This window comes from Thamnophis sirtalis, unplaced genomic scaffold (genome assembly GCF_051295495.1).
Source record: "Thamnophis sirtalis isolate CommonGarterSnake01/CBP01778 unplaced genomic scaffold, rThaSir2_p1.2 scaffold_12, whole genome shotgun sequence".
Classification (NCBI taxonomy): Eukaryota; Metazoa; Chordata; class Lepidosauria; order Squamata; family Natricidae; genus Thamnophis; species Thamnophis sirtalis.
The window spans coordinates 46,662,080-46,723,419 of NW_028261392.1; the positions used below are offsets into that span (position 1 = coordinate 46,662,080).

Here is a 61,340-nt window from a genome sequence, read left to right on the forward strand (position 1 = left end):
CCCCCACGCATGTGCCAGTGGTGGATTTCAAATTTTTTCAGAACCTCTTCTGTAGGTGTGCCCTGCTTTGTGGGAGTGGCTTGCCAGCCATGTGACCGGGAGGGAGTGGCTTGACAGCCATGTGACCTGGTGGGAGTGGCTTGCCAATCATGTGACTGGGTGGGTGTGGCCAACTTGTAAAATGTGGTGAAACTCACTTAACAATTGTTAGATACTAGCAACTGTTATAATGGTTTCCACCAAGGTCCTCTCTTCCGGTGGGAACAGAGGTTTGATCTCATTGGTCGAAGGGTCTGATAGCTCCCTATAAAAGGGCTGCTGTCAGACTGAACCTTCGCTGGATTGTACATACTTGTTCTGCTACAATAAAGAGCTGTTGTTGCCTAAGCCTTAGTGTGACTTTCCATTACCCGATCTAACAACAACACTCTTGCTTAGCAACCAAAATGTTGGCTCAGAAACTCTGGCATTTGAAGCACACAAGTCTTAAAGCTGTCAAGTTACAAGACCCTTGCACCCCTAACCCTTTAGAAAAAAGAACCCCAGGGATCTTCAAACTTGACAGCTTTAAGACTTGTGGACTTCAGCTCCCAGAATTCCTCCTCTCGCTCTTCATCTTGATGATGTGCAGATGGGCGGGGGGAGGTAGCTGGAACTGGTTCTAAACGGCACTGTAGATTGTGAAACCTCTTCTATAGAAGAGATTAGAACTGGCAGGAACCCACCCCTTGCATGCGCACACTGATACAGGTGTTTTGTCGGCCTTGTATGCAACTTTATTTCTCTCTAGCATTCATCTCCATTGTTCAGTGATGCATTTTCTGCCGCTCTAAGATTTACCTCTATCTGCTCCTGTGAGGAACTTCCTGTTCCTGTTGAATGTAGATAGTTATATTCTCGATGGCTTGTATAGTATTTAACTGCATTTTGATTAAACAGCACGCGCTGCAAAGACCCAAAAATCAGTTGACTGACAGGAGATGCACGCGCATGCGCGGTGGAGCTCAGCTGGGGCAATGGCTCACGTGCTGGTAGAGAGGCCTCTGTGTGTCACTTGTGGCATGTGTGTCATAGGTTTGCCATCACGGACCTAGGCCAATAACTGGTATTAATAAAACAAGCAATTCATAAAAACCACAATGCAATGTTAATAAGCTACTCCTGAAATCTCTTTTTTTCTGTCTCACCAATCTCTCTCTCTCTTTCCCTCCCACCAACCGCCTCACACATACACAAAGACACACACACACAAAGATACTCACACAAACAAAACTCCATTTTTCAGGAAGAGGAAGGGTTGATTTATCAAAATAGCCTGAAGGCTCCCTGTGATCTCAAAGTTACAACCTGACTAACTTTGTTGGAGACATTGCTATTATTTTCCTCTATCTATGCACTTCTTACAGTTCTGTTCAAATTAAACAGATAAGAAAACAGCAGTATCACAACAATTCCATTTTAGCTTTTATCATGAGATCTTACTTGCTAAATAATCTCTGATGGCAGCTGAATTAATGCTTGTGTTCATTTGCCCTTCACAAGGAAGAAACAATTCAGTATTCATCTAAGTGACACAATGATAAATTGGCCAGGATCCGGGTTTCTCCCCCTCATCTTTAAATTTATGTTAAGATGCTGGCACCCAGGTACTTCTGCTTATAAGCCAAATTTAAATTAAGGAACTGGATTTTTATTCTGCTTAGTGAACTCCGATAAAAGCATGGAATAAAGCAAAATAATATAAGATTTGGCTATCTTACTCTATCTTATTGTTTCAAAAGAAAATTCGGCCCTCTGAATTGACTTGGGACCATAAGTTTAGGAAGACAACTTTTCCAATAGGGCAACACAAAGCATTCAAAAGAGCACTTCTTAAAGTGTCCTAGAACAAGTGACCTAGCCCTCCTTGAAGAGTTAAAGCATCCACTGGAAGGCTTTGTTTATCTTCTCTGAAGGTTTCTTTTGATTGCCTATACCAGAGTAAGCACACACAGACAGGTAACTGTTCTGAGGAAGTGCCAGCAAAGCAATTGGCAAAATGGCAGAGAACAATCATATCCTAAATCAGAGTTTCTCAATCTCAGCAATTTTAAGATGCATGGACTTTAACTCCCAGAATTCCCCACCCATCATGGCTGGTTAGAGAATTCTGGAAGTTGAAATTCACACATCTTAAAGTTGCTGAAATTACAAATACTGATCTAAACTATGCTCTAAGCAGCACTTTGAATCATAATTTCTCATTAAGCATTAATATGGTACTTCAGGGGACTGAGCGAAGTCATTCATGTATCATCCTATACAGATGATTTCAGATTTTGTGGTTTTTAGATAATAGCCAAAGCAGAGGTAAGTCTGTAGGACCAAATGCAGTAGTTATGAATCATAGGCAACTGCTTGAGCCCACTTACAGAACTACCATGTTTCTCTGAAAATAAGACCTATCCCCAAAATAAGCATGTGCCTAATATAAGCCCTACCTCAAAAATAAACCTTGGTGAAAGGAGGTGGGCACAGGAGTGCAAGCATGTGTGGGCCAATGGTGTCCGGTAGCAGTCGCAGCCCACACAGCACAGGTGAGTTGATTACCTGTCCAAGCAGCAGAGGGGCAGAGGGAGAAGGTGATCCAGATGCACAGCCAGTCAGTGGGCTGGAATGGCAGCTGATCATGGGAGGCTCATTTTTGCACAGTGGCACTAGCAGTAGACGGAGGCAGAGGCATGGAGGGAAGACAGACAATCTAAATGTGCAGCACAGGCAAGCCAAGAGAAAGGCTGGAGCAGGCGGGTAGCCATGGGAGGCTCATCTTCACATCTTTTGGCTTGCCTGTGGCATGTGCGGTATGTCAGGATCACCTGCCTTCCGCCCCACACCTCTGCCTCCATCTGCTGCAGATGCCACCAAGTGAAGATGAGTCTCCTACAGCCGTCTGCCCACTTGGCCCACCAACTCTCCACTTTCCTGTGGTCCAAGCAGCTCGTCCGGATCACCTGCCTCCTCCCATGTGTCTATTTCCGTCTGCTGCTTGGACAGGGAATCAACTTACCTGCGCTGTGAAGGCTGCACAGCCTCAGAGGGCTGTCTGCAGCTGCTGCTGGATACTGTTAGTCCCCGTGTGTCTGCAGCCTCTTGTGTGCACAACAGGGGACGGAGGCCCCAGCCGATCTGATCACTCTGAAATTGTGTTTCCCTGAAAATAAGTCCTCATGCTTATTTTGAAGTCCCCAAAAATATAAGGCTGGATCGTATTTCCAGGGAAACATGGTAACAGGGCAAAAAGAAAAGCCTACCTTCTCTGTTGCAGCATTTTTCAGTTATGTTGGATTATCCCTCCTTTGTTTCCAGCTAACACAGTTACTCAGTCACATTTACCATGGATAATGGAAACTATCCACAATAAACATGACCGATTTGGAAGACATCATATTAGAGTGGGTCAGAGTTTTTCAAGCAGTTGGATTGCAACACCCTGGATGGTTGTGAACAAACTTGGGCTAGGGGCTGTCTTACCAAACAGCTGATCTGCAAGGGGGTAGGGTGCATAGGTTACAGGACCAGAAGAAGGCAGGTGGGCAGGCAGGTGCATGCAGTGTCATATCAAGGCCTGCAGCAACATAGCCTGCTTGGAGGGCCTATGGGCAAGCAGAGAGTGACATAGAAGGTAGATCTTGGAGTTGATCTTCAGAAGAAAAGCCTTCTATTAAACATTTCACCAGGTTGTTGCTCTTCTCTGATCTTTGAGAGACTATTAATAGAGGCTGCTCTTTGAATACTGGTAGGTGCTGTAAAAGGAAAGAAACATAGGGGTGTGCAGCTGCTGGTTTGTCCTCACCGTTAGACTGGTGATGCCTTCCAATTTTCCTAATGAATTGCTGTCAGAATTATGAGAACCTGCTTGCCATATACCTGCTCTTGTCCAAAAATTGTTTCACCCCGATATATAAGGCAATTAGAGCTATACAAGAGACGGGTTTTTGCAAAATGTTTATTGAAGCGCTTCAGCAAAAGAGTCCTAGTCCAATTTGGGAGTTGAGACTCTGAACAATAGTAAAGCATGACTTTTTATATAGTAGTTTTCAAGAAATGGGGAAGTAAAATTTCACATAACTTTTTTAGAGTTCTACCTTGCTTTTAGCATACATGTCTATTTGTCTGTGGAGTTGTGTCTCACCTGAGTATATGTGTCATTTTCTCCATAGAATTATCTTGCACAACAGCTCTACATGTCCTTTGTCCCTATTTGTGGTTGCAACTGCTTCTTTCTTGTAACTCATGTGACTACTCATGCCCTTCACAGACCAACCATCTGCCTAACTTACTACTTTTGCTGGTCAGAGTCATATTCTGCTCAATCTTCGCCCCTGGCTCTGGCCCATTGGGCCACCTCCTTGCTTCTCACAATCCCTTCTTGTCCAGTAATTACACCCTATCCTAGGTATTTTTCAGGAGAGACAGCAACTATTAGATGGGGTTTGGTGCTGCAGCTCTCTCCCAGTTCTGCAGTCTTTGATTTTCTCTTAGCTACAGATAGTAAACATAAACCAGCTAGCATTTCTTATGAAAAAAGCAGTTTTCTGAATGTTTGTTCAGCTACAGGTGTACATATAAAAATGGGTATCATCTGACCAAATGGATGCTATTTCCAGTAGCTTTGTTTAAATGGTAAACTCTGCAAACACTGCTTCTCATCCAAGAAGCTTCTTCAGCTCTGACTTGATGGTGGGGAATGAAAGGATTTATCCTCCTTGCAGACAACTGGTCATTTGCACTTTTTAGAGTTGTTGAGGCCAACTGGAGGTTTATCTGTATCAATGCAAATATTCCCTTAATTCCCACAGTATTATTTCACACCTACAGCACTCTTCCCATTCCAAATGCCACTCCCCCAGTTTATGGCAGTTGCTAGCAGAGCTTCAAAGAAAGTGAAGATAGGCATCTGACACCTTATTTGCTCAACGACCATTCAGAAGTATCAAGGCAACCTTTACTGTCTATTTAGAAAGGTGGAATCATACAGATCTGAAGATTTTTGCCTGCTGTGTTCAACAAGATTGCTATTCCAAGATATTAGTTCTCCTTTCAAAACACCATATGCTCATACTCATTAAAATCTATGTTCAGTATGTGGCAATGATCGTGTTCAACCACTGTTCAAATAGGGCTGCTTCTCCCAGTGGATCTATTAAAGGTTGACATACCAAGTATTTTATGAGCCATAAACTGCCTGCTTCAAATAGAGATTCATCAGGCTTGCCTGGAAGATACTGACAAGGATGGAGTAGACTGTGGCTGCAGGCAGGGGGAGGGGAGGAGAGTAAGGGAAGAGATAAAGGGTTACAAATGACTCCTTTTAAGAGCAGCAGCTGCATTGATCAGCTACTTACTTCCCACTATTGTCTTTCCATTACTCAGACTTTTGTCAGCTGGTGTTAAAACAAAGAGAATCTGTTGAAATCACCTGCTATGTCACCACTTTATGATCTTGTGCCTGCTTGCAGGGAGAATAGCAATAATATGAAGCACCCCTGGAAGGGAACTCTATTGTTTGAAGGTGATAAACTGGTAATGAATCTATGATTATTCTATATGTATAGTTTACAGAACATTGTTTAGTTTACTTAAGACCCAGAAAAGTCCACGGGATTTTACCCATAGATAACTAGTCACAGAATATAGAGTGTTTTCAAAGTAATGTCCTGGCTTCTATCAATGCACAGATGATTTACAAGCCACAAAGATGAGGAAACTTTTACACTGCAAAATATGTCATTGGGAAGTAGAAACACCTAATCTTATGAACCAATTTATCAAATTACCACTGCTTATATAAAATTCATTTAGAATTTTGACATTAACACAATTATCCTAATCATTACTTATAAATTTTGGGAAATGCAAAAATTAGAATAAAATCCTCTAACAGAGATTTCTTTTATGTTAACAGCTGTAACTCTTATTGTATTTTTTTTTATTTTACCTGTGTAATTGTAGTATTACTTACATACTATGAGGCTACATGAAAAAATAATTTTTTAGCTACCACTGAGGCAAAACTGACGCAACTCAAAAATCAATTAGCAGCTGCTTGACATTCCAGGAATATAAATACTGTATCTTGGAAAGTGAGAAGGCTGCTTCATTTGATAGCATTTAGCAGTTCATCTAGCTCAGGAGTAGGGAACTATGGCCCCTTTATGACTTAGGGACTTCAACTCCCACAATTCCTGAGACAGCCATGCTGGCTCAGGAATTGTGGGAGTCGAAGTCCACAAGTCATGACAGGGCCATCATTCCCCACCTCTGATCTAAATATTCCCTGTAGTGCATTACTCACAAACCTTACCTGCTCATTTGTCGTTTATTTACATTTATTATAAACAATAATTACTTGTGGGGAAAGAAATAAGCTCTCTAGTTTTACATGTCTTGTAATAATGGACTAGCTGTCAAGGGTAAGCCTGCTCTGTTTCACTATCCAATTCTGGAGTCAGATAACCATCCAGTTTACAATGGAAAAAAAACTGTCAGATCACACCTGGAAGGAACTTATTTCTAACTTTTACAAGGTAGTTTTTTTCTTCCTTTAATGAGGAGACTGTCAGGTCAACCAGGTGTTCTGCCATTCTATTGGAAGGGAGGAAGGCTGGCATGCTTTGCATGCTTTTGCCTTTGCCTGGACACTTGGGAATTAGGGAGGGGGAATGTCTTTGGAGATAGGACAGACTCTCTCCCAGGCAATTCCAGCCTGGTTCCAAGGCCATTGTGCCCTGAGAGTGACCTGTTATCTGCCTCACACCTCAGTATGCTCAAAACATCTTCCCGGGATTACATTGGATGACGGTGGACTAGTTAAGGGGGTTGGGTTTGGGGAAATGAAAGAACTGTTTACTGTAATAACTTTCTCTCAATAGAAGTTTTTTTGATTTAAATCAATGGATTCAAGAGTCATACTTTTCTGAGAGACCAGCTGGGGCAGGTCCTTACAGCAACATATCCCAGAGTGGCATATGGCCATATAATATATCTTTGTATCTAAAATATATTTTACTTGTGCCTATGTTAATATGGGCAAATGTTTGATTAAATTGGGAATAAATAGCAATGCAGACAAGGAACCTTTGGGAGAAATAGAACTTACAGGGAAAATATCAGTAGGAGATTTGGGTTAGCTCACATAGCAAAATAAAAATAAAAATCAGGAGTCTGATAGCATCTTTTCCAACTAACTAGTTTTATGAAAAGGCATAGGCTTTCATGAGTTGTAGCTTATGTCATCAGATGACAAAAAAGCTACACTGATTTCGGATTTAAACTGGGATGAGGTGAAATCTGATTATGCATATTACACATGACACAAATTATAGAATTTGTATACTTGGAGCAGGAGATAATGGAAAGCATTATAAGTATCAAAAATATAGGAGAGGATGGGCAAACTTTTGGGAATGTAAGCCCCACTTTTCTTTGTAAATCTGATGCCATAACAGGTAGTTCTGGAAGCTACATAAACATGGGAGTCACTGCTTGCTTTTCCTTACAAGAGAATTTGAGGAAACATTTTAGAAGTTAGTGCCTTCACTTGCAAGGAGTACAACTCTGACTATCCCAATCAGCAAGGCTACTGGGAATTCTAAACAATCAACAAGAATTTGTGCTAGGGGCAGATGAGAATATGAAAGAAAGCCAATAGGTAATTACCTCACATTGTCTAACTGAAGTGAATACATTGGCCAGTCATTGGAAAAGGCCAATATGTGATTGGAATGGTCAACTGTAAAAGGAAATGAGACTTTCAAAAACATAATGGCTAGACACTATCAAAGCTGACACCACCCAGAACATCAAACAACTGAAAGAAACCATACAAGATTAGAAAATGTGGAAAGAGCTGGTCCACAGAATCACTGAGAATTGGACATTGGATTGAACAGAAGCATCATCATCATCTGGGTACAGAACTGATTGTTGTAGCAACTTGAAAGAAAAAGAAAAAATATACATTCAATGTCTAAACTGAGATGCAGAAAGTCTTTTATGCATATTTTCTATATCAAACTAAAGGGCAGAACTTGCTTTAAAAGAACTTTGTCATTCTGATTTAATTCACTGTCCAAATATCCATTTGATCTCAAATACGTCCCTCCTTTCCTCACCAAACTTAACTTTCCAAGCTCCCTGCCTAGGAAGGTTGAGTCACCACAAAAATCTCTCCCCCCACCTCCCCACTCCTTTAAAGAAGATAAACTGTCAAGGCCTTTCCTGGTTCTATTTCCTGACTCATAGTTAGTGCATATAACAAACAAAAGAAAAAGCATTGCCTTATTTAGCTATAACTGTGTTTTGAATGTTAAACTGGCTAGCTACACAATCTAATAAAAACTAAAGAATATGATTCTGCATCATGTACAAACAAATAACATTGTTAAAAAAGTATTTGATGGGTGTGCGTTTATATAATGCCTTTGAAATAAATGCAACAAGTTTATAACATCTGATGACACTACCAGACTTTAAAACAAACAAGTTCCAATCTTCTTTCTATTAACATTAACTCTTTTTTTCTAGCAAATACTCCACTGCTTCTATTGCACTTCTAGTACCAATAGATTGAATGGCTATACACAATTTTGTAAGTATGGCAAAAGTATGTAAGTATGCCTCTGTGCTTCTTGGCATTGAGGGAAGTCACCCCCTCCCAGAAGAATGAAATATTTGGAGAAATATTAAAAACGCAGAATATTATAGTTCCCTAAAGGAGAAACATCTTTCTAAAGACAGAATCTCAGAGACTTAGCTCTCTGTCCCAAGTAGAAACTAAGGGGCCAACTTTTAGAAATGCAGATTTGGTAATCCAATCAAGACAGGATATTCTGAGCAAAGGTAGGATTAGCCCTCAGCCATAATAGGAGTTGCCCAACAAACCCTTTCATTGCATCAGTACCTACAAAGTTACCTATGACCCAGTGGTGGGATTCAATTTTTTTTACTGTTCTGTGGGCGTGGCTTGGTGGGTGCTGTAGGAGAAGGATACTGTAAAATCTCCATTCCCTCGCCACTCCAGGGGAAGGTTACTGCAAAATCCCCATTTCCTCCTGATCATCTGGGACTCGGGAGGCAGAGAAGAGATGGGGACGGGGCCAGTCAGAGGTGGTATTTACCGGTTCTCCGAACTACTCAAAATTTCCACTACTGGTTCTCCAGAACTGGTCAGAACCTGCTGAACACCATCTCTGCTATGACCCCTACAACAACCAATAGAATACATATTCTTGCACAGGAACAGGAAATTCAAGGTCATGACCCAAGAGGAGGTATAAATAACCTTCATTTATTCTCAACTCCATGTAGTCAGCTGCCCAGGACCTCAAAACCCATGTGGTCCTGTTCATCAATAAACCATCTTCCCAATCAGCCTCCATGTTTCCATTCTCTTTCTCCCCACTTGGAACTGAACCAGATGGATATTTCTTTCAACAGCATCACACATAGCATTAGCCCATAAACCAGACTTTACAACTACAACATCATTATGGTTGAACATATGTAGAAATCCTGTAACCACTGGGTTTACTGAATGATTAATCTGACCTTTTAAGATGCATTGCATGATGGACATTAACAGTGTAATATTAAATTCCTTGTTATTTCAGTGGTCAGTTTGGGCACCAGATATAGTGACTGTAGAACTCACAATCCTGTTTTCTCTGATTTCTGCCCTCAGGGAGCTGGGTGAAAAAACAAATATTTTGGCTTTCTAGGCTGAGGTAGAAAACAGAAACAGAAAATGAGGGTTTCCCCTTCAATTGTTAATCAGCCCACTGTGGCAAAACTCAATTCAAAAAATTCAAAGTGCCCAAGGAAAGAGAAATTCTGTCTATCTGTTGTCCAAGACCAAGTCACAAATTTAAAATACAGTAGAAAAATAATTCTTAAATATATGAGGAAGAAACCTTATAAGGAATTAATTGGCTGTACCAAAAGATTTCTGTAAGGTAAAATTTTGCTATTGCCTTGGAAATACCTCAGTCTCTTCATGAGTAGGGTCTATCTGGCTCAAGCAGTATTGCCAATGAGCGTATAGTGGGCATTTTAGAAGGATGTGTGGAATAGACACAATTTCCATATTGAGTATGTATGCAAATACATACCCAATCTTTATAGGGAAGTCTGGCATATTGACCAGCTGTCACTTGATAGGAAGACCTATACAGATTAGGCAGAAGAGGCTTCTATTTGGGACACACAAAATCATCGATGATATTGAGGCGTGTCGAACGGGAGAGAACAATTCGTTTGTAACTGAAATGGGGAAAGTCCGAACAGCCAGCCTGGCCAGTCAAGCGGACGCAGCAAGAGACTTTAGCGGCGTTGGATAGGCAGGGTGGCTTTCTTCATCTCCTCCTCTTTCATTGTCCGCGTAGCGGAGCCAAATTGGGCGTTGTTCCTTCGGTCCCGCCCTTCACTTATCCACCTCCTCATCCAACCAGCTGTGGGTTTTGTGGGGAGAGTTATGGGCAAGGTGCGTGCTTGTACATACACAGGACGCATTGAATTGTTGTTTTTTTCCCAAGGGCGGTGTAATCAGAAGAAAAGTGTACCTTTGTGACTGAGCAAATAAAGAAGCCGATTACCTTCTCCAGGTTTTTATGACCCAAGCCCTAATTACAGAGAATAATAAAGAGCCTCCGTTCTTGACTCAAAGTTGCGCTTTCTCCGTCGTTTTCTAAGGAACCTTAAGCAGAGTCCCTCCCCTTCCGGAGTACAGACGGTCAGAGGCTGGCTTTTGCACCTTTGATTTCGGGACCTGAGCATATGCAATTAAAAATAGATCTGTTTTTTCGAGAGAGGAGCGGAAGGAAAACTTGGCGAAGCGCTACAACAGATCCACTGCATCCATCTTCCAGACTCAAATTTCTTTCAAGGCTCAAGCCAAAGCCCTTTACCCGCCGAATCTGGCTTGCAAAGAGCTTCGCGAAAAGGCGCCTCTGAGACGACGAGCTCACACAAATGGCGAGCCCAGGAATCTTGAGGAGAGGGAATTAAAGGGGTTAAAACTCGCTAAAAGGAAACATTTCACACTTCAAAGTATTTCCAAGCTGCCATTGCTGACTGCCCCAAACATTGGGTACGAGGGAATCGGCTAGCGCATGCTTGCCTAAGCAAGCCCAGAGGCCATGTCGGCAGTCGCAGTATGAAATATCTTGGCAACGTTTTTTCCTGCCCTGTTCTTAAAGCTCCACCTCCTCTCAACCCATGAGTATGATGGGCTTGAGTCATTCTAAAGTGTTTTGAGGTTAAAATAGCGTTTCCTTGCTAAATGTTTGCTGTATTTTAAATATATTTACCCATGTAGTGTAGCTGTATTACTATTATCCTTCTCATTTTTTCTTACTACCTTCTTAGTATATTATGATTTATCACTTGTTTTCATCTTATGAATTATAAGTGTAACTGTGATTTATGATCAATGACTTACCACTTGGTTGTTTGTATGTACACGGAGAGCTTATGCATCGGAGACAAATATCTTGTGTGTCCAATCGCACTTGGCCAATAAAGAATATTCTATTCTAAAGCCAGTGAAAACCCCAAATTACTTTGCTAGTCATTGCGACCGAGGTCAAATCAGGTGGTTAGCAGCGGGGAGGGTCAGTCAGGGATGTGTATTGGTTGTTTCAGAATGAGATGAAGCTGCCTCCTCTATTTGGCTATTCTATTGTTTCCCTAGGGAGCTGCAAGCCGTAAGCCATGCCACTGCCTAACTGCTGGCGTGCTTAGCTGGGAATACAGAAAGAGCTTTAATACGTTGTATAGATTTTGCCGCGTGGTGCGTAGTTTAAATAGCAAACCAATGGAACGATGTGCCACCTCCGCCCCCTGGCCTGCACGAACAAAGCATGCAGGCATCTGGAAATCAGCATGTATTGACTTTGACTACCTCAGAAAAAGAAAAGAAACAGCAGAGGGACCTTAAGGAAAAGTGCTGCCTGTGACTCAGCTCCTTTTGTGACTCAGATTTTAAAAAAACTAGCATGGGTTGTGACAAAATGGGGAGTAGGAGGTTGAAGACAGGAAACCGCCGAAAGATCACAATCCTGCAGTAAGTCCCAACCTACTGCTACTGTACTGTAATTGGTGGGTTTTTTGCTTACGGGCTGATCACGTGGAAAAGGGGGAGAACAAAGCCTGCATGTCATTTTTTCTTCTTTTTTGCAGTTTAACTCTGTAATAGGGAAAGACCCCGATATAGCATGGCGCCTACTGCCATCTGTTGAGCATGGTGTAGAATGGCGTTGACAAGGCTATTGATGTTTTTAAAAGTAATCTGACCATTATGCTGAAATTGAAGATAAATACAGAATACTTCGAGTCGAAGTTGGCAGAAAAAAATCGTATGAAAAAGGGTCTTGAACTCATCTTTATTAGAGAGAGGACATTTCCTTTGTGAATGACTGCAAGGATTATTATGCTTCTACGGACCTCCCGAAGAAATATTTTGCTATTCAGCCCTAGGAAGAACAGGCAAGTCAGTCTGGAGTTCTTAATAAAGGTTGTCCTTCGGCATACACTTAAAGGAAGCCAAGACTGGTATTTATAAAGAAAAAAGCAAGCTGAGTCAATGTACTCATGTTCTCAGAATATTTCCCAGCACCAAGTACAGCATGAATTGTGCAGAAATCTCTCAGAGGAAAAACTCAATCAAGAACCACATTATTGATTATAATGGATTCTGCAATTGTCTTCCAGTCTGCAGAGAAAAAACACACATTTTCTGCAAGACTCCCTGGAGATGAGACCTAGTAAGTGGAAATATAGGCTATACGCTTGAAAATGGATTAAAGTTCATGGAAAATATTATTGAAATTAGAGGGATGAAGCCCCAAATAAGATTGGGTACCAAATAATACTGAAATTACAATAGCAAAACAATGAAGACGGCATATGCAAAATTTAAGGTAATCAGAGGAGAATTCAGTAAAGACTGTTCTTTACAGCTTGATCCACTATAAATGAACTATGAGTTAAATTGTATTATTTAGAACAGATTCTTGAATTTGTGTTATGAAGGTGATAATACTATTTGCCATTTTATGAGGAATTTTTTGCTTCAAGGTATGAGAGTTATGTGTTACTATTGGTGTTAAGTCGTGTTTTTTAAAAAAAGCCTTTATCAAAATTTTAAATTATCTTTTAAAAACATATTGGCACACCTTGATTATTACTACTTTGAGTGCTAAAATAATTAAGCATATTTATATATAACTCAGTGGTTCCAGGAGTCACACAACATTATTACAACCACAATTGAGCCCAACATTTTTGTTGCAAAGCAAGATAATAGTTGAGTTGCACCTCATTTGATGGCCTTTTTGCCATTGTTATTAACAAATCACTGCAATTGTTAAGTGAATCTGTTCTCCCCCCCCCCTTGACTTTGCTTTTTGGAAGCCAACTGGGAAGGTTACAAATAGTAATCACATGATTCTGGGGCAATGCTAATTAATAAGAACTGGAATTTTGATCAAGGGGCTAGGCGATGCTGCAACAATTGTAAGTCTAAGAAACAGTGATACCTCACTTTTTTGAGCACTGTTGTAACTTTAGATGGTTGTAAGTCAAAGACTACCTGTATTTGAACAGGTTGATACATAATATAGGTAATGCCTTTCGGCGATAAGCTTCCCCCAATATGTTTACTTTCTATGTGGAAAGTACATTTCAGTGAAATGAAATCTTAGATGTTGGGTTCTTAAACTATAAGACTCATTTAAAGATTTCAAATTGCACAAGTGCTGAAAATATTGTTTTCCCTCTTAAGTTTGGAGTGCTTTGACCTTAAATCTCCATACTTCTATTTAAAAACTGAGTTTTACCCTATTTGGTAAATTCTTCCTACTCATTCTGAATAATTATGCTGAAATATCACTGCTTGGTTGCTGTTGAAATCCAAGCTTGATGAATAATAAATTGCCATTGAGGTAATATTAAAATTATTCTCAGGACAGTATGTGTTATTATTCTCCTATCAATTCAGTGGGACGCATTCCAAGTAAACTTACCAAGCTGGAGAAACAAATGTATTAAATATACAGTCTGAATAACACAATGTTGCCAACATGATAGGAACCCTGGACAAAGCAGCCATGACATTATTGTACACAATAATGACAATAGAAACAAACTATGTTCCACCATTGGGTGTCACTCTTCCTTTATATAAAAAAATGTATTTGTCTCAGTGGAAAACAATGGACAACTCTGAAAATTTTCCATTTCAAACTAGCACAGGGTGGAAAATATTGGTTTTTGGAACACCTGATGTCATGGGTGTATAAAAAACTTTCTAGGCAAGACAGTATTTGTGTTTCTTTGCTTTATCTTCCTTTTTTCACTAATTTATTTTCAAAATTAGATTGTATTCTCCATATCTCTTAGTAGAAAGAAGCCTCTAAAGCAATACTGCAGGAGAAATTATTCTTGTAGAAGTTAGAGCTGGGGATGTAAATACCTTATAATTCTGCTTTATTTATTGATAGGCTAGTAGAACATTTTTCCCAGAAAATATGACCTACCCCAAAAACAAGCCCTAGCTTGATTTTCATGCCTGTGCCTAAAATCAACCCTACCCCCAAAATAAGGCCTAGTTAAGGCCCGCCAACTGCCTGGTTGTACAAAGTGGGATGAGGCGCAGGATTAAAAATCAAGCTAGGGTGGGGGTAGGGCAGTGACCATGCTTCAGTTCCTGGCCCGCAGGGCGCGTCTCACTCAACCGGTTTCCCTCTCTCCCCGTCCTTCCTTCAGAGAAAAATTGTGCTTTTCATTTGTCCATTACAGTGCAGTGTCTGATTTATTTTGACAGTGGTGTGGCTTGGAGAATGATCAATCCCTGTTTGTAGTGTGGTGGACAAGGTAGAAGACAATCCCTCCCACCAGACCAGACCAGCCTGGCAGGGGTAGGGTGGGAAACCAAGGGTTGGCGAAAGCAGCTGAAGAGCTTGCATATTTTCAACTGCTTTTGGCGCTACTCTGTTTCTGACCTACCCCCACTAGGCTGGTCTGGTTTGGGGGGTGGGGATTGCCTTCCACCTTCTCCACCCCACCAATGTGGATTGACCATCTCTCAAGCCCCACCGCTGTCAAAGTAAATCCTGTGGTCTGTGCTGCAATGGACAGATGAAAAGCACAGCTTTTGTCTGAAGGAGGAAGAGCAGGAAGAAGAAAGAGGGAAAGCAGCTGGGTGACCAGGAACTGAAGCACTTTCACTGCTGCCACAGTAAGAGAGAGAGCAAGAGAATGATCAAGCCCAACCTCTCTGTGTGTGTGTTTGTGTGTGTTTGAGAGACAGTGATCCGATCCAACCTCAAGACAGTTATACCAGGACTGGCAGTGGTGTTCTCTGTCTCTCTCACTCTTTCTCTCTCTCACACAGACAGGTTTGATCAGATTATTCTCTCGCTCTCTCATCCCACCTTAGTGGCACCAGCCATGCTCTACACAGTGGCCTGCAGCTGAATCGAGGTGCGCAGGCCGATGCCCTTTGTATGCCTGCATCCTTCTACCGGCTGTTGTACTTGGCCTCTGCACAATTGTTGCCTTCTGTGTGCATGGGGCAGAGGTATCTGGCCAGGCTGGGCCTTGTGATAAAAAAATAAGACCACCCCAAAAATAAGGCCAAAATAAGGCTTATTTGGGGGCTCAAAAGAAAATGAGACCAGCTTTTATTTTCAGGTAAACACAGTATGTACCTTCAGCAGACACCATCGGTACTAGTCTTACACAGAGAGAACCATTGAATTCTAAGCATATTGTAGCTTCATCCACATCACTACTCTCACACTCCTTCATCTACCTTTTGCTGGAGAAAGTTCTAATATTCCAAAATTTGATGGATATTTTCTTAATAACTAAAGAGAAAGTCCTAATGGTCAGGATCTAGAAAGTTCACTTCTGCCTCTCCACTGTATTTTTTTAATTTTGGGGAGGGAAACTTTGTGCCTGCCACAACAACAACAAAAAGCATTACTAAGTTATGTAGGAGGAGCCCTGTGGCACAGTGCTTAAAGTGCAGTATTGCAGGCTAACTACCCACAATCTGAAGCTACTATAGATCCTTATGGGGCTTGAGTTTGACTCAATTTCCCATCTACCCAAGGTTGGTAAAGTGAGGACCCAGATTGTTTGGGGGGGGGAAATATGCTGACATTGTAAATAACTCAGAGAGTGCTCTAAAAGCACTATGGAGCTGTGTCAGTGGTGAGTTGCAAATCCCGTTCCAACTGGTACGGTTGGAATGGGGCGGCGGCACCCTCATGAATGCGCGCAGCGCACGCATGCCTTCAAGCGCCTCCACGACGCTCTGTGATGCTACAGCTGCTCCACAGAGTGTCATGCAGGCGCTGTACGCACAATGCGCTTGTGCGGAAACACAGAAGCCTTTAAACTCCAGTAAGGAGCTCAGGCGGGCGGGTGGGCCCTCCAGAGCACCGTACTGGAATGGTATCCAGTGCTCTGGGCTGGCTCCAGTAGGCCCATACTGGGGCGTACTGCCTGCAACCAACCACTGAGCAATGTATATGTCCAAGTGCTATTGCTAAGTGCTATGTAACATATCAATAGCTTAGTCGTGCAGCACAGGACAAATCTTCTATGGGAGCTAGTATAAGCAAGAATCAGAATACCATTGTTCCTTGGCCCTGGAGAGGCTGATTCTCCAGATAGCAGCTGGAATGTTCTGTAAAGGGGGGACATTTTACCTTACTGCCAGAAATTTAAGGAACAAACTACATCAGGAATGTTGTTTTAAAATTGTATCAGCAGGTGGCAGCACCACCTGATCTTGGGTGATCTCAAAAACTCAATACAGAATACAGGTATTCCTTGAGGTACGAGCCTAATGGAGCCTGCCCATTAGGTTCATAAGTAAAAAATAATAATTAAATGAATGAGACCCAATTTTACAAATTTTTAAAATCAAATTCATTAATTGAATCAAATGTCTCGTGAAATGAATGAAGATATGACTTACTTCCAGCCCACCACCAATCAGCTGTTTCCATCTCTGCTGCTCAGCTGTTTCCAGTACAGCCGAAGGGGGAACTAATTTAGATTTAAAACCCCTTTATTAAAAAAAACACCGTCCTGATCAGCACAAGCCTCTCCAGGCAAAATCCAAAAATTCATATAAATAGCTTGCAAATTTGAAAATCAGCAGTTTAGAGAAAAGATACAGCACACAACATTATAGAATGCTTTGTATAGATGTTGGCTAGCATTTCTACAAGCAGTTTTAAAGTAAATGCAGACAAACTTTATTTTTGCAAAGAACTGTACCTACGAACACAATACTGTAGTTTGCAAAGTGTAGTACAGTACTTAAAAAGAAGCAGAGCAGTTCCCAAAGTGCTTACAAACTATACTATACTGTAGAGTAGCAAAAAAAATTTTTAAAAAATATGGGAGCAATTCTAGCACACTACCAGTAGTTCTCAATCCAGGCAACAGCAGATCCTACACGCAGCACCAAACAAACAAACAAAAACTTTTGGAATCAGGCTGGCTGCAAAGATCATGGGATCTTGTTTGGCTATGTAACCAGGGGGGAGGGGGAACCCTGCTGGCTTCCGGAAATTTCCTCGTAAGCCCAAACAGCCCAAGTAAGACACAGAGTTAAAAATGGTGGCTGCTGCAGCAGTGACTGAATCCAGGTCACAGACACCTATTTTTGATCGCAGTTCTGGATTTCTAACATAAGTATCCCTTCTGAATTCATTCGTTCTGGTGAAAATTCGCTGAAGGAACCCTCATATCCAGGGACTAGCAGAATTCAAAGGGACCTTGGAGATCTTCTAGTCTTCTCTTTTGCTCATGCAGGATACCATATACCATTCCAGACAAATGACTGTCTAATCTTTTCTTGAAAACCTCCAGTGATAGAGCACCCATGACGTCTGAAGGCAAGCCGTTCCACTGATTAATTGTTCTCACTGACAGGAAAATTCTCTTAATTCTAGATTGGATCTCTCTTTGTTCAGCTTCCACTTGGTACTTCTTGTCCTGGCCTCAGATACTTTAGAGAATAGGTTGACCTCCTCCTCATTGTGAAGGAAGACTGGATATTGTGAAGGAAGACAGGAAGACTGCTGTTATATTACTTCTGGTCCTTTTTTTGTTGAACTATATAGTTCCCACAACTGTTCATCGTACAGTCCCCTAATTATGTTTGTTGCTCTTCTCTGAACTCTTTTTAGAGTTTCAACATCTTTTTGTGTAGTAGTGACTAAAAGTGGATGCAGTATTCCAAGTGTGGTCCTACCAATGCAGTATAAAGCAGTACTAAAATTTCATCTTCATATTGTCTCTCTGTTGATGCAGCCTAGGATTGCATTGGCTGTTTTGGCAATTGGAGCACACTTCTGGCTCATATTTAAGTGGTTGTCTACTAGGAAGCTTAGATCCTGTTCACAGTTACTGCTGTTGAGCCAGGTGACACCTACTCATAGGGGGAGGGGAGTCCAGATGATGTCATATTACTATTGTAATCATCTTATTCTCCCTTGGTTTCTTTATTTTATCCAGGAACCAGAAGAAATACATATCCAATCCATTAAAAGGGGGGGGGGGAGAACCAAGATAATAAATCAAGTCAAGGTCTACCCAAAATCTCATTTCCAATATCTCATACACACTCATGCCAGAACGTCAATAAATCACTATTCTGGTCCCAGTGTTCTCTAAAGAGAACAAATCAATTCTAAACTGTATTTGGCTCCTGAGAATTTTTTTTAAAAATCAGAATTTGTATGGAAGAAAGGAGGGAAGAAAAGGAAATGCTGAGCACTGGAGTAGGTGAAAGAAAAAAAAAACAATTTTATTTCAAAATGAAGAATATCCTTTCACAATGAACTAATCCAAAATGGGTATAGCAGAAATTAAACTGTCAAAGATACGCCTTTTCATTTTGGGGTCCTGAGGGAATTTCATTAACTGATTTCCAGAAACAGCAAAAGTGCCTCATGCTGAATCCTGTCAGATTCTTGGCAAGAATTCAAATTGCTTTCAAAGAAATTAATGGGCGGAAAACTTATAATAGTGGATGAAGAACCAAAACGGTTGGTTTAAGAGCTCCAGGCCTTTGATTTGGAAATGCTTTTTTGAATATTACAAAAGCAAACAGCATACTCGTAAATTACTCAATGTAGTCTGTAATTATTCAAACTCTGTTGAAGCATAGCTGATCTTCTTCCTATCAGCATGATTTCCAGACAAAGTAAGGAGCAATAATGAGAAGCAAATGAATTGGCTTATAGCTTCCTATAATGACAATGTAGAGATTGCTTCTTTTCTAACTTGAAGGTGATTTGGCTATCTCCATTGTTCTTGTCTTAAACTGAGTGACTTAAGAGTTGAAGGATGTGACTGTGACCATGCTGGTTAGGAATATTGGGAGCTAGAGAAGAAATGTTAGGAACTATTATAATTTGTATTGATGTCCAGAGAAATGGCCCTTGACTTTAACACTAGCAGAATAAATTAGATAGGTGACCTTACAAGTGGAATGAATGAATGGATAAATAAATGAAGTTAAGGATTAAAGCACGGGTGTCAAACTCGCTGCATCATGTTGTCGTCATGTGACGTATAGTGACATTGTTCCCTTTGCAGAGCTATGGTGGGCATGGCCTGCGCATGACGCATCTGGCCTGCAGATCTCCAGTTTGATACCCCTGGATTAGAGGATCAGGATTGAGATCATAGCTGTACTTAGGAATCAAGGCAATAAGATTATTTAGTTGTTACTCCAAAAATCCATAAACTAAACATAAAAGCAGTAATCCTTTCCATTTCTTGCTCTTTTGCAACCAATGCCCAGAAGCCCAATCGGCTCTGATTGTGTATTCATAATAACCTTATGACAAACTGGTATTGAACATTTTATTTCGAATTCTTTTCAGAATCATCTAAGCTACCGTTTTTCCCCGAAAATACGACATGTCCTCATAATACAGCCATGCCACATTTTTCTGATTGTCAAAAATATAAGTCCACCCCCACATATAAGCCCCCTGGACAACCCCCCACCTCCAGCCAGGCAGAGCGCCACTCACCAACCTAGCAGTATCCTGAAGGTGCCAAGCCACGGGAACCTGGGGGGAGGCAAAGGTGATCGCATAGCTTGGTGCCTTCGGGATACTGCTAGGTTGGTGAGCAGCACTGTGGTCAGCTGAAGAGGGGGATTGCCGGGTGGCTGCTCTCTTGCAAGCGGGCTCCCAAAGAGCTGAGCATAGCCTCATGGGCGAATGGCTGTGTTGTGCTGTCGCAGCAGCACAACACAAGAGCCATGAAGCAACCACGCTCACGAGCAGCCACCCGGCAAACCCCCTTTGCAGCCAGGCACAGTGCTATTCACTGACCTGGGGATATCGCCAAGCCGCATGAGCGCCTGTTCGCTGCCACCTGGCTCCCGCGGCTTGGCGCCTTCAAAATGCTAGTGAATGGTGCTCTCCATGGCTGGAGGGGGGTTGCGCGAGCAGCTGTTCCGCTCTCGCTCACCCGCCTCCCAGCCTCACGATGCATGGCCCAGCTCTCATTATGCAGCCAAGGCACCTCCACTGCCGCCGCCACCATCCCAGCCTGGCTTTTTCCACAGCTTCCGACCCAAGTCTTTTGGCAGTGGCCACTTGGTGCATGCTCTATGGTTGTACACTCAACAGGCAGTTGGCCCACAAACATAGAGCGTGTGCCCAGAATGGCCACTGCCGAAAGATTTGGGTTGGAAGCTGTGGAAATAGCCAGACTGGGATGGCGGCAGCAGAGGTGCCCTGGCTCCGTAATGAGAGATGGGCCATGCATTGTCAGGCTGAGAGGAGGGTGAGCGAGAGCGGACAGCCGCTCGCGCAACCCCCCTCTCCAGCCGTGCAGAGCGCCATTCACTGGCATTTGGAAGGCACCAAGTCGCGGGAGCTGGGCGGCGGCGAACAAGCAAGAGAGCAGCCACCCGGCAACCCCAAAACAATAAACCCTCCCGCCATAATAAAGCCCAAGCCATATTTTGTAGGTAAAAAGAAAATAAGACCCTGTCGTATTTTCGGGGAAACAGGGTAGTGACTTATCAGAACATCTATGAGATTCTTTTTCTTCTTCCCTTAGGATTTGCCACAACATAAAAGAAGGTATTTCCCAGGCAATTCTGGGATTTCCTACTGAGTCCTGCTATTTTAAATCAGCAGCCAAGATGTTCACCAGTAATTTTCCAACCCCATCCTATGGTTTGTCACTGTGGAAGTGTAAGCAGCTAGCAAGATTGCAGGTACCTGTGCTGCCTTCTACCCTCCTATTTGATCCTTCTCCCCAGCATCAGCAGGGCAAAACTGCTTATAAAATCTGCAATCTTGAAAGAGATAGTGGAGGAGACAAGCATGTTTTGCAAACTCTGCATCAGCCACCATAACCCCCCAAAGCAGCCAAATATAGGAAGGGGTTTCTTTTCATGAAAATGGAAGGATCAAGAAGAAAAAGAAGAGACAAAGCAAAACAAAGTGAAACATACTGTTGGAAAGGTGTCGATGCTTTACGTGTCCATTAATAAAGAAGAAAATACCAATAGAAGAAATCTCAGAGACAGAAGATTGAAAGACAGACCAAGTTCTATAATCGGTAAAATACTGTTGTATACTAGTAATAGTAGTAGCATAGTAGCAATAGAATGCTTGTAGCAGAAAATGTATAATATAGCATAGAAGAATAAGTAATAGTATATGGTGTAATAATAGAATATAGTAAAGATAACATTATATAGTATAAATAATAATAGACATTATAAATAGAATATAGTATAAGACAGTAAACGTAGAAAAGCTTGTGCATATAAGGTTTGTATGTTTCACTTTTGTGTGTTAGATAGTTTTTCAAACATCTCCCCAACTCTTATAGGGAGATTTTAAAAAGTCCAATTGTCTAGGACAGGGATCCCCAACCTTTATGGCCGCGACCTAGTATCAGGTCTCAGCCTGTTCAGAACCAGGGAGCGCAAGAGGCAAGCAAGTATGTGTGTGCATGCAGCTCCACTTGCGAAAGCAGCCGGTGAGCATGTGTGCACGCAAAACTCCATTTGTGTGTCTGGCATGGGTGCACACCTGCCACTTGCACAAATGGAGCTGAACATGCGCTCGCCTGCCACTCGCATGTAACCATCCCCTGTCCCCCCTCCCTGCTGCTGTTGGTCCGCAAAGCCAGAAAGGTTGGGAACTGTTGGTCTAGGATCCTGTGGTTTTGCTGGATCTTTTCAGTTTGAGTCAAATTAACTAAAAAAAACAAACCTACCTCTGACAATCAGAAATGTATTGAGAAGCAAATGTGTAAATTCATTTTAATTAAATAGTTACATTTTTAAAATGTAATTGCAGCAGTACTGTAGTACAAGTGCTGAGCCTTGAACTTTTACTGACAAATATTTTAAACACCTGGAGATAGAATAATATTGGTGACAGGGATTCTAGGTAATATTTTCTTCAGGCTTTGAATTAGAAAAAACTATGGATAATGTTAAAAAGCATGAAAATATCCTTAGAACTGACAGCTATTAAAGTGCCTCTGCAGGCTATTTTTCAAAGATGAATTGTATTACTCAAGTACCCTGTCTGAGATAGTTAATAGCACATTCCTCAGCCTCTTTTACATGCATTTTGTAAATTTGAAGAGGTAAAGTCCCAAAGGAGATATTTAGAAGGACACAGAAGAAAGAAAAGAGCTGTAGCAACATTTTTAAAATTATTTGTAGACGTTCTTTAGGACATATTAACATTATTGACAGAACCACTGTTGCCTGGCGCTTAAGTCAATGTTTCTCAATCTTGGCAATTTTAACATGGGTGAAATTCATTTCCCAGAATTCCCCAGTAAAGCCCACTGAACTTAAAAGTTGCTAAGATTGAGAAATACTGACTTAAGCTATTGGAATAAGAATGGGTAAACCATGATACATATTTCCTCTCAGCCACATAAATTTGCTGGATGAGATTGGGCTGGTCACTATCTCTTAGCCCAGCCTACCTCACAGGATTCTTGGGAGGAAAAATTGTAGGTGGGAATCTTACCCATACTGCCTCAAAATTTTGGAGGGGAGATATAAATCTAACAAACAGCTAAATCATAATCTTATCAATTTCAAAAATGGAAGATAGTCATTGGCATACAGGTTTACCCACTGCCCAGTTATGTTTTATACTGCAAAAGTCCACCAACATGACTTGATTTAATGGTGATACCCACATTTTCTTGCCATTTTATTCAGGAAATGACATGAGCTTTCGATAAAGCCCAGTAATACTTAATGATAACGTCATAGTAAGATTCAAATAAGTTCTTGCTTTAGAGAAGTGTGATCCCTGTACAAAAATGGCTAATCATTTTTAAAGGCTCACTTCCTTTCACTACAGTAGTATTAACAATAGCATTAGATTTCTTATGGTCAATCTGAAAACAAAGGATTTATTAAATACATTGCAAATAAACTCTTTCAATAGCAGATGGTCAGTTCATTCAGTGCAATGATTTAGTTATCTGATCATCTCATAAGATATACCATGTGGGCCTTGAAGTAACATTCTTAAAGTAAGTTCTAAACCTGCATGGGACTCTGACAAAGAAATGGAAATAAACTTAGAAATGAATTAAATTAAATTAATCTAACATTACTGCAACCTGTGAATGTTACCCTCCCCCATCTTTTCTACTGAAAACTACAATTTGGTGTCATCTTTCTGGAGGTTAGATTTAAAGTTTTTGGAATTTGAAGCAGCTCTGGGGCTTCATGTTATGCATTCTGATCACAGGGCCTTCAGTGGTTAATATTTTGAGTTTATTAAAACATACTTTAAACAACATCTTGCCTAGATTTTAAAAACTAGCTCTGGTATGGGAAATGGGACACGGTAAAGAATTTTAAAAGCCACTATGAAGATAAAGGCCATGTTCCTTATAACATTTGGAAGAGTAGGTATTGCTTATCCAGGGTCCCCCCCCCCTTTTTCCATTAAAGAAAGATTTTTACAGTCAAATTAAATGGGAGCCAAAAATTGAAGTACAGCATTGTATAGATACTCTAAAAAGGGGGAGAAAAATAGACACAGCCCAAGAATTACACTTTAAGGATCTATTTTGGATCTACCATAGATGTGAACTGCATCTATTGTTATCGTTGTTCTGTTGAGAAGGAAATTTTCACTTAGCTAAATTGCTCTGGATTTCTCTGTGGCCTCAGGCTGAACTCTGCTCTCATTCTGACTGCCAAGGCTGTGGTAGAACATGGTGGCCCTGAAATCTTGGAGTAGCCTGTTGTTAATGTGTGGGATATCCCTTTGAGGAATGATGAGAACTTGGTTTCATATAAATTGCAAGAAGAGAATTATTACTCTTTCAGCATTAAAAATTATTATCTGAAAGGCATAGCGTGATAACCCTGAATGATATCTCTTCCTACAGTTTTCACTTTAATTTACTTGGACATTTTATCCCTTTTCTCTGCCAAGAGCTTCTACAAAAGACAATTACAAATCCATTATATTTTTATTGTAGTTGGTCATGAAGATGCCTTACATGTCTACAAAAGTAATCTGCTCAGAAGGACATAGAGGTTGTGGGTAGTGTTTTGGAAAAAGACTGTGACGAGAGATGCATATAAGCTCTAGTTATGACATAGGAAGCAGTTTGTTCTGCATTGCTAGCAAGTTAGTGAATTATATAGTTCCCATATTGATTTTTGGCACAGAACATGTAGGAATCAAATTCAACAGACATCAGAATTTATACTAGAATGTAAAATAATATTATTACAAAGAATTATTTGTTTTTTGGGCATGTCATTGAAAGCTTTACTTTTGATTTATCTTATATTATCCACGACCTTCTAATTGGAAATCCAGAAAAATATAATAAAAGTCTTCAGAGTAAATTTTTGCAAACAGCAAATATTCTCCTGTTTATCTTAAATAAATTGAGCCAAACAAATATTTTATTGTCAAAAGAAGATGCTGCCTATTAAAAAAACACTTTTTCTATTTACTGATCATTTTGTCCTATTCAAACAGAGTGCTTTATCTGCAATTATAAAAAAGAAAGAGTCAATCAGGAAAAGATTTAGGTAGCATCCTTCTTTGATTCTATGACCATGTCTTTATTGAAGGTGGAATGAATGTTTTCTGAAGAAATCACATTGGACACAAGGCAACTTTATATCTAACCTTTATTATTTTTACAAATAATTCAAGGTGGCAAACATATCTAAAATATCTTCCTCTTCCTATTTTCTTCACAACCATTTGTTAACCCAGAACAGTAGTGAAAACATGTAATGATAGCAGAAGCTGCTGAGAAAAGAGCCTTAAAAAGGATTAGTTAAAGCATAATTACAGAAATATAATGGGAAAAATTGACAACAGCAGCAGATCCATTTAATGAAAATCTGGAAAATCAAAGGGGTACATATAAAAAGTGGAAGGGTCAAGAAGGAGGAATGTGTAGCTGGGAAGCTAAAACATGCAGTGAAATTAGAAAGGATTGCTAAGACTGCAAACTACCCGTATAACAGCTAACTAAACGAAGGATAAAGAAGAATAGAACTATTGAAGACACGACAGGTAGTCCTTGATTTACTTTTCATTTAACAACCATTCAGAGTTACAGTGGCACTGAAAAAAGTGATCATTTTTCACACTTATGACCATTGCAGCATCCTTATGGTCATATGATCAAAATTCAGATGCTTGACAACTGATGTATCTTAATGACGGTTGTTTCACTTAACTATGGCAAGAAAAGTCATAAAAGCTCAACAAAACTCACTTAACTATCTCGTTTAGCAACAGAAATCTTGGGCTCAGTTGTGGTTGTAAGTTGAAGACTATCCGTAGTCCCACAGGACACCACCAAAACCGAAGGGACTCTAGGCAAGTAAAATAGCACAGAGGCCACCATTCCACACCACCTCCACAAAGCGCATCAGGGGATTCTAAGCTGTCGGCACATAGTGTATTGTAAATGGATATTAGAGAAAGCCCCATTGAAGATCATATTATCTTAACTTGACCTCAGGTTGCAAAAAGAAAACTGGGATACAGAAAGAGGCAGGTGGACATGTGTTTTGGAACATCCTCATGCTTGGATATGGCTGTTTCCAAGGATTTAATCTTAGGATGGTCTGATTTTCTGCCACATTTGGAATGGGATACTCATTATTATCAGCTCTTAATAAAAATGACTGTGCTTCATAAGTACCAATAAGCAATGGTTCTGTTGTAATTTTAGTGCTGTACTTTTTATAATGCATTGTATAAAATATATTAAATAATATCATGATTATTTCACACGCTTCTTAAATTAAACTCCACATTGTGCCACATACAATGTTATTATTTAAAGCCATGGAATCTGTTTAATGTGTCAATAGGCATGTGTGGAACTTTGAAATGGCTGTTTGCCTCAATGAAGCTTCACTCATATAACCAACCTCCTTAAGGGGCCTTGACCAAACAGAATAGCCTCCAGCTTCCAAATCTCAAAGCAAAGCTGAACCCTCTGACCAATCCTGCACATTGCAGAAGAAGAAGTGGTGGTCATTTAATGGGGAGAATCTTCCTATGTCAAAATAATCCACCTTGCCTCACAGAATAGCACTATTTTGCATACTTTTATAAACTATTTTTTATATCCCATCTTCCATGTGGGAATTGTGGCCTACACAGTGTTATGCTTGTTATTTTCCCTCAAAACAACTATCTTGTGAGGTACTTGATCTTCTGTATTGAGGTGGGACTATAACCAATGTTCCCTCTAATTTTTTTTCATGTGTGCGGAAAAGTATAGTGTTTGAGCGACACATTTTCATGTCTGAGCACCTGAATTTTTTTCACAGATGTCACCCAAGACAACAATGAAATCAGTGTTATTTGAAACTCAAAGTTATGTTTATTCAAGGTACCCACTTAATTAAAAGTGTTACATAATATATAATTATATAATATATATAGTAAGTTGAGGACTATTTGTATTCAAGTTCAATGGATGAGACTCTGCGGAAAGGATCAACACTTCCCTCTATCCACATTTTCCATACTATGAATTACTTTATATGCTTTATACTGCCCCCTTTACTATCCAATAGTCTGCAGTGATATTAGCAAGTTATGAATACATTACCCATTGATGTAGATTAGCAATTGGGGTATATAAACCTATTATTTATTGAGTTGCATGTCTACAACATTTATATATTGGCTAGCTATATTTAACCATTTGTTTTTATATGATGATCCAAGAACTGGAACCATTTACTGTATCAATGCTATGGATGGTAACACCTAGCTGACCATGGCTGATCTCCCAAAAACTAGTAGACTCTTTACTGCTGCCAAAACAATCTACATGGAGGTTAGGCCAATTTGAACTTGCTAAAGAAATCTGATCAGTCACCTTTGAGAGGATGAACCAACAGAAAATAAAGTTGGTTTTCAATATATTAAATGGCTCATTTAATATACAGCCCTTTCATACGCAAATAGTACCTGCCGGGCTTGTCAATTCCTCTCGGTCCTGAATTGCATGGCATCATTTCAGCTTCATTGCTTGCCCCGGCTGGGCAGTTTCATTTTGGGGGAGGAAGGCGGCTGGTAGAGCCGAGGATTTATCATGCTAAAAAACACTGCACGGCAGTTGGAAACTGCTGCGCAGCATTTTCTTGACACGTGCGTGGCCGCACAGCCGCGCAGCTTAGAGGGAACAGTGACTATAACCAGATACCTGTATCCAGGATATTCAGATCTTTTGGGCAAAAACAAGAATTGCTGCTATTATTATTATTACTATTATTATTTGCAAGAAGTATATGTTAAGCATATGACAGCATGTACTTTATTCAGGGGAATATGGAATGTTGCCAGTGTGCTTCTTTCTTTTGTTTCATTAACATAAAGAAACAAGTGGAAATGAAGTTTAAGTAGTTTCAAGTACTTGTAGTTTCAAGTACTACTGCCAAGTAGTTCTTGGCACTGAGGTGCACATTCTTTTATTAGCAAAAAGTGAACCTGTAAATAGAGAAAAGGCTGAAAAGTGAACAATGAAAGTGCTAGGCACAAGTAGAAATATAGATCAATCTATTGAGGCAGAAGAAGGACTATGCAGTTTTAGAAAAATCAACCTTCCTTTTTTTATTTATGGGATGCCAACTTCAATATATTTTGCAGGGCCAATGCTGCCGCTTCTGGTGAGGGTGGGGATGTCTCATGTCTCGTGATAGTACTATTATTCCAATATTTTCTCTTAAAATTACATATTTATTTTTATACTGCTTCCTCTAAAATATCGCAAATGATATGTATGATAATCAGATTTGCAAATGATAAAGCAATAAGTTTAAACCATGTAAGCGTATGGATTGTAAGGGGGGGGCAGAATAAAAGAAAATAAACTAACTCTTATGATTCACACAAGAAAGGACTGGATAAAAAGATGGTGTATGTGCCTTCCCATCTTCCAGAAAGTTTAACCTGAATGGTGGCAGCTTATCATAATAACTTTTACTGGACCACTTGAAATAATCTTATGCTTTTAAATAAAATTTATTAGTTGAAAAATGTGATTTTGGACTCCTGATTTTTTGCCACCATACTCTAATACAATTTTAATCCCATAATATATTTCCCATCTTGCAACAAAGAGACTGTAGAGTGAAAATAATTATCAGGGCTGCCTCTGTCCATTTCCTAGATAAGAAAAAACTCTTGGCTCCATAGATTCAGAAAAAAGGTACTTTTACTAGGAGTGAACCAAATGCAACAAGTTTCAGGCAAGATCTGAGGCAAAAGTGGGCAAAGCAGCAAATTGAAACAAACTATAAAGCCCAACTCCCTTGTAGCTAAAGCAACCAGAGGACTGCTGCAAACCAAAACTAGAAGAAATGACCTTGGAGAGATAAGCAAAGCCCAGACCCTAATTGCCAAGCTGCAATGAAAAATTCTCCACTGACCCCTCTCCACTTTTCCATGGCAGCAAGCAGCAGACTAGCTGAAAATAATGCCACAGGAAACTGCCCTCCTTGTGCCCTCCCCCCTTCCTTACCATTAGAGGGTGGAAAAGTATGATTGATGATTAGGCATCCTGGTTATGACAGAACAGTTTGGAAAGGGGGTGGGGGAAACAATTGTGGGCACTGGACAAAGTATTCCAAATCCACAAAAGGAGTGGTGGGTTCAGGCAAGCTACGGTTTCTGTGTTCCTTGTTCCTTATACCTACATGGGTAGTTTAGTTTAGTTTATTTGTCTTGTATGCCGCCCACTCCCGAAGGACTCCGGGCGGCTCACAATAGACAAGGGAAGGGGGATAAATAGACAAAGACAACACTTTAAAAAAAAACGCAACATTCTCAATTTCCATGGGGCTGGATGTTTCACAAGCCCCCCGGCCTGCTGGAGCAGCCAGGACTTGGTGGCTTTCCGGAAGGCCGGGAGGGTAGTAAGGGTCCGGATCTCCATGGGGAGGTCATTCCAGAGGGCTGGAGCTGCAACAGAGAAGGCTCTCCCCTGGGGAGTCGCCAGCCGACATTGGCTGGCAGATGGAATCCAGAGGAGACCTAACCTGTGGGATCTAATCGGTCTATGGGAGATAATCGGCAGGAGGCGGTCTCTCAGGTACCCAGGTCCGATGCCATGTAGGGCTTTATAGGTAACAACCAGCACCTTGAAGCGGGTCCGGAGACTAATGGGTAGCCAGTGCAGCTCGCGGAGGATAGGTGTGACGTGGGTGTACCTAGGTGCACCCACAATCGCTTGCACGGCTGCATTCTGGACTAACTGAAGTCTTCGAACACTTTTCAAGGGCAGCCCCATGTAGAGCGCGTTACAGTAATCCAGTCTTGAGGTCACAAGGGCATGAGTGACTGTCTGAAGGGCCTCCCGATCCAGGTAGGGTCGCAATTGGTGCACCAGGCGAACCTGGGCAAAGGTCCCCCTGGTCACAGCCGACAAATGGTGTTCTAAAGTCAGCTGGGGATCCAGGAGGACTCCCAAATTGCGGACCCTCTCTGAGGGGCGTATAATTTCACCCCCCAGCCTGAGAGATGGAATAGTTGGCCAATCTTTGGGAGGGAACATCAGAAGCCACTCGGTCTTGTCTGGATTGAGTGCCAACTTGTTTGCTCCCATCCAGACCCTAACAGCCTCCAGGCACTGGCACATCACTTCTACTGCTTTGCTGAGTTGGCATGGGGCAGACAGATACAGCTGCGTATCGTCTGCATATTGGTGATACTTAATCCCGTGCCGGCGTATGATCTCACCCAGCGGCTTCATGTAGATGTTAAATAGGAGGGGGGGACAGGACCGAGCCTTGTGGCACCCCATAGTTGAGGGGCCTTGGGGTCGACCTCTGCCCTCCGACCAACACTGACTACGACCTGCCCGAGAGGTAGGAGGAGAACCACCGAAGAACGGTGCCTCCCACTCCCACCTCTCGCAACCGTTGCAGAAGGATACCATGGTCGATGGTATCGAAGGCCGCTGAGAGGTCAAGGAGCGCAAGGATAGAGGGATGACCCCTATCCCTGGCTTGCCAGAGATCATTGATCAGCGCAACCAAAGCAGTTTCCGTGCTGTAACCAGGCCTGAAACCCGACTGATAGGAATCTAGATAATCGGTTTCATTCAAGGACCGTCGGAGTTGAGAGGCCACCAGAGTGGACAATGGTGGAATAACATTAGTCACAGAAATGACGTCAGGTACTCTCAGGAGCTCAGGAGTACCTCTTGTTGTAACCGATGTTGGGGATGGAAGAGAAATGTGAGTAGCAATAACAAAATAGCAGACTTATATACTGTCCCATAGTGCTTTTACAACCCTCTTTAAGCAGTTTACAGAGCTAGCAACAATCTGGCTCCTCATTTTACTGATCTCAGAAGGATGGAAGGCTGAGTCGACTTTGAGCGGGTCAGAATTGAACTCCTGACTGTGGGCAGTTAGCCTGCAATGCTGCATTTTGGTGTCTTATGATGATGCTATATTGGTTGGACCTGCTGTTTCCCAAATTAGGACTACTATTTGTTTCTCATGGAAATCTCTTCTGCCTGACTAGGACGTGGAACTTCGCCGTTCCGTTCGCTTTTGCCAGCGGGCATCCCGGTCAGAGTTTTTGCTTTATTTGTTTCGATAGATATTGCTTTGGTTTCTCGCCCAAAACTGAGTTTCAGCGAAGTCGCCGTTTATTATTATTTCATTTAGTATTGGAACTACTCAAGTTTTCATGTAATACAATACCCGCATTGGGAGAGAGAACGAAAAAACGACTAACTCGGGCGGATTGTGGGGGCGGGTCTCCAATGCAAAGCTGTGATCCGCCCCACTTCACCCCCGCCAAAGCATATAGATCCCACGGGGCAGAAGCCCAATGCAGACCCCGGGGTGAGTTTTTTGCATGGCAGTCTGGCTGATCCTTGTGGATCCCCCTCCCATTGTTTTCCCATCTATCTCCTCGTTGGAAAGGCCCCCGGAATAGCTGTGCAACTGGATTAGAAAAACCACCCAGCAGCCCAAGGCAGTAACGGTGAGAGAGCGAGCGACAGTAGAAGCGATCCTGATCAGCGAACCAGCTCTGCGGGCGCTGCGCCACCCTCTCCGGCATGGGGTTGTGGTTGCTCGCTTGAGGCACTTGTCTCGCCCAGCTATCTTCACTGGAAGCGGCAGGTGAGTTGTCAAGTGTGTGTGTGTGGTGGTAGTGGGGACGAACAGATGCGAATTTTAAGCCCTTTCTTCCGGTTCGGCAGCATTCACAAGATTCATTGAGCTTAAAATAGCAGGCGGCTATAAGCCTGGCGGTCGTTCGAATCCGGCCAGAAGAGGGGCTGGGGGATTTATTCGTTCGTCTCCTCTGCCTTCTTGCTTCGCCTTTCATCACTCGGGATGACTCTCATGGGCTTGCCTCTCTCTCGGCAAAGCAATTGAGAGACAGAGATGCGGTCCCTTGGGAGCTGAAATAAAGTAACTGGGATTCTGGGTTGCTCCCGTGTTGGTACGGAACGATGGGAGTCATATCCAACACAGAGAGGCTCGGTTGGGGAATATAGGATGATAGACAAGTTCTGTGCACATGTGCAGAAAATGTAATATATTTAAGCAACGTGGCTGATTGACAATTGAAGTTAGGCTTTTGTCTGGAGAATGTTTCTGAGCATATGGAGAAGGCATTTTACAGTAATGATCACTGAACAACCAAAACCAGCTGGGATGCTGGGCTAGGAATTACTTCTGGAATTGCATTTGAGAAAAATCAGTTATCTTTAAAACCAGCTCAGAGTTGAAAGGTGCAGCAACCACATTAGGATGCAACTATAAACAGACATTCCCCAGACTTTTAGGATTTTCCCCTACTCCAAATCTGTTGTTTCTTTTTTTCCAGAACCCTGCAGGGCAGCTGAAGACTGTTGATGGAGTGTAAGCACTAATGCATTTAGGCATTTTGTATTCTTCACTCACTTACACTCAGCCTAATTTAAATCTGAATTCAAAGGCACAAAGCAGTAAATGAACAGAATCACACTGACCCTTTTGATAGTCTGAAAGAAAGAAGAATGAGAAAAACACATGAGTTACATTTGGGACAGCTTCTAGAAGTGTGGCTGGCAGAAGAGGGGACATGGTGAGAAGTTCTCTACATGTCTAGCAAAAGGCTTCTCAATCAGTTGCTAAAGCACATCAATATTGGATCCATCCTTCCTGCTGCTGTGCTTGACATCCATTCAAATAGCAACAATTGGGTGGTTTTTTTTATTTCTTGAAGCATACAATGATTTCATAGAAATTTTCATGGCAGAATTGTGAATTGCAATGTTGTTGCACATATTTAGTATGCAAAGTGGGTGGGTGCACACATATATGTCCTTCATTTTATTGTACAACAGTGACTAATATGAGCATTGGAGTGAGCTAAAACTGGTTGTTTGTCATAGTGACATGAAGTAGCAAGAATGCTCAGTGGCAGTAAAGATGCTTTGGGAGCATGTAGAAGGTCCTGACATAGAACCTGGTCAAAGATTGCCAAAGTCAGAGACTCTGTGGAGGCTTGATATTAGCTTCCTTCCTTCCTCCCTTCTAATTTGACCATATTATACCAAAGACTACTACTTCACCATTCTTATGAGTAATAATAGTAGTGATAGATTAGCCTTTGTTGTCGTGCCATGTGGGGTGAATTTGCTTAATTCAAATAGCCCACCCAAGAGGAATGCCTGTCTTTTTCTTTTCTAAAAATATTTATATTGTGTTCTTCAGTTAAAAGGAAAGTTTGTTCATTGGATCTGTGGCTATATTAATGACATTCATCTTTGGGACATTCTCATTTTGCTATTATGAAAGTTCATATAAAGTTCGCAAAAGCCAATATGATAACTTTTCAGGGTAACTATTCAATGGGAAAGAAGAGCACCAATTAAACAGCATTTCATATTAGGAGGGCACCCAAAGAAGGCTGGTCCTTTCTTTTCTTTCATTGATTTCCATCCCTGCAATGAAATGTTTTTAAAATTAGAGATAGTGGCTTCCACCCTGGTGAAAAATCAGCTGTTCAAGATTTTCAAGTAGAAAATAATGAGTTAAACAACAAAAATATCCTTAACTATAATTCCTCTTTTTGGATTTATACTCTATCCAGGCTGCTTTTAACTTAAATACAAGGAAATACATAACAGCATTCTTTCTAAATTTAATCTCCAGCTTTTTGCATTGTTTCACGAAACTTTTTAACAACATATTTAGTTGCAATGTTAAATTTCATTTAAATATGACATGCACAGACTGATACAAAATTTTCCAGGTGTTAACTGGCTTCCAAAATTTGAAACCCCTGTGTCAGTGCTTCACCAGCCGTAAACCTCACCGTACATCACTGATGTCAACATATTTCTACCATTCATGCTGATCTTTAGTCAGTGTAGAGATTTTTTTTATTTCAATCAAAGTGGACATTTCAAGCTCCAACTTTTTACTTTTCTACATTAATCCATTATATTCTTTGAAACTTTATAGAATATTTGAAATTAATTTCACAAAGAGACTTCAGATTCTGCCTACATGTCCTTTATCAGCAGGATGATTTTCCAAAAACAAAATGCAAAATGGGCCAAACTTCGTACTGGGAAATAATCCTGCAAAAGCAAGATTACCGTATATACTCGAGTATAAGCCGAGTTTTTCAGCCCACTTTTTGGGCTGAAAAAAGCCGGCTCGGCTTATACTCGAGTCTACAACTGGATCCGGCAGTGCTGTTGCCTGTTGGAGGAGGAGGGGATTCCTTCCTGTGAGACCCCGTCCAGAAAAATGCGGGGAGCGGCATTTGTGGGAACTCCGGCCGCTGCCCACCCGTGGGGAGAGAGGGAAGAGCCCCGAGCGAGCCGCCTCGGTTTGGCAACCAAACCCATCCAGCCTTTTACCTCCCGTCCCCCCGCCCGCCCGCTCGCAGCCCCCTCCCCGGGCTGGCGCCAACTCCTCCCCGTGCCCGGCCTCCAGCCGAGGCAAGTCGGTGTCTCTTTAAGCTAGAGAGAGGAGGGGAGGGAAGGCAGGGACCAGCTGGCTGACAATGGGCCGGAGCGGCTGAGTTGGAGCAAATTCCGCGGCGGAGGCGGCGTCCCAGCTCCAGCGGCTCCGAGGCGAGCGGCTTGGCCCTTCCGCTGGGCGCTTGGAGATGAAGCCGCGCTGGCGCTGAGTTGAGCGGCGAGCTTGCCGAGCGCGCGGCTCCGGGAAGCCCCCCTTCTCCTCCCTGCTGGAAGCCGAGCGAGCCCCGCCGCCCACGGACTCCCGCGGCCGCCCCAGGGCTCCGGGAGGCAGGACCCGGAGGCAGCCCAGCCCTGCCGCCGCCCCGCGCCCTCCACCCGCTGCGCGAGAGGGGACCCCGCTTTCCCCTTGCCGGATGCGTCCCTGGCGGAGCTGAGCCATGCGGCGGAGGCTCCCGCTCTGGCTCCGGAGCTTTATAGCAATAGCAATAGCAGTAGACTTATATACCGCTTCATAGGCCTTTCAGGCCTCTCTAAGCGGTTTACAGAGAGTCAGCATATTGCCCCCAACAATCTGGGTCCTCATTTTACCCACCTCGGAAGGATGGAAGGCTGAGTCAACCCTGAGCCGGTGAGATTTGAACCGCTGACCTGCTGATCTAGCAGTAGCCTGCAGTGCTGCATTTAACCACTGCGCCACCTTGGCTCTTGCTGTGCCTCTGGCCGGTCCTGGTGGGACCCGTGGCAGGTAAGAGGCGCCGTCGAGCGCCTCGTACAATGATTTATGTATGAGGTTTAAGTGACTGAGACACACTCCTGGCTACGCAGCAATGTTATTTCTGACTTAGTATACTATGAAATCCCCCAAATCCTCCCCACTCCAGGGGAAGGATACTATGAAATCTACATTTCCTCCCCACTCCAGGGGAAGGATACTATGAAATCCCCCAAATCCTCCCCACTCCAGGGGAAGGATACTATGAAATCCACATTCCCTCCCCACTACAGGGGTAGGATACTATGAAATCCCCCAAATCCTCCCCACTCCAGGGGAAGGATACTATGAAATCCACATTCCCTCCCCACTACAGGGGAAGGATACTATGAAATCCCCCAAATCCTCCCCACTCCAGGGGAAGGATACTATGAAATCCACATTCCCTCCCCACTACAGGGGAAGGATACTATGAAATCCCCCAAATCCTCCCCACTCCAGGGGAAGGATACTATGAAATCCACATTCCCTCCCCACTACAGGGGTAGGATACTATGAAATCCCCCAAATCCTCCCCACTCCAGGGGAAGGATACTATGAAATCCACATTCCCTCCCCACTCCAGGGGAAGGATACTATGAAATCCCCCAAATCCTCCCCACTCCAGGGGAAGGATACTATGAAATCCACATTCCCTCCCCACTACAGGGGTAGGATACTATGAAATCCCCCAAATCCTCCCCACTCCAGGGGTAGGATACTATGAAATCCCCCAAATCCTCCCCACTCCAGGGGAAGGATACTATGAAATCCACATTCCCTCCCCACTACAGGGGAAGGATACTATGAAATCCCCCAAATCCTCCCCACTCCAGGGGAAGGATACTATGAAATCCACATTCCCTCCCCACTACAGGGGTAGGATACTATGAAATCCCCCAAATCCTCCCCACTCCAGGGGAAGGATACTATGAAATCTACATTTCCTCCCCACTCCAGGGGAAGGATACTATGAAATCCCCCAAATCCTCCCCACTCCAGGGGTAGGATACTATGAAATCCCCCAAATCCTCCCCACTCCAGGGGTAGGATACTATGAAATCCCCCAAATCCTCCCCACTCCAGGGGAAGGATACTATGAAATCCCCCAAATCCTCCCCACTCCAGGAGAAGGATACTATGAAATCCCCCAAATCCTCCCCACTCCAGGGGTAGGATACTATGAAATCCACATTCCCTCCCCACTACAGGGGTAGGATACTATGAAATCCCCCAAATCCTCCCCACTCCAGGGGAAGGATACTATGAAATCCACATTTCCTCCCCACTCCAGGGGAAGGATACTATGAAATCCCCCAAATCCTCCCCACTCCAGGGATAGGATACTATGAAAGCCACATTCCCTCCCCACTACAGGGGTAGGATACTGCAAAATCCCCAATTCCTCCCCACTCCAGGGGAAGGATACTATGAAAGCCACATTCCCTCCCCACTCCAGGGGTAGGATACTGCAAAATCCCCAATTCCTCCCCACTCCAGGGGAAGGATACTATGAAATCCCCAATTCCTCCCCACTCCAGGGGAAGGATACTATGACATCCCCAATTCCTCCCCACTCCAGGGGAGGAAATAAATATTCAAAAACATTATTGGTATCTATTTTTATTTTTGAAATTTACCGGTAGCTGCTGCATTTCCCATCCTAGGCTTATACTCGAGTCAATAACTTTTCCAGGTTTTTGTGGTAAAATTAGGTGCCTCGGCTTATATTCGGGTCGGCCTATACTCGAGTATATACGGTATGTTTGAAATTGAGTTGAATTCAGTTGGAAGCTGCAGGGTGAAAAATGGGGGGGGGGGGAAATCCCATTATGTTTCAATGGGATAGGCAGTGGGCAACAGCTTAGAACAGTGTTTTTCAACCTTGGCAACTTCAGGTGTGTGGACTTCAGTTCCCAGAATTCTAAGAATTGAAATCCACACATCTTGAAAAACACTAGCTTAGAATATTGCTGATTGCTGCACTCAGAAAAATGTTTCCTTCTGGTCACATGATTCAGAGCAGAACAAAGGATTTCCGAAGCCAGGATATGCCAATTTTCCTCATTTACTTTAGTGCTACTAAATCCAAATCCCTAGAAACTATCTTAAGTTTATTCAGTTTCTGTCTGTTTCATTTTTTTTCTTTTCTTGCATTCCTTTCACAGCTATCTGTGTAGATAGATGCAAATATGGTGAATGTGTGTTGCCAGATACATGTAAATGTTACCCTGGATACACAGGGAAAACCTGCAGCCAAGGTAAATTGATGCTTTTTCTGGTAAACAATATCTTTTCGACCAATATAGCCTTTCTACTTCTATATCAACTATTTAGGATGAGAAAAAGTGAAATGCAAAGAGAGCTTCTGAATTCCTTTCATCATGGGTTTCTTGTCTATTGAATTCTATATCATTTTACTTAGAAATATTGCACAGCTTACCTAATATTTCATTAAAAATTCTAATCAAATGACTGATTAAATTGAATAAGTCAGTATGGAAGAATAATTGTAGATGTGGTAATATAAAATATATGTAACACTATTAGATAATAATAGTGTACTATTTTTAACGATTCTTAGATAACACAATAGTTTTCAGCTTGAATGCATTGAGGTGCTCATGGTTGTTAGGAAAACAGTGAGGAAAAGATTCCCCCACCCCAACTGTTTGTTATTTCCAGGTTTAGCACTTCTTCTTCCAAACTATTTTCACTTCAGTTTTCACTTTGATATTTAGCATCTTAATCTACAATTTATATGGCTAGCCATTCAGAAAGCAAAATATTATATATTGTGTGGTTTCATTTTCTATGCAAGCAAACTGGACCATCTTCTGATGATTGGAAAAATTTCAAATGGGATACACCATTATCCTGATCCTTCATTCCATGGAGAAAACAGTACAAAACAATTCTTTTTATTCAGTCAATGACCAACAAAACAGAATGATTAAATGAGAAACATCTCATTTTGAAGAATGTTTGCATTACTCATACAGAAAAATGTGTAGGTTATGAAGAAATTAAATTGTATCTTTAACTTGGCCCAAAGGACTATACAAAACATATTCCTCCTATCTTGCAGAGATGCCTGTCTCCAACAATGTCATTCCCCCATCAGCAACAGCTGAAAGCTTCCTGGGTACTTTTGTTGGCACAAGTCTTTTATTGTTGCATATATTATTAGTTCTTTAAATATTCTTGGTTCAGCCTAAGGTGACCAGATTTTAACATTGGTAAAGAGGGACACCATTGACCGGGGGGGGGGGGGGTTGATTAAAAAATTTTTTTTCACTTAACAAATGTGGCAAGAAAAATTGTAAAATGGGGCAAAACTCAATAAATTTCTCACTTAACAACATACATTTTGGCCTCAATTGTGGTCGTGCATTGAGGACTACCTGCACTTATCTTCAGTATTGCTTCATTCTGCTGTAGCATTAAATTTCATATAGAACAAGCTTGTTCTTTCAGAATTGTGGAATTGTTATATAACTGTCTATCTTTAGAAAAGTTTCTCTTGAGTTAAACTCAGTTCCTATAATTTTATTGATGTGTTGTAATTTTCTTAGCAGTAGTATGGAAATTGTCATTGTTGCTTTTGGACAATTTTTAATATTTTCCTATTAAATATACAGTACTGAGATTCCCAGGTGGGTTCCCCTCCAATTATTAGCCAGATTCAACCCTGCTCATCTTTTTGAGAGCAGGCAAAAACAGCCAGGTTACATCCCTACAAATTGAAAGCTCTCTCCCTCCCTCCCTCTCTATCTCTCTCCCCTCCCTTCCTCTCTCTCTGTCACTCTGTGTGTATGTGTGTGTGTGTGTTTGTGTGTGTGTGTGTCTGACTGTCTCTCACTCACTCACTTAATCACTCACTGTGTGTGTGTCTCTCTGTCTCTCTCCCTCCCTCTCTCTCTATCTCTCCCCTCCCTTCCTCTCTCTCTGTCACTGTGTGTATATGTGTCTGTGTGTCTGTCTCTCACTCACTCACCCACTTAATCACTCACTCTGTTTGTGTCTCTCTGTCTCTCTCCCTCCCTCTCTCTCTATCTCTCCCCTCCCTTCCTCTCTCTCTGTCACTCTGTGTGTATATGTGTTTGTGTGTGTCTGTCTGTCTATCTATCACTCACTCACTTAATTACTCACTCTGGGTGTGTCTCTCTCTGTCTCTCTCTCCCTCTCTCTCTATCTCTCCCCTCCCTTCCTCTCTCTCTGTCACTCTGTGTGTATATGTGTTTGTGTGTGTGTGTGTCTGTCTGTCTATCTATCTATCACTCACTCACTTAATTACTCACTCTGTGTGTGTCTCTCTCTGTCTCTCTCCCTCCCTCTCTATCTCTCTCCCCTCCCTTCCTCTCTCTGTCACTCTGTGTGTATATGTGTGAGTGTCTGTCTGTCTGTCTCTCACTCACACACTCACTTAATCACTCACTCTCTCTCTCTCTGTTTGTCTCTGTGTCTCTGTCTGTCTGTCTTTCTGTCTGTCTCTCCCTCCCTCCCAACCTGCAGATGGGCTCCAGACCAGCGGAGCCTCTTCCTTCTTTTTAACCAGGTCATCTTTCCTAAGACATAAAAAAGAACCTTAATTACAGGCTCAACAAAAGAAGCTGGAAAGAGATAATGAAGCCAAGAAGCTGAAACCTGGGACTGGAGAAAAACCTTTTCTATCCCCTTACCAGCCCATCCGGGAAGATGAGTAACAGGAGGGAGATCCCTCCCCCTACGGATGGGTTCCAGACCAGCGGAGCCTCCCTGGATGTCGCAGCAGCAGCAGCAGCAGTCCCAAGTGCGTCGATCTCAGCGTTTTTCGCATCGGGGCGTGCTGCAAGAGGGAGTGAGTGAAGACCTTTTCTAGCCGGCGCAAAGGACTTCCCCAGACTTACTTTGCTGAGCGGGGGCTTCAGTAGAAAGGAAAGCAACTTCAGAGCTACGCCTGGCGTCGGGCCGGCAAAGGCTTCCCACTGACCTCCCCCCCCACCTCCGAGTTCCTGACAGATCGAATTAATTCAGCAACATCTCCCCCCACCACAGCACCCCGCCTCCCCCTCCCACATCACCTCTGCTCCATTCTCCAGCAAGCCTGGTTTTTTGCCTTTAGGAATAAGAATGTTTAAAAGGCTTTTTTTTTAATTTGAAAAAAAGATGATGCAGGTTCTGAAAAAGCAAATCTCCGTTGCACGGCTACGCTTTTTCTTCCTCCAAATAATAGTCATTGCTTATTGTAGTGAGTCAGCCTCCTAACTTCAGTCCAGGCTCTGCAATTACCTTCTCTCCCCACCCCCCAAACCCACAGAAACAGGAGGGAATCGGTCATTATCATTAGCACTCTCTCCTACGCCTGGCCTCCCCTTCGGAGGTAAGGGGCAGGGAAGAGCAGCTCTCCCAGGGACACAAATATTCCCCAAGTGGCCACCACCCGCTTCTCATAGCTCCCCCCCCGAAAACGGGAGAGGAGTGAAATAATGCTACGCTTTGGAAACGTGGATCTCCAACACCAAGTCCACGCCAGGAGGTTCGGGGCTTCCCTCCAGGCCACCTGCACAGCAAGCAGCCGCGTCCACAGGCTCTGTGGGGAAAGACGGGCCATGGGAAAGGGGAGCAAGTGCGCTCCCCGCCTGCCCACTCCAATCTTGCCCGCCCAGTTCCCAAACCCTCTCTTCGGAAAGAGTTCTCCAGCAGCCTCTGGCAAGGTGTTTTACCCGCCCGGCTCGGGCCGAAAGCAAATAAAGCAAATAAAATATAAAATGCTGGTTTACCTTTCTCTGCTGCTTCTCTCCCAGGCTGGAGCCAAGAGGAGATCCCTGTCCTAGTCTTCCTGCCGCCCTCGTGGCACGGGGAAAACGGAGGGTACTTTGTCCCTTCTGTCTCCCCGTTGCTCAGAAAAGCAACTCCGGGAAGGTCCTTTGGTGGCGGCGGCAGGTGTCCTAGAACCTGCCTGCTAGCAAAGGACCTTCCCGAAGTTGCTTTTCTGAGCAACGGGGAGACAGAAGGGACAAAATACCATCCGGCCGGGATGGGTATACAGGGCTGGGGGTGGGGCAGGCTTACTTCCGGGTCCGGTCATAAAAATCGGGAGTTTTTAAGAATGCCCTGGGACGCGGGACAAATTGTACGAAATCGTGACTATCCCGCCAAAATCGGGACGTCTGGTCACCCTAGTTCAGCCACATGCAAGCTTTCTGTTTTTATGCTACACTAGAGCACAGCATTAAAGCAAAGTTTTTTCAATGGTTAGATGGTTCTTCTTTTACTATATGAGATTGTCATTTCTAGAATTCTGCTATTTAAAATCTGAGCTTTCTATAATGACTTTGGCTCCTGCGACTCTAATAGATACATTACATCAGAGACATTCATTGTATCTATTCCATGTCAAAAATAAGGTAGTTATATATTAAGAAATCTTGGCATAGCTAATATTGTTTTTGACATGACATTGTATGCTTCATGAGCTCTTCTGGCTTGCAGAGCCTTCAACACATAGACACAGAGGTTGATGTCATAGATCCTATTCCAGCTAAAATCCTAACAGGATCCATAGCATTGGGGAATGACTGCATTGGGAATTAATTAATGTAACAGATTGCATTCCCTTCCTCAAAAATCCTGACAAACTGTTTATGGATAACAGATTCACAAGTAATAAAATCAGCAAGAAACTCACTATTTCCCAAAGTTTTTCTGATTGTTTTCAAGTAGTTGCAAGGAAATATGGGACTGTAGGTTCTTCCTTGTTTCCAATTCAATCCTCTCTTCCATGACGTTTTTATGAGACTTATAAACTTTTATGTTTTATAAGAAACATTTGTTTTCAGAAGATCAGATGGATCTTTAAAACAGCATTATGTTTTCAGCTCCAGCGGTCCTTGGAGGAAGCAAACTATCTCGACCCCTTCCAGTCAGGCTTCAGACCCGGTTACAGCACTGAAACCGCTTTGGTCGCATTGACTGATGATCTATGGAGAGCCAGAGATGGAGGACATTCCTCCATCCTGGTTCTCCTTGACCTCTCAGCGGCTTTCGATACCATCGACCATGGTATCCTTCTGCGACGACTGCGGGAGGTGGGGGTGGGAGGCACCGTGTTGCGGTGGTTCTCTTCCTACCTCTCGGACAGGTCGCAGTCGGTGTTAGTGGGGGGGCAGAGATCGTCCCCTAGGCCCCTAACATATGGGGTGCCTCAGGGCTCGGTCTTATCCCCCCTACTATTCAACATCTACATGAAACCGCTGGGAGAGATCATCCGCAGGCACGGGATTAGATACCATCAATATGCGGACGATACTCAACTGTATCTGTCCGCCCCGTGCCAACTCAATGAAGCGGCAGACGTGATGAGCCGGGGTCTGGAGGCGGTTATGGACTGGATGAGGGCTAACAAGCTTGTGCTCAACCCAGAAAAGACCGAGTGGCTGTTGTGTTTCCCTCCCAAGGATTCCACCAATATTCCATCTCTCAGGCTGGGGGGCCAAACTCTATACCCCTCAGAGAGGGTCCGCAACTTGGGAGTCCTCCTAGATCCACAGCTATCATTCGACCACCATTTGACGGCTGTGGCTAGGGGGGCATTCGCCCAGGTACGCCTGGTGCGCCAGTTGCGACCCTACCTGAATCGGGAGGCACTCACAACAGTCACTCAGGCCCTCGTGACCTCTAGGCTGGAATACTGCAATGTGCTCTACATGGGGCTGCCCTTGAAGAGCATCCGGCGTCTTCAGCTAGTGCAGAACGCAGCCGCGCGAGCGATAGTGGGTGCACCGCGGTTCACCCACATTACACCTATCCTCCGCGAGCTGCGCTGGCTACCTGTCGACTTCCGGATGCGCTTCAAGGTGCTGTTAATCACCCATAAAGCCCTACATGGTAGTGGATCTGGATACTTGAGAGACCGCCTTCTGCCAATTACCTCCCTGCGACCAATAAGATCACACAGATTGGGCCTCCTCCGTATTCCATCGGCCAGCCAGTGTCGGCTGGCAACTACAAGGAGGAGGGCCTTCTCAGTAGTCGCCCCGACCCTTTGGAACGAACTCCCCGTGGAGATTCGTACCCTCACCACCGTCCAGGCCTTCCGCACAGCCTTGAAGAACTGGCTAGCCCGTCAGGCCTGGGGATGAAGATAGTTGCCCCCCCCCGAATGATGAATGCATGTTGGTTACTGTTTTTATTATATGTGTCTTTGTTATTGTCTGTATTTCCCCTTCCCCGATTTTGTGTGAGCCGCCCTGAGTCCCCTCAGGGAAAAGGGCGGCCTACAAATCTCAATAAAATCACAAAAAAAAAAATCTGTTCCATTGACTATGGCAGGGTATCTTCCATTCCATTGAGTATGGAGGAAGAGATTGATAAACACATCCATAGCCTTGGCTGAATCTCTCTGCAAATTGTTCAGTCAAATACAAGACTCCTGCAGTGACATTTTATTAATGCAAATGAGTGTTTTAAATCAAGATCACCAAGCTTTCCATTTCAATCAAAATATTTAGCATACTATTGAAAATAAATTATTCCTTGATTTCATTTTTAATATATTTCCTGAATATACTAGCCTGTTTGTAATAATAAGCATATTAGTAATATTTTCTAATACAAATTTAAGTCATGAATCACAACCCGATGTTTGTTTATTTATTTATTTAGGAAATTTATATTGCTACCTATTCACACATGGTGACTCAAGGTGGCTTACAGAGTATAAAACCCCATATAAAAACAACAAAACTAATAAGAGTCTAAATAAATATACTAAAATCACACCTTCCCCCGCTCCAGCGGCAGCACCTCACACAAACCATTTAATGGGCTCCATCCTACTCTGGGTTCCCCAGGCCCACTGGCAGAAGCAGGCTCTTATTCTGGATCCCACCGGGCTCCCTAAGGCAGTGATGGCGAATCTTTTTGTAAAGGTGTGCCAAAATTATGTCTGTGCGCACTATCGTGTGTGCATGCCCACACCTGCAATTCAATGCACCATACCTACCTGTGCATGTGCACACAACCCCAGCCCCATGCATGCGCACATGACACCCTCCCCATGGGGGGGGGAGTTTTCACCCTCCCGAGGCTCGGGAGGCTTTCCTGAAGCCTGGGGAGGGCGAAAACAGCCTCCCCTGGCCCTCCGGAAGCTGGAAATGGATCATTTCTGAACTTCCAATTGGCCCATTGGGCCCATTTTTCACTCTCCCCAGGCTCCATATGCTTTCCTGAAGTCTGGTGAGAGTGAAACAGCCTCCCCTGGCCCTCCGGAAGACCGAAAATCAGTTGGCCGGTGCCTGCATGTGCACCAGAGCTGATGGCTTGTGTGCCAACAAATATGGCTCTACGTGGTACCTGTGGCACGCATGCCATAGATTCGCCATCATGGCCCTAAGGAATGGGACCCATAATATTCCCTGCCTTCCCACCCGCTCTGATGTGTCAGGTAGATGTAACCGGCAACAAGCGGTCCCTCAGATAACCACGAAGGGCTTTAAAGGTGAGCCAAGGTGGCGCAGTGGTTAAATGCAGCACTGCAGGCTACTGCTAGATCAGCAGTTCAGCGGTTCAAATCCCACCGGCTCAGGGTTGACTCAGCCTTCCATCCTTCCGAGGTGGGTAAAATGAGGACCCAGATTGTTGGGGGCAATATGCTGACTCTCTGTAAACCGCTTAGAGAGGCCTGAAAGGCCTATGAAGCGGTATATAAGTCTACTGCTATTGCTGCTATTGCTATAAAGGTGACAATCAACACTTTGAATTGCACCCGGAAGCAAATCAGCCACCAATGCAGCTCCTGCAGGAGAGATGATACATGCATAAAAACCATGGGGGACGCTGCATTTTGCACCAACTGGAGCTTCTAGATGCTCTTCAAGGGCACCCCATGCAGAGTATGTTGCAATGGTATTTCGCCCATAGATGTCCAAATTCAATTATTTTAATTATTTTTGCAGATATCAATGAATGTGGATTAAAGCCACATGTTTGCGAACACAGATGCATGAACACTCATGGAAGCAACAAATGCTGTTGTTTAAATAGGTACATGCTCATGCCAGATGGCACCTGTTCCAGTAAATGTCAATATTAACTTGAGATTTGGGGGTTAAATCTATGTTGTAGATATTATATGGAAATTATTGTGATGGCAATGTTGGTGATGTTACAAGTTATTTAATTTGCACCTTTGGGAGGCAAACCATGGACTTATTTCTTTAGTTCTGCTCATTTTCCACTGCATATAGAAAAACCATGCTATGCTAAATCAGTCATTTTAGCTGTCTTCAAAGCATTTCCTGTCAGCTTGAGAGAAGGAAAAAACAAATATGTGGTTTTGAACATATTTTTAAATATTTGATCTTGCCATTTTTTTCCACTTTACATTTGTACTGTACCTTTATAGTAGAATCGAGAAAAATTAGGAAGGCATAAAACACAAAGTTTGAACCAATTGCTGGCTTTCAGTAAATGTTGAAAATGAAATGTAAGCCAGGGAAATGCTCACTAAATTATTTGTGATACCAACAAGTTTTTATTAGTAATTTTTCTTTTACTTTTCTTAATTGTTTTTTTCTCATGGATCTAAAAGAAACATGAAACAAAACGCTGCAGGATGAAATGTCAGGTGGGCTTTCAAAGGCATGCAGGGAAAAAAGTTTACTGAGAGATGTGTTGCCAGGGCAACCAGGGAATATTATGATTCCTAATTCTATCTAAAAACATATTGAGTGGCTGCAGTGTAAAAAAATGGAAATTGTACATACCTATTATGTTTAGTCCTCGCGCTTACGAATGACAGCCGGCAACAGCCAAGCCCTGTGGGTCGGTGGTGGTGGAACCGAGACATCTCAGCTGTAGACTCGGTTCACTTCATATTAAATTATTTACATCAACATATCTAATTCAGAGTTAAACTTGAGAAATCATAAAAGCAGCAATTATGTAGATCAATAAATTCAGCGTGGCAAATAAAGGGATGACTAAAAATAGCTTTCAAACACAACAGAAAAATCTAATAAAATAGCAGTAGTAATAACACTTAGATTTATATACTGCTTCACAGTGCTTTACAGCCCTCTCTAAGCAGTTTACAGAGTCAGCATATTGCCCCCTACAATCTGGGTCCTCATTTTACCAAACTCAGAATGATGGAAGGCTGAATCCACCTTCAGCTGGTCAGGATCAAACTCCTGACAGTAAGCAGCCAACCTGCAAAACTGCATTCTAACCACCGCACCACCATGCCATCAAAGTGGTATTCATGTGACACTACAAAAACAAATCAAAACAAATCTACAGCAGTTTTCTAGATGGAGTGCTTTGTGCATCTGCTAGCAGGACCAAAAAATCCTTCTATCTTACTTGCCTAACTTCATGTATAACAGCTGGAAAGAGCATTCAGTGTAAGATTCAGATAATGTGCTTCTGGTACATATCAGGTAAAGTGGTTCAGGTACATAACAATCCATGTAGGATTAATAGTTCACCACCACCATTTTGTATCATGCCTAGAGCCTCCTAGCTATCTAAAAATTAAAAATACAGTTATTTTGAAGCCTTTATCAGTTTGAGCTAACTTTAACAAAAGAGTCAAAATAGCAATTAAAAGATGCAAAGATGCTGATTTGGGCATCCCAATGTCTTTTTATGAAACAGACTTTAAAACACTTCTTTTAGTAAGCATAATTTTCTAAAGTAGGTGTTTCTAGTTAGGTAAGTGTTGACAAATAATATTTTCTAAAAGATTCCAGAACATGCACCATGGTGAATTGCCAATATGGTTGTGAAGAAGTGAAAGATTATGTGCGATGCTTGTGTCCGTCAAGAGGACTTCAGTTAGCACCAAATGAAAAAACCTGCATAGGTATGTTAGTTGTTTTAATGTTCTTGATATTATTACTCCAAACATTTCTCAAAATCTGGTATGTGTTTCATATAAACATGGAAGAAATAGCAATTTTTAATTCTAGAATAAATATTAACCCTAGTGTGCACATCCCAAATATATGTCAGCATACTGCATGCTCTTAGTTGGTGAGATGCAGGCAGTATTATGCTGAGTTGCACAATATTATCTAAAGAGCTTGGATAGAGACAATGTTTGGGGTAAAACTACAATATGCTTTACTTGAATATGTGGACTACTAGCCAAAAGTTGCAAAATAACAATACTGTCCTTACTATCAGCCGAAAATGTTGCATGTGACATGAATGAAGTTAAAGCTGTAACTTCTCTATCTTATTAAAAAAAACTTTACGTGAAAACTCTGATTAACCAAAGCTACAATGTGCAGCAGAGATAAATATCCAAGGGCCCAGGTGGCCTACATGTTCATGGCATATTGAAGATTGCAACTTGAAATGTAGGAAAAATGGAAAAGCACATGAACAAAATCAAGAAAGAAACATAGGCATGATTGGTACCTGTGAAACTAAAAGAAGGGAAAGAAGATAATAGAATTGATTCACATGTCATGGTCTTAATTTGAAGAAAGAGAAGTGGAGGTGTAGATTTAATTATGAACAAAAGCATTACAATATATTTAAAGAAAAAAATAAAATATATTAAAAGAATAATATGTTGAAGAGAACATGCATATATAAAAAGCAGTTCTGTGGTTGGTAATAGTGTAAGTTTGTCAAGTTCTGAGCATGCTCATTAAAGTTGTGTTAAGGCGGGAGATAGTCAACAGTTGATTGGCTTACCATCTGACAGCGCCGAGTATAAAAAGGGAGCTGTCAGATGAGAAGGCGCTGTTCCTGTCTCAAGCCAGTTCCGATTGTTAGCTTGTTACATTATAGGGAATAAACTTGTGGTGACCAGATTTTCAGATTGGTAAAGAGGGACACCTTTGACCGGGCGGGGGGGGAGGGGGGCTTGATTAAAAATTTTATGCGGAGCAACAAAAATTTTCATACAAAGCAAAAATAGTATTGTAATGTTTTTTTTTATTTCAACATAACTACAATTTACAAATATAAATTGTAACTGTTGCCAAACATCAAAATTTTGATCACGTGACCATGAGGATGCTGCAACGGTCGCTAAGTGTGAAAATGGTCGCTAAGTGTGAAAAATGGTAATCAGTCACTTTTTTCAATGCCATTGTAACTTTGGTCACTAAGCCCATTATACCACCTTTCTTGCCACAGTTCTTAAGTGAATAACTGCAGCTGATAAGTTAGTAACATAAGTGAATCTGGTTTCCACATTTGACTTTGTCAAAAGGTCACACAAGGCAATTACGTGACCCCAGGACACTGAAACCATCATAAATACGAATCTGTTGTCAAACATCAATATTTTGATCACATGACCATGAGGATGCTGCAACGGTCGCTAAGTGTGAAAATGGTCGCTAAGTGTGAAAATGGTCATCAGTCACTTTTTTCAATGCCATTGTAACTTTGGTCACTAAATGAACTGTTTGAAAGCTAAGGCTAGCTTGCATTATAATGCCTTATGCTAGCTTACATTTTCAAGAGAGAGAAGCTAAACTCCTTATTAGAATTGAAATAGAAATGAGTAGAGTAGAGTAGAGTAGAGTAGAGTAGAGTAGAGTAGAGTAGAGTAGAATAGTTTATTAGCCAAGTGTGATTGGACACACAAGGAATTTGTCTTTGGTGCATAGGCTCTCAGTGTACATAAAAGAAAAAAATACATTCATCAAGAATCATAAGCTACAACACTTAGTGATAGTCATAGGTTACTAATAAGCAATCAAATTATACTAGGAAACAAATTATTGGATTTTTAAATTATTGGATTTTTTTCAAAGAAACTCAGTATGTGCTTCCTGATTATTAAAAGTTCAAATTCAGTGTCAATGACTCCTGACTATTTAAAATATAGTCTAAGACAATTTAAAAAAAGAATCCATACAGAATAAAACTATTTTAAAAAATCCTATGCACAATAAATAAAATATTATTTTAAAATACATTAAAAAAATAAAAGAAAAAAACCCGGCTCACTTACCAGCAGGCAGGCACTCCAAGTCAATCCAGAATGATATAGATGTTAATATCTGCGGACCACAAAAATTTTCTCACAGACCACCAGTGGTCCACCACGGACCACTGGTTGGGGACCACTGCTTTAAAGCAGAATCTGCAGAGGGGAAGCAGGGAGACGGTTCCTAAATAGAACGCCCCCTTTAAAAAAAGTAAAAAAATTTTAATGACTCAATGCAGCCAAGTTCATTATATGGCATCATGCAAGCCTTGTCACATCTTATTATGCCATCATCGCTAAATCTCTTTAGAAAGTCTACACGAATATAGTTTGTAAATCCCCCTATATTGGTCCTTTCCCATGACTCCTGATGCTGGCAGGTAGACTGCCCTTGCCCACAGAAGCTCAAGAGGAGAAAATTGGATAAAGCACACCTTAGTCATGCTGGATGAAAATTTAAATTTCTAACTTGCCTCTTTTTGTGGGGGAGGGGGGGCGTCAAGGCTGCCCAGGAAGACCAGCAGAATAACAATTTAAAAAAAGAGATAGACTTAACACGATAAATAGAGAAATGTGTAGAGAAATGTAAAGAATGAAGAGGGATGGATGGATGAAAAGGGGGAAAGATGGATGAGTTTTTAAGGGTCTGGGGCTGCAAAACGGGGGTTATTAATCAGTGTGTGTGTGTGTGTGTGTGTGTGTGTCCATCCTTCATTCCTGCTCACTTCACACTGGATGCACAAAAAGAGCAGTCAAAATGTGTGTGTGTGTGTACCATTTTTACCAGCAACAAAAGGGGAATTGCTAGTAGAGTCTTTTATTTACAGCTGTTAAGTGCTCGGTTACAGCAATTACGAGATCTCAGGAGGAATGGGGGAACCTAGGGAGGGGGCACGGGGGAGGGAGGGGGATCGGAGATCACAAGGTAGGAAAGGGATAGATTAAAAAAATAAGAGAGGATCGTACGCTCCCACCCACCCACTCCCAACCCCATCCGACAGAAGGAGACGAGAGAAGAGCAGCGGAGAGAAGGAAATCTCCTCCATCCCCCCCGCCTCTTCCAAATTATACACACAGACACTGCCCTCCCCATCCCGCAGCCCCAATTCCAGCCACACCAATTCAAGCTCCCAGATCTCTCTCTCTCTCTTTTTTCTCCACTGACCCCCCTTCAACCAAACAAATGAGCAAAGGAAATACAAGAAAAGAAACTTTTTAAAAATAAATAAAGAAATAAATGAAATCCAAGGCACGTGAGGAAAATCCCCCTTTCCCCTAATTGCCACTCCCCCCCCATCCTGCCTCCCGATCCATTTGGGGTGGATTTCTTTATTTGCAATAAATCCTGGGTTCCCCCCCCTTTTTTTTTAAAGGAAGGAAAATGACATCTTCCCCCCTCCCTCCCCCCCTCACCAAAAGGAGACCAGAGAAAAGCAACCAGATTGAAAGGAAGGGAGATATGATCGTGTTTGGAAGAGCAGGAGGGGAGGGAGGAGCCTTGCCCCTCGTCGGGCGCTGCGAGCAAGCTGAGCGGAGGGAGGGAAACCACTGCCCTCTAAAGGCCACATTGGGAACGACACTTCAGAGAAATAAAAACTTTTTTAACGGTGTCCTTTTTAAATCGGGACTTTTTGAACATGCAGCGGGACACGGGACAAATTTTGAAAAATCGTGACTGTCCCGCCAAAAGCGGGACGTCTGGTCACCTTAATCTACACTCAAAATACATCTCAAATGCTGGAACTGTGTTTGTTCTAGTACTGTGGTTGAGTATAGACCCCAAACTTCTCCATACAAGAGCATAGGGATAGACTTTAATTAATGGGGCTAGGGACCCCGGATAACTATGATTCTTTAGTTTAAGCAGTAAATTCAAATGAGCTTTTGCTCTAAGTGTACTCTGTTGATGGCAAACCCAAGATCCAGTCTTGGAAAAAGTTACGTCTAAATATACAAAAAGTGTTAACCTGTTCAATTGGTTCACCATCTAATTGCTATCTATGTCTCTGATGATGTTTTCCAAACACCATGATTTTTTATTTAGATTTAATAATGGTTAGGGAGTTATCCTGGGAATAAAAGCTGAACCTTCTTAATAGCCTACATAATCCTACTTGTGAATACGATAATAAAATCATATCATCAGCATAGAGCAAGCTGTTACAGTATGTATTTAGGATCATCGGCATATGTACCATGATAATAGTGTAGATTGCATTCCAGTGAATGGGGATAACAGAAGTAACAGAAATGGGCTTTGAGGGGGAAATTACTTAAATGAGATAAATAGATGGGTGGCTAGGCTTTTGGTCACCAAATGAGTGAGAATTATAACAGATGAATTTCTGCTTAGAAAAAGATCTATATCAAACTTATGATTTAATCATGTCCATTGGTAAGTATACATGGCAAACATGTAAAATTGAAAGACCTGAAAGACTAGGTTAGGGACAGATTGTGTTATGAAAATATACCTATATAGTGCTAGGAGATGATAACAATTTGATGCTGCATAATCAACCAGTCAAATGTCTCACTTAATGAATAGTACAATTTTTTTTTTGTATTCAAATGTTTTATTTTCATTTTTCATTTTCATTTCATACAGTCACATATATACTGTGCATGATTGGGGCCATATAACATTGGGCAATAAACACAGCCATCCTTGTCAAAATTACTCCCCACAATACAAAACCAATATACCACTTCAACCCCCCATACACCCTTTCTTTCTCCCCCCTCCAACTTTCCTTTCTCCCCTCCAACATTCCCCTCTCCTACTTCCCCTCCCCCTCTATCACTCCTTTCTCCCAATACACTCCCTCCCTTCCATCTCACCCTCCTTCCGATCCTCTCTCCCACCCTCTCTACCCCTCCCTCTTCTTTCCCTCTGCTCTTCCCTTCAGTGTATTTCTACAATCTATCGATATATTCAGCTTCTTATTTTTACACTAAAATTAAAAAAAGCAACAGTATACAAGTGCAATCATGTTACTTTAAAATCTGGCACATACTATATTTCCCCCCTCCCCCCCTCCCCCCTATGACCCCACCTCCCTTCCCCCCTCCCGACTTCCCAGAGCCCGTACACGGTATAGCTTTTTATCAAACACAGTCTAAGATGTATTAAAACCAAGAAAATTAAAAAAATAATAATAAAGAAAAAAAAGGGAAAAGAAAAAAGAAAGAGAAGAAAAAAAGTCAGTAAAATCTCTGCGTTGAATTCAGCTTCTTACCATTACACAAACTTTAAGCAGTTTACATTGTTCCTAATCTTAATTGTTTGATTACCTGCAGGATTTCCCCAGAAGTTATTTGTTGATTCAGCTTTTGCCTATACTCTTCTCTAGCTAGGGGCCTTATCTCTTTATCTAAGTATCTGTCTATTTCTAAACCCTTAATTTTGTCCCCTTTGTGCCTCCTTCCTCTATAACACAATTTGGATACATTTCAAATTTTTCTTTTGGTATCCTCTTCCAACTCTTTTCGTTTTTGCCCTTGTTTATGTCTATATATTTTTTTATATTCATCAGTACTCCTCTCATATATGCTTTACTTACATCTCCTACAAATTCCCTGAATATACCCTTATTCATATTCAGAACAAAGTATTCAGATAGCAATTTTTTACAATCATTAATATACTTTTCATATCAAAATAAACTCCCATTCGACCTCCAAGACCTTCTTGCCTGCACTACCCTTCCCAATTCCGTCCAGACTGGGTTATGATCCAAGAGAACCCTCGCCGCAATCTTTGTCTTCTTCACCCTAGAAGATAAATCATTAGTGATTTGTATAAAATTCAAAGTTGACCATCAAGTCTTTTTCCCTTCTAGAATTAGGTCTAATGCGATATATCTTCCAAAGGGATCTGCTTCAGTTCACTCAGCCTTAATGTCTTTTCTTAAGTATACAACTATACCATTTTTCTTTTGCGTAGCAGAGGTCACAAAATATTGACCAAGTTCGAGGTTGAACAGATATTTTGGATCAGTTAATTTAATATGAATTTCTTGCAGACAAGTTATATCGTTCTTGAACTGTTTGAGATAGTAAAATATTTTCTTTCTCTTCTGTAAAGAGTTCAAACATAACTCCTTGATCAATGGCCGATGATTATTGAGGTTGTTGCAATCTGCCTTGTTTTCCCATTTGTCTGGTAGTCGTACGGCTAGATCCTTGTTCTCTGGTCCCTTGCCCTTCCGGAAGGAGGAAACAGTGCTTTCTGTCTGGTAGTTGTGTGATTTGCTGTTTATCTTGTCCTTCTCGTAGTCTTTCTCCAGATCCAGGTGATTCAGGGTGTCCCACCTTCAGGGTCTTGTGATAGAAATCTTGGGCTTCCCATACAGAGTTGAGACGATATTTTTGCTTATCAAATGTAATTATAATACCAAATGGCACATCCCATTTATACTGTATCTGACGGTTTCTGAGTTCTTCCACTAGAAAAGCATAATCTCTCCTGGCTCTTAGCATTTGGGGTGGTATTTCTTTCAAGACAATCAAGTCCTGTCCGCCAATTTGTAGCCTGGTATTATAAGACTCTTGTAGTATCACGTTTCTAGACTCTCTTGTAGTAAAATATATAATTACATCTCGAGGAAGTTGTCTCTGTTTTGCCGCCCAAGAGTTAATGTGATAAATTTTTTCGATCTGCCAGTCAAAGTTGATCCCCGGTCTTCCCACCAGACGATTAAAGGCCTCTGAGAAAATCTGCTTCAAGTTCTCCTGTTCGTTTTCACGTAGCCCCCTGACTCTTAATGCAAGCTCCATCTGTTTGTAGTGTATCATAAGAATTTGTTTTTCTGCGTTTTCAACTTTTTGTTGCACCACTTCAATTTTGGATGTCAAGTTAGTGTTGGCTTCATCAAGAACCTCTAGCTTATCTTCCATTCCAGCAACATATTCTGTCAGTACAGTTACAAGTCCCACCATATCGTCCTTTGTTTTAGCAATCCTAGTATCAAGCTTATCATATAAGTCTGCATTAAGTTTCTTTATCTCCTCTCTAAATTCTCTAAGAGTCTCAAAAAAAATTCTTTCGTTAACAAATCTCCAGTAGAGGGTGAAAGCTGCAACTTTGTGCCAAGTGCGTGAGGTGTATTCCTAAAAGGACGTCTCCCTGACTTTGATTTTGATGCCATTATTTCTTTTCTTCAAACAATTATTCAACAATTATTCAAACTCTGCTGGCCCGTTGTGTAGCTTGCGAGAGAAGAAAGTATTAAGTCCCCCCTTTATTTGTTCTTAGAAGTTTTTCAAAAGGTTTCAGAAAAGAGCATTGTAACAAAGCAAGTTTCAAAAGATTAGCATTGTAATGAAACAGTTCATATTCATCTCTGTTTAGAATGTCTCTATATTAACAAGGAGGCTTTTACAGCTTTTAAAAGTTGATAAGAAAAAAAAACTTGGTAGCTCTTCAGAGAAACAAAACTAATTAGTCAGAGAATGCTATCTGGCTGTTCCTTTGATCTTTCTCTCTGTCGGACAGTTAAGAATGTGGCATCCGCCATTTTAGGAGCTTATTTTTTTTAGAAACCCGATGCACAAAGAAAGCTCTTTCTTTTTAAAAAAAAATTAAAAGGGGGGGGACAGATAAGATTCTCGGGTGCGGACTCTGCTTGTATTAATCTCAAATAGATATATCAAAAATTGTCCTAAGCGGGGGTTCCTTACTTTGCGCCGTAGTGGTTACGGCTGAAGTTCCTGGCTCGGAGGTGTGATTCAGCCTTCGGTAGGCCCCCCTTCCGTTCGCAGCAAAAAAAAAAGCTGCAAACTTCAAAGAAAAGCTCTTGCCAGCTGGATCTCTCTCTCATCTTCTTTGCTTGAAAAATGAGTTTATCTACCAGGTATTTAGGCAGATAACGCAGCCAGGAACCTGGGGGCAGCCCGTTAAGCTGCCGCCATCAGCAAGGTCCCGCCCCGGAAGTCATGAATAGTACAATATTGATGCCAGAATAAGACAAGTATGTGTGTGATGTTCTTTTCCTCTGCTTAACAAATAATGACCTCTGTGTAAAGAATTCTTGTTGTGACATTAGGGGTATGTTGCAAATATATATAAGCTTTTAAATGCAGATGATGCAATGCTATTGCTAATAATACAAATTATTTGCAGCAAATGTAATGCAAATTGGATAATGCAATGACAGCATTTATCTGAAAATTAATATAATTAACCCAAAGACTAAGGTAATAATTTTCTATATAGAAAATTGAATTATTTGATGTTGTACATAAATAACCAAAATAATGTTATTTTTTGTGTATTTGAATGGAATAGCTATATGGTTCTGCCCACTTTGTTAGTTAGTATTGAAAGTTGGCTATGTTAGAAAAAAACATAAAAGTAAATAGCTATGGGATAGCCTATCCCCACATAGCAGAGGAAACCAAGGAAGGCATACGTCTGTGTACTTTCTCAGAAGTTTAAAAGTTCATTAGTAGAGTATACTTATTCCTTCAATTGTACATTTTAAAAGCAATGAAAAGGCCAGTATCTTGTCTGGCAATACTATCTCCAGCCCATATCAACCTTTTAAGAAAAAGCTATTAAAATCCCATGTATAATCAAGGGTGCCGTTGGATGTTTGAAAACCTCTAAAGTTTTTCTTAAGATTTTCTTAGCATGTTGAACTGTATTTTCCTACTGAATCATCCTTGCAAAAGAACTAGCCAAGGTTGGAATTAATAGTTTCCTTTGTGACATTGATTACATACAGTTAATATGATTATTTCTCCATATTTCTTAATGTTCCCTTTTTCTTGCACTAAAATGGATGATTTGGTAGCAAGGTATAAGGATGGTGGGAGATGTTTCTGAAGCTTTGACAGGGGCTGCATATGGCCTGGGCCTTAAACTGTGAAACCTAGACATGCAAGAAGTGGGGAGAATTATTTTTTTTCCTAAAGAGGGAAAGGCACTTCCTCAGCACAATGGACTCTGGGGACTTTGTAGAGCCTAGGAGAAATTTGACAACACAGGAAACAAAGTTTATCGGAAACTACAGATATTCATAAACTTTCAAGCTGCAAATTCATCAGCTTGGAAGCATGGCTCTGGAGGATTGCTGCCTTAACATGCAGCTGCAAAAGCAAGATGCATATGGAATTCATGAATGAAAATGTTTTGAGGACTTATACAATAAGCCCATGTGGATATTTAGTTCAACTGGCTGAACAGTAAATATGCCATTGAAGGACAGACTACAGATAGTCCTCAATTTATGACCATAACTGAACCCAACATTTCTGTTGCTAAGCAAGACAGTTAAGTGACTTTTGTTCCATTTTACAACTTTTTTGCCACATTGTTAAGTGAATCATGCAATTCTTTAGTAACACGGTTGTTAAGTAAATCTGGCTTCCATTTTAAAACATACTGGTTGAAATATGTTTTATGTAAGTCAACTTAATTAATTAGTTTCTAAGAAAAATTTAATCTGAAAGGTGACATTTAATTTTTAAACAAAGCTCGCAATTGAGGCTGTTAGAACTGCATTGTGTTTAGCACTTGTAGATTTCACTGATAATCTAAAGCTGTAGGTACAGTAAATAAATAAATAAATAAATAACTTGGTACCGTATGACAATGACAATTAGACTTGTGTTTCATCATTGCCTGATCTCACAAGATTTCATCTTCATGCCATAGATATTGATGAATGTGCCACTGGCAGAGCAGTTTGCTCTTTCAATCGAAGATGTATCAACACATTTGGAAGTTTTTATTGCAAATGCCAGATTGGATATAAACTGAAACACCTGAATGGCAGATATGACTGTGTAGGTAAGGATTAAATTTGCTTTTGCCTATATTATGGGAAGATTGATACATCTTTAACTGATGTATTCAGTTAACATTTCACATATGTGCACAAGAATTACAGTAGCTGTATCTTTTCACAGTATAAAGAAACTGCTTTATTTTCCAATTTCCAACTTCAGTAATACATTTTACTTAACATTTCACGTTTCCCTTTTTAGATATAAATGAATGTATAGCAAGTACACCAAAATGTAACTTACATGCAGAATGCCTGAACATTCAAGGTTCCTTCAAGTGTAAATGTAAACTGGGCTATAGAGGCAATGGTTTTATATATATTTTTCAGGCATTTTTCAGAATATGTCTTTTCCGATGAAGGGTATTATACTCTTCTTTTATGTTTAAAACAGTGGGTTACAGCCCATAGAAAGACATTAAATGAATCAACTCAAGCAAAATGAGCTGACTGATGTTTTTTGTTTATTTTGGTGGGGTTTTTTTTTTGCATTTTTGGACCTGCAAAATTAAGAGACAACACTGGGATCAGGTTTTCCTTTACTGAAAGAGTAAACTGCTTGTTTAGGTTATTCTATTTGCATTACTTCTCTCCTGTGGCTCCTGTTGTGGCCATAAGCCATCAGGTCTTTTGAAGGCATGAAAGTTGAGCCTCAGGGTGATTGCCTCCCCAGCCTTCAACAACAAATCTCTGACTTCTTTTATATTGCCTATGAAATTTTAAAAGCAATGTTCGATAATTGGGAAAGTGTTTTTCCCATTTCTTCTTCAGGGGGTTATTAGAAAATGCAATCCCCTTGTGGTTATATAATCTTGCAAGTGCACAACATTTTCTCAATAGAGAACTTTCCGGGAAGGCAATTGCTGTCTTTGAAATAGATATGACCCCCTTGCTTGTCTATTGCTAATTAATTTTAGAAAATTGCAGCTCTGCTCAGTTATTTGGATTACTGTATCATATATGCAAGAAAAAGGGGACTGTAAAGCACTGTGAAACAGTATATAAGTCTAAGCGCTATTGCTATTGCTAAAAAAGGAAAACAAGGAATAGATCTGCAAAAAATAAAAATAGCCTAGAACACTTATCTTGGGTACATTTTATACTAGAGAGGGTTACCTACAAAGTTGTTTAGAAATGGCCCTGATTTCCTGCTAGTTGCTATATTTTCCTTTGCCTTACAATTGGCTAGCAATGTATAAGGATCTTAGTTTGGGGTTCAATCTCAGATCTATATGGAGATATTCTGCTTCACTGGTCAAACATCGTTTGTGGGCTTGTTTATTAAAGCACTGGAGATTTATCTTCTTTTGCTAAGAACAGATTTCTAGCAAATTAGGGTTTCCTCTATCATATCCTGAATAGATTCAGTAAACTGTATCTGTTAAATTACAATATGTTCTCTTATAACTTCTCTCTCTGGGAAAAAGAATTCAAGTGGACTAAACATGAACATTGTATTGTCATATAGACATCTGGATAAAAGTAATTTGAACATATTATCCATAGGATGGAGATATGTGTGATTACTTAAAAAGAATTTTAAGTAAGTAATAACATAACATTGGCATGTAGACATCTGGATGAAAGAAATTTGAACATATTATCCATAAGACGGACATATTCAGGTTTTCTCTTGCTAAAAACTGTAGCTAATGCTTCATAAAATGAATACAGTATTGCTAATCAGTAATATTGACTCCATACTGCTAATACTAATACTGAAAGTGAAATGCATTCATTGGAAAATCATGCTATTGTTTCTCTCATATTAAATTTTGAATATATTAGATTTAAAAAACCATAGAAGTATATGCTCATTTTGATTTTATATGGATAATAAATATTTTCCTTCATAGTTGCAATTTTAGTCAAAAGAAGAACATAAGAAATATTCAAAAATAAATTACAGAAAACACTCCTATCTCTGTCTTCTTTTTTCAATCATATTTGAACTACAGACATCAGGATTTTGGAGAAATTGGGGTGTCCCAGTGTCAGATTGTTCCAAAATCAAGATGGAATAGTTTTACTATGTGTATGATAATTTGGACATGTTTTGTTATTTCTGTTTCCCTAGTTGCTCATGAAAATTCTGTGAAAGCAATTCACAGAATGCCTGGCATTATCAAAGAGAAATGGAAGAAACTGCTTCTTCCCAAGAAAAATGCAAAAAAGCATGATGACATAAAAAATACAATCCCAGCATCTAAAGCTCATGTGAGTCCTTTAGACTATGAAGATGACTTGTATTTGGAAGGTGCCTTCAGTAAATGGGGGGAAAGCACTGAAGACATCAGAAAAGACAGAAAAACAATAGAACAAGAAAGTGTTGAAGAAGAAGGAGAAATTGAACATCTCAAAAACCAGACTGTCCATGAAAAGAAACTCAGGGGAGATGTATTTTGTAAGTGTCACTCTCCCCCCCACCAAAAAAAATTCCATATGTTTATGGTAGTTTTTGATAGCACTCATCCAATAAATTAAAGGCAAAGCACTTTAAACATAAAGTTGGTAAATAGATCCTGCCAAATAAGGGGACACAATATTATGCCTTTGTTATATATTATATTCTTTAAATCTCATATAAGTTAGTATTCTGTACTCTAGAGTAGGGGCCCCAACCCCTGGTCTGTGGATGGTACTGGTCTGTGGTGAGCACGTAAAGCTTCATTTGTGCAAGTATGGGATTAGGTTGCATGCATCCTCTACCCCCCATCCACCTCCATTGCCAGTTCGTGGAACCAGAAATGTTGGGGACCATTGCTGTAGAGCATTTCTTATATCCTGAGATTATAGCTATAATAGCCATTAGGGTAACTGGGTATTAAATGATGATCAGTCTGAAATGAAACTTTGCAGACAGCTGCAGGAGAGCTGAGAAGAGAGATCACAACCACAAAGTTCCTCTATACTTATTCCCATAATGCCAATTTATTATTTTTGCCTCAATACACCCCTTGGTTTTCCATGCCCCTGATGGCAATTGCCAGAAGTATGTGAATGGACTTTGATGGCTGATTCAACAAAGCTGAGAACAGACCATAGGTTATAGTGACCACAGCCTCAGAGGAAATATACTCATAGCAAAAGGAACATAGTAGCTTTTTTAAAAATGAATGTTAGTATTTAGCCACCCACAAAGAAACAGTGGGTGCGCAGTAACAATCTGACCTAAGTCTCAGATGCTGGATTCCACTACTGCTAAAGATGAAGGCAGATCATAGCATCTTCTTAGTTGTTCTCTTTTTTAAAAGAGACTGATGTATACATAACCTGGCTTTGCTAAGGCTCATGACTTTTTATCTCTGCCAGATATGTTCTAGGATTTCTTCCTTATATGGGTCAAACTGTCTTTGAACCAGAGGATTATAGCCACACATGAGATAGGCGGCTATATAAATGGAATTATATATATAATAATAATATAGAATGTATTGTACTTGTGCTGATAAATAAATAAAGGGAGATTTATCATTTTATTTATTTATCAGCACAAATACAACACAAATGTAACAAAAAGGCAACAGTAAAAAAAAAATTGGGTTTCTGTCTGGATGGTCTCCTGTGACGAGCCGATGGACAGAGAATGGAAGTAGTGAACTTCCTCCCATATTTGGGCATAACGGGGGTTGTAACTCTAAATAAATAAACAAATTATATATATATATATTTATATATTTATATATATATATATATATATATATATATATATATATATATATATATATATATATATATATATATATATATATATATATATATATATATATATATATATATATATATATATATATTCAAGCCGGCCTGGCCTGAATAAAATAAATTATTATTTTTAAGTATTAATTTAAATTTAATTTCTAAATCTCATTGGTTTTTTGGATATTCTTTTGTAATATGTGTTTTTATATTGTACGCCGCCCTGAGTCCTTTGGGAGAAGGGCGGCATATAAGTCCAATAAATCTAAACCTAAACCATATATATATACATACATACATACATACATACATACATACATACATACATACATACTGTATTTGTGCAGATAAATAAATATATATACACACACACACACACACACACACACACACACACACACACACACACACACACACACACACACACACACACACACACACACATATATATATATATATATATATATATATATATATATATATATATATATATATATATATATATATATATATATTTATTAGTGTCACAACCCCTGGTAAGCCCCAATTATGGGAGGAAGCTAACTGCTTCCAGCACAGGTTCGAATCCCAGTAAGGGTATGGCTAGCTGATGAGAGCTAAATAGCTTGAAATA

At 41.2% G+C, this 61,340-nt stretch overlaps 1 protein-coding gene across 1 annotated transcript; it reads left to right on the forward strand.

Annotated features, from left to right (window-relative positions):
• Positions 1–34,626: 34,626 nt before the first annotated feature.
• Positions 34,627–59,108, forward strand: LOC106548176 (epidermal growth factor-like protein 6). Its single transcript, XM_087726289.1, has 5 exons — positions 34,627–34,999; positions 35,235–35,275; positions 37,450–37,542; positions 56,881–57,011; positions 59,088–59,108. The coding sequence occupies exons 1-5, from the start codon at positions 34,968–34,970 to the stop codon at positions 59,106–59,108; spliced, it is 318 nt and encodes a 105-aa protein (XP_087582415.1). The 5' UTR covers positions 34,627–34,967.
• The last annotated feature ends 2,232 nt before the right edge of the window (positions 59,109–61,340 follow it).

Bases quoted from the DNA above. Each gene is read 5' to 3' on its own strand.
- LOC106548176 (XM_087726289.1), top strand. From the start codon at position 34,968: ATGCGGCGGAGGCTCCCGCTCTGGCTCCGGAG. The intron at 35,000-35,234 runs CTTTATAGCAAT...GCCACCTTGGCT, and splicing joins CTCCCGCTCTGGCTCCGGAG to CTTGCTGTGCCTCTGGCCGG. The intron at 35,276-37,449 runs GTAAGAGGCGCC...TTCCTTTCACAG, and splicing joins CCTGGTGGGACCCGTGGCAG to CTATCTGTGTAGATAGATGC.